A 72,089-nucleotide genomic window follows, 5' to 3' on the forward strand; every position below is an offset into this window, starting at 1 on the left:
CCTCCACTAGTTTCTTACAGTATCAAATCAGTTTCTGGGAATTAATGTAGTTCTCTACCCATCCTTGTTATCCACAATGGGCCCATCTCTGATGTGCATTAAGGATATTACCTTGACCATTTAATTTTCAGGGATTCTAAGGCAGTAATTTGTGGAGAAGTAAGGAGCTAGCTATCTGCTACTTCTACTCCCACAACCAAATCTATGATTTAGTTTCTTTGAGTGTTGTGATTGTTTGAAGGAAATGTGGGAGTTGCCATAGGATTAGAATTCTCATTTCCATTATTTCTGCTTCAAGTCCTTTAATGAGAAGATAGAATTTTTTTATTTACAAATCTAGAGGTATAATTTCTATAAACAATCTTTCATTTGGGATTGAGATGGACACATTTATGAAGTCATAATTTTTAAAAATGGAAAATATTTTTTCTCACTCATTTAAATGCATAAGAGGCATGTGGTGTGTTTTGCTCTTGTAGGTTATATGTATTCAAATAATCTGTCCAGATGTGGCTCGTAGGGAGGCATGAGCAAAAATTTCTAGTGTCTCCCCTGCCCATTTTTCTCCAAGGGAGATTCTGATTCCTTCCAGGAGGGAAACAAGAGGTTAGGGCCAGAGACTAGCCACTCGTTTCTCCTCAGAGAAAGGTACTAGGCTAGATTTATATCAGCCCAGCCCTTTAAATATTGTTAGTCTTGGGGAATAATTTTTAGGTTCAAGTTGAGCTCCTATTCACTATCCCTTAATGGAGAAGGAGCACCCCAAACTATATATCCTAGGCTTGAAAGGCTATTTGCACAAAAGAAGATGTACCAAGTGACAAACCAATTTGCCCAAGCTGATAGCGAACAGCTATCAGAGAAAATATACAAATAAGAATGTATACCAAGCAATATACAGAGTGAACGTGCTCTCCCATTGGGAGTGAGATATCTCAGTTTAAACAAAAGAGTTAGTCCCGAATATTACTCAAATTCCCCAGATTCACTAGTGAAGCAAGCTGGGGACAGAAACATGATCAGGGTGCTGGCTCCTCCACAAGTCAGCTTCTCCCCCGAGTCTTTTTTCTTCAGGAACTTGAAGAATCTAGAATTGTACATCCTCTCTCTTAAGGGCTGGAAGCTAAAAGACCAGAATCTCCCTTCTCCTAATCTCTCATCAACTCCACTCCTCACACAGGTAAAGGTTGAATAAGATTGAATAATCAATCTCTACCAACAAAGATAATCCTACATAAATGGACTTTGAACTGTGAGTTACAGTGGGAGGAGAAAAAAAACCTGAATAGTCCATAGTTCATAATGTCTTATTTCAATTCTGCATTGTTGCACGTAAGTAACCCTAGGTTCTCAAAATCTATGACAGGGAATTAAAAGCTAGATGGTTTCACTCTGCTAGAAAAGCTTTGACTTTGGTCCAAGTAACAATCTTCTTTCTGAGGATCAATGTATCTAAAGAGGAAGATGATCTTCATCAGTAGGCTAATTACTTGGTGATAAATTCTTTAGCCACAGCTACCCAGGAAACAAGGAAAAATGCAAAACAGCCCTCAGTCCTGAATGGCCTCTTTCACCATCTGCAGTAATAATGACAGTTACAGTAACAAAGAAGTAGCAAAATTCTATGAAGAACTCATTACTCTCCCTAAACTAAATCAACATACACTTCCGGATGTGTATCTGGCTACTGGACCCAGAGGACTCCTGAGGAGAAAGTGAGGCTGGTGACTTTGCACAGCCCTCCCTCACTTAAATGTAATTCACTTGCATGTCATGGCATCACCTCCATGATGTCATGGTCCTCATCAAGAACAAAGGACAAACAACAACAAACAACAACTCAAGACATCAGCACAATGGTGGGAACAGGTATGTATGGTGAGAAATACATCAGAAAATATGAGTCAGGAAAAAGAACTGAGAGGGGCTGGTTTGGTTGATTACATGTCATGAATACTTTCCCCCAGGAGTAAATTAGTTAGACGCTAGACATTGTGAGCACCAAATAATACCACACACAAAGAGAAGAACTTGATTATGTTTTAACACACAGGAAATGATGTGTTACTGATGTGAGAGTCATTTCTGAATTATTTGTCTCTCAGTCAGAGCTGACTTGTTAAAGCAAAGGTCAAAATCAGTACAAAGTTAAAAGAAAAAAAAATTAAAATGAGAAAAATATAGTATATTGAATAAGAATTCAATCCTGACCCATTTGTTTTTAATAATATTTTATTTTTCCCAATTACATGTAAAAACAGTTTTTAACATTCATTTTTTAAAATTTTGAATTCTAAATTCTCTTTCTCCCTCTCTCCTTCCTTCCCTCCCTTCCCTGAGATGGTAAGCATTTTGATATAGATTATAAATCTGCTATCATGCAAGACATACAACATATTAGTCATGTTTTGAAAGAAAACACAGACTAAAAAAACCTCACCACAAAAAGTATAAAGAAAGTGAAAAACAGTATGCTTTGATGTGCATTCAAACTCCATCAGTTCTTTCCCAGGAGGTGGATAGCACCTTTCACCACAAGTCCTTGGGAATTGTCTTAGATCATTGTATTGCTGAGAATAGCTAAGTCATTCACAGTTGGAAATCATACAATAGTGCTATCATTGTGTACAATGTTTGCCTAGTTCTGCTGACTTCACTTTGCATCAGTTCATATAAGTTTTTCCAGATTTTTCTGGAATCAGCCTGCTTTTCATTTCTTATAGCACAATAGTATTCCATTACAATAATATACCACAATTTGTCCTGCCATTCCCCAATTGATGGACATCTCCCCAATGTCCAATTCTTTGCCACCACAACAAGAGTTGCTATAATTATTTTTATATAAATAGGTCCTTTTCCCTTTTTTAAAAAATCTCTTTGGAATACAGACCTATAATGGTCTTTCTGGATCAAAAGGTATGTACAGTTTTATAGCCATTGGGTATAGTTCCAAATGGCTCTCCAGAATGTTTGGATCAGTTCACAATTCCACCAATGGTACAATGGGTGTCCCAATTTTCCCACATCCCTCCAATACTTATCATTTTCTTTTTCTGTCATATTAGCCAATATGATAGGCATGAGGTGGTACCTCAGAGTTGTTTGAATTTGTGTTTCTCTCATCAATAGTAATTTAGAGCATTTTTACATGACAAGAGATAGCTTTGATTTCTTTTTCTGCAAACTGCCTGTTCATACCCTTTGACCATTTTTCAATTTGGGAATGACATGTATGCTTATAAATTTGACTCAGTTCTCTAAATATTTGAGAAATGAGGCCTTCATCAGAGACACTTGCTATAAATTCCCCCCTCTCCAGTTTTCTGCTTTCCTTCTAATGTTCATTGCATTGGGTTTGCTTATACAAAAATTTTTTAAATTTACTATAATCAAAATTATCCATTTTACATCTTGTAATGGTCTCTGTTTCTTGTTTGGTCATAAATTCTTCCCTTAGCCATAGATCTGACAGGTAAACTATTTCATGCTCCTTTAATTTGCTTATGGTATCACCCTTTATGTCTAAATCATATACCCATTTTAACCTTATCTTGTTATACAGTGTAAGATGTTGGTCTAATACCTAGCTTCTACTCTACTAATTTCCAGTTTTCCCAGAAGCTTTTGTCAAATAGTGAGTTCTTGTCCCAAAAGCTTGGGTCTTTGGTTTTATGAAACACTAGTTTACTATGGTCATTGAGTACTGTGTGTTATATACCTAATCTATTCCACTGATCCATCACTCTTTTTCTTAGCCAGTATCAGATTGTTTTGATGATTACTGCTTTATAATACAGTTTGGGATGTGGTACTGCTAAGCCACCTTCCTTCTCATTTTTTTTTTCATTAATTCCCTTGATATTCTTGACCTTTTGTTCTTCCAGATGAATTTTGTTATTTTTTTCTACCTCTATAAAATAATTTTTGGTAGTTTAACTGGTGTGGCATTGAATAAGTAAATTAATTTAGGTAGAAGTGTCATTTTTATTATATTGGCTTAGCCTACCCATGAGCAATTAATATTTTTCTAATTGTTTAGATCTGACATTATTTGTGTGATAATAAAAATAATAATAATAAAAATGGATAATGGATGGAAACAAGGCCATGGACACTGATTATTATCATTTAATGCAAAGTTTAACTGATAAAAATTAAAGCACTACAATAAGAAAGCTAAAAGAGCATGACTAGTGAATGCCAAAGTCAGTAACAGTTCTCTTTAGTAAAACTGTCTTTCATCCTTAGATGAAAATCCAAGATTCCTTGAAAGACAGAACAATGGAAATAACCTTGCTGTATGATCTTCTGAACATTACTATCTGGTGAGGCATAGACCAGGGAGCCACTGTAATGGAAGGGATACAGAGCAAAATCCAAATTTAAAAGATTCACTATGGATAATGGGTTCTGCCAGATCCTCCTATTTGCACATGACATTGTGCTGGTTGCATCAAGCCCCAGAACTTTGCAGAGCCAAGGCACTATGGAAGACACACATTACTATCTACACAAAATAAACCAAGTAGATGAAGTATGTAAGTAGTCTGACCATATCACTGCTTGCCCCCAATCACCATTCAATAATCTCCAGTGACTCCCTATCATCTTCAGGATAAAATATAAAACCTTCTGTCTTCTAAAGTCCTTCGTATACTGTACCCTTTCTACCTTTCCAGTCTTCTGACACCTTGTTCCCTTCCACATTCTCAGCAATCCAGTGACACTGGCCTCCTTCCTGATCTTACAATAGGCCATTCCATCTCCAATGCCAGTTTTCACTGGTTATCTCACATTGCCTAAAACACTCTCCCTCTTTACCTCTGCCTTCTAGCTGTCTTCATGCTCCCTCAAATCTCTGTTAAAGTCTCATTTTAAAGAAGCCTTTCCCAGGCCTCTTTAAACTTTGTGTTTTCCCTCTCAATTACTACTCTCTATTTATATGCTATATGAGTTTGTACATAGTTGTTCATATGTCATCTCTCACATTAGATTATATCTCCTTGAAATGATAGTAGTAGTGGTCATCATTACCTATCTCCTTGATAGTAAGAACTGTTTTGTTGTTGCTTGATTGGTTGATTTTGTATTCTTTTTTTTTTTTTGGCCTTTCTTTGTATCCCTAGCACATTCTGGGTATTTAATAAAGCTAGCTGACTGATTGACTAAGGAAGGACATGATCAGAAGTTTCACAATTATGGGTAGCCAAGAATGCTATTGTTGCCTTTAGAGTTGAAGGGAACACCCAAATCACTTAGTATCTGACATGTGCAGAGTAATTTAAAAATTAGTATAGATACCCAAAACCCTGACAGAATTCTCTTCATTTTTAAATTACTGGAACTTTGCCAGAATCAGTTCTGGATAACTTCCCCAGAAAAAAAACAATGGTTCACTGGCAGGGGGTTTTAGTATCCATTAGAAATCCACATAAGAAAGCATGATCTGATTTTGGAGAAAGTAAGGGAACGGAAATTGTAAAAGAAAAAAAGAACTAACAACCAAGTAATATGCATATCATTAGAGGGTAGATCTCATCTATCTACATAGCTAAGCATAAATGTGTACATGCATGTATACTCTCTGTTCAATCCACCTTCACTTGATTGGAATGCTTTTTGCCTTGTCTTAAATTCTTGCAGTCTCCCTACCATGGTTTTATTCTCAGACTCCCTCTATCCCACAGACTCCACTCTTGGCTCCTTCCAGCTCTGACAGGTGAGGATTTGGGGGGGGGGGGCAGGGGTTGGGGTTTTTGTGTGTGGGGGCTTTCTGCTTTCCTTCTCTTTCTCTTCCATCACTTTCTGCTTTCTTCTCATCTTTCTAGTACTCCTTAATTTGTTGTTAGAATAGAAGAATGTAAGGTTAGAATTAGAATATGTTTCTTGAGGGTAGGGCCACTCTTGTTTGCTAATTTTAAGTGTATCCCCAGAGTGTAGTACAATGCTTGGGAAAGCTGTTAAGTGCTTAATATGTATCTATTTACATTCACAAAGGAAAAGGTAGCCTTGTATTTAAATTTTTTTTTCAGATAACAAATAACATTATATACACCAAAGCTTACACCTTCAATTCATTTATATTCACAAAGGACGGCATTTTATAAATTCTGAATAACAAACATTATATGCATTAGGGGAAGATCCTTTAACTCTCACAAACTAGACTTTGTGGAATAGACTGTGGGTGCCAGTCACAATTTAACTGGTCTTAACTTTTCCAACTCTGAAATTCTCTAATTCTAAGATTCCAGATATGTAGCATCTACTGCGCTAATAATCTGTATGGATAGCCCAGTTTTTTAGAACTTCCAAAAATCGCCCTTTCATAAATACTTTTTAAACACCATCATTTGTTTCTCATCTACCCTGTATCTTTTTGCTTATTTAAATCCTAACCAGATCAAGTCTTATCTCATCTGTGAACACTTCATTGACCATCCCATACCCTTCTAACACCTATTATCTGATCACTTACTTGGAAACTCTATATTGCTTTTCATTTGTTATTTATTTAGTTTTTTATGAGTTTTTCCCTCTCTAACTAGACTGGAAACTTTCATGACAAGTCATATCTTACATGTACTTCATTCTATTACCCACATCTATCATAGTATTCTACATAGTTTCAATGAATACAAAGCTTTGATAGGAGGAATATAATCTCTTCTCTCTCTAGAAATTCATGACACTACTCCCTCCTAGTTCTCCTATCTATTTCCTTCTCACTCTCCTTTCCTGGATCAACCAGGTCAAACCTTATCAGCTCCCAAGGATTTAATTGCCATCACTATGTAGATGACTCTGATCTACCAGTCTCCCTAACCTCTTACCTAACTTCTCTCCCAGCATCCAGTGTCCAACTAGCCTATAGGACATCTCAAACTGAATTGCCTTAACCAAATTAAATTCAATATGTCCAAAACTGAACTCATTATTTTTGCCACTAAATTCTCCCCCATTCCTAACTTCCCTAATGTTTTAGAGGGACCCTTATTCTCCCAGTCACCCAGGCTTGCAACCTAAGTGTCATCCTCATTCCTGAACTATTTCAATAGAATTCTGATGGTCTCCCTGTCTCAAGTATCTTTCCACTACTTGTAGCCCATCTTCAACTCAAGTATATTAAAGTGGCCTTCCCAAAGTGCAGTTCGCATCATGTTACACACAATCCTATTCAGTTAACTCTAATGACTCCCTAGTACCCCCAAAATAAAATATAAAATCCTCTGGCTCCATTCCCTCCTTCTTTTCCTTTGTTCCTCTCTTCCTCCTTCCTTCCTGCCTTCTTTTCTTCCTTCCTCCTTCCTTCCCACCCTCTCGCCTGTCTTCCTTTTCCCTTTCATTTCTCCCTACTCTTTCCTTCCTTTTTTTTTTTTTTTTTTTTTTTTGGTAGCAACTCACAGGCCGAACCTATCCTTTCCTTAAAATGTGTGAACACCTACCTGGTACCTGTTCTTGTACAAAATTTCCCTGGAATCTATCTATCCTAGGTTCTTACTAGCTGTGTGATTCCAGTCAGTCATTTAATTTCTCTGAGTATAGGCTTCCTCATTTGTAATATTTTGTATTCAATGACTTCTAAAGTCTCTTTCTGCTTGAAATCCAGGATCCTTTATCTAGTGATGTCCTAGAAAAAAAATTGTGGCCACTTGTAAGAATGTCAGTTCTTGTAATTGCGTAGCTACATTGTGGTAAACATTTGGATATAAAATGTTACCGTGGAATAGTGATAGTGTTTTATTTGTACACTTTTAAAATAAAACCCTGGAGCTAGGAAGAATAAAGATGTCCCCGAACCTTCCATCCATCCAGCCCTGAAAGGTTGTCTCCTGGCTCAAGATGCTACAGTCAATTATTAGCAAAGTCATTACACTCCAGACTCATGTTTTCTCTACAACCTGAGGCAAAAAAAATAACAAAGCACTGTAGGCAGCAAGTATTTCTGTTTTCAATACATAATTCTCGGGTGTTGTTGTTGTTGTTGTTGTTTTTATTCTGTCATTATGTCATCTTTTCTAGACAGTTCAAAGAACCACAGATGCAGAAAAGTGATCAATTTTTCGTTTGCTGCAGAGAAGGCGGGTCGCATGCGCGTCAGAATGACTGAAGCAACCTCCAGCCAATCAGAACGGACCCCTACTCTGCTTCCGGGTTCTGATTGGTCATGGAAGCTCGCCCAGGGGGCAGAAGATGACTATAAAAGAAGGTGGGCGGTCCCTTCTCCCTCGACCTGTTCGCTTCCGTCAGCCTCTTTCTAAATTGCTGCGGAGAGAGACCTGGACGGAAGGGCTCCTTGGTTGCTGGAAAGTGAAGGCACTGCCATGGCGCCCAAGTCGTCGCGGGAGCGGGCATATATCCGGGCCATGAAGCGGCAGTTCATCCCTTGTGAGGAAGGGGAGGAAGACGAGCCCGTGCCCTACACCGTGGATCCGGCGGCCGACTCGCTGGCCTGCGGATGGATGCTGGATTTCTTCTGCCTCAACCTCTGCCAGGCCTTCTGCGAAGACGACATCGAAGAGTTCAAGCGCAACCGCAACATTGCGGAGGGTGAGAGGAGACGGAGCGGGCGGGCTGGCAGGGGGCAGAGCCCGGGAGGTTCCGCGCCCTCCGGGGCAGGGGCCGGGGGCGGGGGGTTCGGCTGGTGTGTGAAGGCCAGCTCCAGGGTTTGCCGCAGTGCGGGCGTGGCCCGGGGGCGGGGCGGGGGCGGGGCGGGAGTGGGCGGGATGCTGTGGCTTCATTCAATCCCCCCTCAGTCTCCTCCCTGCTCCAGTTTCCAGGGTGGGGGTCGGACCGTAGGGGTTTGGTGGGTGGCTGCCCCCTGCGGTCTCCGCGGCCCTTGCTTCCCCGGGTCTCTGGAGAGAAAGACTGCGCTGTTGTCTTTTGTCTTGGTTTAGGGCTGCCGATGGTGCCCTTAAATACCGTTAAGTACTTAGGTATGTTGTACTATGTATGTGCTATGTACTATGTAGTACAGTGAGGATGTTACTAACAGAAAAGACCCTCCCTGTCAAATCTGCAGGCATTTATTAAGCGCCTGTTATGTACCAGGGCACTGTGCTAAATCCTGCGGATATAAAGGCACCGCCTCCAAAAACAAAACAAATCCTTGTTTCTAGTGGCTCAAAGTCTAATGGGGAAGACAACATGCAATTAAATATGGACATATATATGTGCAAGATAAAACATATATATATATGTAATGTAAATTGGAGGGAATTTAACAAAGGGAAGGCACTAGCGTTAAGGGAATGACACACCCCCCAAAAAACCAGTACTTGAATAGCTCACTGTCTAATGAGGGAGACTACATGCAAACAAATATGTACAAAGGTATATCTGTGTATGCAAGATAAATTGCAGATAACTTCACAGAGGAAAGGCACTACTATTAAGGGAATGACACCCTAAACCCCCTCCCATAAAAAACTCTTCTAGTGCCCAATGGGCGAGACAACATGCAATTAAATATGTACATATATGTGCAAGATAAATGTATATATGTAATATAAATTAGAGGGAATTTAACAAATAGAAGGTACTACCATTAAGGGGATAATAACACTCCCCCCCAAAAAAAAATCTTCGTCTTCTAGTGGCTCACAGTCTAACGGAGAAGACACATGCAAACAAATGTGTGCAAACTGCTTCTATATGTGGAAGATAAATGTGTATTTTTGTATGTATTATGTAATGTAAGTTGGAAAGAATTTAACAAAGGGAAGGTACTAGCATTAAGAGACTGTCATCCCCTCCAAAAAAAAAAAAAAACCAGTCCTAGTGGCTTACAGCATGCAAACAAATACATACAAATGTACATACATACACACATACCCCAATATACATGTGCTTATATATGCAAAATAAATTGGCCATAACTTAATAGAGGGAAGGCTGGTGCCAGGAAGGTGGTGATAAGTGTTAGCTGTTATTATTGTTGTTGTTGTTATTGGAAATCGTGAAAGGCTAAGGGGAATTTTATCTTAGAGCAAGAGTAGGGTGGAGAGGCCAGTCAGGGGAGGATGGAGATAATTCCAGGCATTGGGTATAGCCAATGAAATGTAGCAAGTAGGGCAAAGGAGGGTCTTATTTGGGGAACAACAGAATTTTAAGAGTATGTGGAGGGCAAGGAGGTGTAAGAAAACTGGAAAGGCAGGAAGGAGTATTAAGCTCTTCTTACCCCTTTGTAGGCACTGTGCTCACAGTTTAGCGGGGGAAGACAACAAGCACACATAGGAGGTTTTAGCTGCAAGTCAGATTGAAAGGTTTGATGTTCTTTGGGGTACAGTTGGCAAAGCAAATGCTCATGCATCTTTTTAAGTCATTTCTACTTATAAAACCTTGTCAGTTTCAGATTTTACATAGTGTGAATAATTTGTGTTTGTCCCGCACTTGCAGTCCTTGTCACTTAATCTTAGAGAGTTGCCTAGGGTCACTGAGAGAGGTAAGTGGCTTGCCCATAATCACCTTGTCCCTCCCCCCCAAGGCCACTCCTGCCAATACCATTCCATATTTGAAATTGTTGTTTTGTTTTGTTTCTTGCACCCAAGTGTAAGATTTCATATATATCCCTATTAGGTTTCATTTTCATGGATTTCGGTCAAGTGCTCTAGTCTAGGCTTTCTTAACCTATATCAGAGATTTTTTTTTTAATTTTTGATAATTGTGTTTTAGTATATGTCGTTTCCTTTGTAATCCTAATACATTTTATTTTACATATTTAGGAACACTGTTTTGAGTAATCCATAACCCAAATAAATTAAGAATCTCTGCTCTAGCTTTTCAAAATCTTGGATCTTTCCATCTGTCTTGCAGTGTAACAAAGTCTCTCAACTTTGTCATCTGCAAAATTTTATCAGTATGTGTTTTCTTTATAACTTTATCCAAATCATTGCTAAAAGCACCAAATTAACATTGACATTTGTTAGGATCATTGATTTAAAGCTAAGAAGGACCTGAGAGACCATCTAGACCAACCCTCTTATTTTACAGGAGAGGAAATTAAGGGCCACAGAAAGTGAACTTTTGCCCAAGGTCATATAAGTATTTAGGGGCAGACGTAGGATTTGAACTGAATTCCCCTAAGTATAAATCCATTACTCTTTCTATTGAACCATTGCTGCTTCTTCATTAATGACTTTTTTTTTTGCCATTCAACCAATTTCAGATCCATCTAACTGTAGTACCACATCTTTCCATCAAGAAAATTTAGTTAAATTGTAGCACATTTCTCTGATCTGCCAGTTTAGTAATACCCTGTCAAAAAAGGAGATTAGATTGGTCTGTCCTTTATGAAGCCATTTTAATCATTGTTGCTTCCTTTTCAAGATTATCATTGATGATCATCTTAATGATCCATTCTAGAATTTTCCAGGAATTGAAGTCAAGCTAACTGGCTTGTAGTTTGTGGACTCTGAATATACAAATAACATTTGCCCCTTCTCCACTTTACACATTGAAGAAGCATTTATTCTGCTTTTATATTGTGTTAGTCACTCTGCTAGTCACTGACTATGGCTCAACAATCACATCTACCAATTATTTCCAAAAAATGTGGTTTGTCTGAGCCAGTTGATTTAAATTCATCAAAGACAACTGGGTGCTCACTTATCATGTCTATACTTTTCTTAGCCATTTTTGTTCCTTAATTTCCAGTGCAAAAGTCACTTCTTGGCAGAGAAAACATACAAAATAAAAATTTGAGTAACTGCATTCTCTCTTATCATTCTCGTGTCCAACTCAAGGTTTACTTTCTTCTATTTTTCTCTTTCCTCCACATAGTTTTAAAAATCCTTTATATTGTCCTTAGCTTTTTGACACCTCTCAGCCCATTCTGAGCTTTACGTACTCGTGACACTCATTCTTTTTATGAAATTGTGTCATATTCTTAAATTATCCTCTATCTTCTGCCCTTGCTTTTCTGTTAATCTCATTCTGAGGGGGTAAATGTCTATCTAACTGTTCAGTTCTTCTTCCAACTTGCATTGCCTTTCTCTATTCTTTGGTATGTTTTTTGTTCTTGTGAGAACCTTCAGCACTTTAATTTTTTCCTAACAACCTAGTAATTTGGTTATTTTTTACACATATAGTAAACATTCTGTTTCAGTAGTTAATGCTTCAGTAGAATTAGGTGAGAATGAATTACTTCAGATAGACTTCAGTATAATTAAGTTTTAATTTGCTTTTGCATTCATTTGTTTTATTAGCATAAGAAGCCCTTTCATTGTTGATTCATTTCTAGTCCATTAAATTTTAGTTTATTAAAAGAATTACTTATTAAGCTATGGGTGGCAACATGGAATAGAGGACTGGTTTGGACGACCTGCCTTCCTAGTTCTAGCTCTGACACATAATGGCTTTGTTATTATGGACAAGTTACTTAAACTTTCTGTTCTCCAGGCAAGTGTTTTTAGACTGTAATTTGTAGAATAATCATCTTTATTGATAGAGCGGGGATTTTCTTCATGAGGGAATTCCCTATACCAATGAAATCAGTGGTCCTAAACCAAAAAAGGAATTAATTTGTGGCTAACCACATCTTTTTTCCCTTTTTTTTTTTTTTGCTACATTTAATCCATACTCTTTGCTATTACACAACTAGATTATTACAGTTATTTATGAACATTTATACTCTCCCTTTTCCATTCTGCACACTGCTGACAAATTAATCTTCCTTAATATCAATCAATTAAAGCATTTATTAGGCTCCTATATGCAAGGCAGAGAATCTTGATCTAGGAGTTGAGACCTAGATTAAAATACTGGCTCCAACACATACTGCCTGTGACCCTGAGCAATTCATGTAGTCTTCTCAGTGCCCAGACAAGTCACCAAAGTGCATTCATAGATAAGGAGGAAATTTTGGGTTTGGATGAAATCCCAAATAAGGACCCCAAAAATTTCAAGGCATAGAAAGACAAAACAAAAAAGAGTACTTGCCCTTAAAAATTTTATATTTTACTGGTATCTTTACATCTCATCAGAACACGTAATGGTTTTCTTTTGCACAAAGAAAGGTGAATATACATTTTCAGGCAATCTTTTTCCATCCTACCTCTCAAGCTTTTAATAACAACAACAACTAACATTTATACAGAGCTTACTGTATGCCAGGTACTGTGCTAAGTGCTTTACAATTAGTATCTCATTTGTGCACAGCTAGATGGCCTAGTAGAGCTCTGTGCCAGGAGTCAAGAAGAACTAAGTTCAAATCTGGCCTTAGACACGTGCTAGTTGTGTGGCCTTGGGCAAGTCATTTAACCTCTATCTGCCTCAGTTTCCTTATGTAAAATAGGGATAATAATAGCACTTACCTCTCGGGGTTATTAAGAAGATTAAATGAAATACTAATTGTAAAGCACTTAGCACAGTATCTGGCACAGAGTAAGCACTACAGTTATCCCTTCCACATTTCAATATATCGCAGGTTAGCATAAGAAATTAAATGGGAATTTTTTGGGAGTTTTTCTGAAGTTGCAGATGATATGCAGAGGCTAGCAGACGACACAGAAAAAGTTTAGAAACTCAGAAATGCATGAAATATATGTTTAGTATTGTATAATATCAACATATTTAATCCTTTAATACCTTAATAATTCAAACGACTTCTCTGATACAAAGGGAGGTCCAATTACATGGATTTTCCAGGTTGCTGGGGTACCGTACCCTTGTGCCCCTGGATGTGGAAGAGATAACTATATAAATGTTACCTATTACTATAATTCTCAGAACAACCATAGGAGGTAGGTGCTATTATTATCTGAATTTTACAGTGGAGGAAACAGAGACAATCAGAGGTTAAATGACTTGCCCAAGGTCTTAGTAAGTGTCTGAGGCTGGATTTGAACTCAAATCTTTCTGCCTCTAGGCCTGGTGCTGTATATACTGCACCACTTAGCCTTCCAGTTATACTTACTAAATCTACTTACCAAACTATAATTCCTTTCTTTTGAACATTCATCTTCATTCCTGCTTCTGCACTTGTTCTTTTTCTCCACTATAATAACCTTCCCTCCCCTTGCCAGCCTATGTATCCATGTCTAACCTACATGAAAGACATTTACCCAACTGAACTGTGGCAACAACTGTATGAAGCACTTATTTTGACATACAGTATTATGCATCACTGTTTTGTATACATATAACCTACTATAAAGAGGCACTGATTGACAACCTGATACTAATATTTAAGAGGTCTCCCTTCCTGGAGTCAAATATCTGGAACTTGACAAAACCCTTCCTGAAATTGGTCAAATGTAATAATCACTTTCATGATTGATATGAGAACAAATGATACTGCCAGGAGGAGCCTAGAAAAGATTCCTAAGGTTTGAGGTGTCCTAAGCAAGAAATCAAAGAACTTAGGCACACATGAGGTGTTCATCACTGTTGCTGATTCAAAGCAGAGGTATTGGAAAGAAAGAAAACAGCTGGTTTAGACATTGGTGTTTAAGAACGAGATTTGGATTGTCTTGAATGAAGCTATGAATGATCATCCAAAAATAGGGCAGGCTAATAAGGCCTAGTCAAAAAAAAAAATGTCCTTGGAATCTTAAAAATCTGGTTAAGAGAAGAAAAGAGATGAGGGAGAAAGCTGCCTTACACATCTCTACCAAACTAGATGTCATAAAGAATAGCTAACATGTCTAATAAGAATAGTTGTAGATATGTAATTAACAGGAGACAAAATCCAAGAAAGGAGCCAGCAATAAAACCCATATCTGCAGTTGATACAGAAGTATGATAAAGCTTAGATAATAAAGTGAAATAACTTAATAAAAGGAAGTGAATTTGATTTCAGTAGTAATATACCTAAGACCTGGAGGGATGGGGCCCATGACTGCAATATGCTCTGAAAAGTTCAAATTACCAAACCTATTTGTGAGAGAATCCAGAACTAGAGAAGTAAGGTGAGTGTAGGGAAAATGGTGATGAGCACTTGTGGGTTGGGGGAAGTCACTTGAAGAAGAAATATTGTCCGAGGTATATGTGAACTAATGTGGCTTTTGAGTAGAGAGAGAATGGGATAAATATAAAATAGCCTATTTATATATATACATATGTAAAGTTAGAAGTCATAGCATAGGGATGATAGTTAACCCAGAGGGAGCTAACAAGGCCACCAAATGACAGTATAGAAAGAAGAGGAGGCCCAGAATAGCCTTATGATATACCCAAAGTTAGTAGCTGAGCCCTTACATTGGTAAGATAAGATCCAAGAGGGAGCAGTATTATAAAAACCTAGAGAGGAGAGGTCGATATTGTCAAATGCTATATAGAAGGTGGCAAGTGAGCATTTATATTAAGCACGTACCATGTGTCAGGCACTGTGCTGAGTGCCTGGATATAAAGAAAGGCAAAAAAAATCCCTGCTCTCAAAGAGCTCACAGTCCAATAGGAAGACAATGTGCAAATAACTATTTGTAAACAATATGGTATGTGTATATATACAGGATAAATTTGGGGTAGTCTGGTAGGGTATCCTCTTAAGGTAGAGGATTGAGAAAGGTTTCTTGCAGAAGGTGGAATGTTAGCTGAGACTTGGAGGAAGCCCAATGTAAGCTAAAAGTTGGAGATAAGGTGGCAGAGTGTTCTGGGCATGGAAACAGCTGATAAAAATGCTCTGAATTGGAGGGTGGTTTATTCTGTTCCAGGAATAGCATGAAGCCAGTAAAGACAAGGATTGAGGGATGAGCCATTGATTTTGGCAGTTAAGTTCATTGGTAACTTTTGAGAGCACTTTTTGTTTAATGAGATGAGAAGTCAGATCGAAAAGGGTTGAGAATTAAGAGGAGAAGAAATGGAGGCAATGGGCATAGACAGCTTTTTCTCAGAGTCTGTAACAGAGGAGAGAGATAGAGTGCTAGCTTGTATAGATATATGGTAGGGGTTTTTTCTGGGTAGGAGAGGTTTGGGAACTGGTACTTGGGGAGACTGAAGATTAGAGAAGGAATGATTGTGAGGGGAATCTAGAGAAGAATGTGGATCAAGGACATGTCTAGGGGGCAATGTGGGTTGGTGAGGACTACCTCATCAGACCAGTAAAAGAGAGAATGGAAGATAATGTCAACTAGGTCATATAGGATGCAGAGAAGAGAAAAAGAGGAGATTCATGGGTAATGGTCTTCAATTTTTTTTTTTTCCAGTAAAGTATGCAACAAGGGTGCATAGTTGAGAGTGGAGAGAAGAGTTGGAAGCCTGGGAGGTTTGAGGAGATTGAAGGTTTGGAATAGATATACTAATGTAGGTTAGAATCAATTGAGGAGTAAAAAGACTTCTTTGCTGTAGTGAAGCCCTAGTGAGATTAGGTAAAACTTTCTTTAGCTCTCTTTGGTGGTAGAGAAGGCTGATGGTGGTAGTAATTCAAGATTGGACCTTGGCAAAAAATGAGTGGTTGTAGAACAAGGGACCAAGGAATTGGAGAGTAGATATTGCAGAGTTCCATACTGGTTTTATATGTTTACATAAGACTATTTTTCATCAGGAATATTTCATCAAAAGAAAATTTCATCAAAATAGCAGCTATCTGTAAACATAATTATAAACATACTTTGTGAAATATATACTTGTCAAATTGTAACTGGATTTAAGTTGTATAATGAAAGCATTAATGTGCTATTCCAACCTTGCCCTAATTATATTATCTGTACAAATGGATAGAAAAAAATATTTCTGATTTCTGATTTTTTTTTAAATGCTTATATCTGTTGTTGTTGTTGTTTTAACTAGCCACATAGTGACACTGCTGGATTACTTTTCTTGTTTTAATCTAATTCATGTTTTGTTTCAGCCATTATTCATGGACTATCCAAACTAACAGCACATCATCTAAGAACTATATATGTGTGTCAGTTTTTAACAAGAATAGTGGAAGGAAAAACACTAGGTAAGTAGGTTTTTCAGTCCTTTATATAAATACTTACGACATGTCTCTTGAAAGTTATGTCAGTTGGAATAACAACCAAATAGAAGCTGTCATCTTTTGAAAAATAGTTTTGTCAATGTATGCTTGACATCATACTAGTCATTTCACAAATACCTTTCTTAGAATTTACAGGGTATATCAGACAATATAAGATCATAAATTTTGTGGTGTTTCCTCCTGATTCATTCAAGTCCTGTGACTTTACTCTTCATAGACCACTGTGAAACATTTAGCACTTTAAACTTAATGTCTATTCAGTTAATTGATAAAATTGATATTTTCCTAATATGTTCTTAATATTTATAATCATGTTACATAGTAATACAATTCTTCATCTTATAATTTCTGATTATTTGCTACCAAAATATAGCTTTTTAAAAAGCATCCTTTTCATTGCATAAATTTTCACGTATACCACAATACTTTACATAAAGGCAGTAGCCAGAGTTTTTAAAGAACATTGAGGAGGACGAAGAAGACATTCAATGAAGAGTATGACAAGATCTTTCAAACTAAGTGCTCTAGAGTGTGCCATGTGCATGCATGCATGCACATGCACACACACACACACACACACATACCCCATACCCTCGATATTTGGTAACTTTGACAAAAGGGACAGAGGAGAAAAGTTAGGAAATTATGTTGGTAACTATAGTTTACAATAAAAATGTATCCCAACAGGGACTTGGAGCTTACTAACTCACTTCAGTACATTATTGAAAATTTTTCTCAGGAAGAGAGTTGGAAGGTACTAAATTACAAACATTGAAAATCACAAAAAATGAAATTGCCTGTTAAAACACGTTGTTTACTGATGTCATTTTCTATTAGTTGTCTGTGGAATCAAATAATGACTGGTTAGAGTCACTCTCAAACTTTACTCACAACACAGTATTCTTTGACTTGAGGAATCCGGGGACACTGAACATTTAATTTGTCAACAAAGTATTTTTTTTTTACTGCAGTTTCCATTGATTTTCCCAAGCCAAGTTAGAAAGGTAGGAATCCAATTTCAGTATCCCTCTAATAAAACAGTCTAGAGTTTTACCAGGAATTAAAGTCTAGCTCACCTTTCTATACTTTGTAGGCTCTGTTTTGTGCATTTCTGAAAACTAAATCTTTTACCTTTCTTCGATCTTTATTACCTCTTCTAGATGCCACAATTCACGAAGATAAATGACAGTAAATAGATAATCCCAATAACATCAGTCAGTTCCTTCAATATTTGTATATTCAATTCAGCTGGGTTCTTTTCTCCCTAATTATCTAGCCACTCAACTCCTACTTGTTTGTTCTATTTATTCCCTATTTGTTCTGTCCTTTCTAAGGCAAAGGACATTCTCTTCAGCAGCTGAAACAGAAATGAACAATCCTCTTCCTTCTTGGATTCACTATCTCACAGCATAGCTACAAAACTCTTTATGTTATCCTTAGCCTTATTAGCCATTGTAAGTACATTCTGCACTTTAGCACTTCCAGCTTTATTCTCTTAACAGGAATTATCCTATGTTTACCTATCATTTCAAAGTATGTCTGTGTCTCTTTGAAATTTGAATTTGTTAGTGAGCTCCCTGTGTGTCTACATGAATTTCTTAGTCAACCCAGATACTCAGATATGTTTGATAACATTGATTTCAATGTTCCCTCCAGGATTACACAGAAATATTTACCTGTTCCTGGGGATTAAGATCACCATAAGACTGACTTTACAATCTGAAGGACTTCCTTACTTCTTCCTAATATTTTGGGGAGCATCGCAGGCAGGATTTCTGTCATTTTTTATCTTCACCATTTCTTTTCTTATAATACATTTCCCTTAGAACATTTTTATTATATGTTTTACTCCTTTTTTTAAAACATATTTTCACATTAGTCATGTTGTAAAGAAGAATTAGAACCAAAAGGAAAAACCACAAGAAAGAAGAAACAAAGAGAGCAAATGGTATGCTTCAATCTGCATTCAGACTCTGTAGTTCTTTCTCTGGATGTCGATAGTATTTTCGATCACAAGTCTTTTGGAATTGTCTTAGATCCTTGTGTTGCTGAGAAGAGTTAAGTCTGTCAGTGTTGGTCATCACACAGTGTTGCTGTTACTATGTACATTGCTCTCCTGGTTCTGCTCATTTCACTCAGCATCAGTTCATGTAAGTTTTTCTAGGTTTTTTCTGCTCATCATCTCTTATGGAGCAATAGTATTCCATTACATTCGTATACCACAGCTTATTTAACCATTTCCCAATTGATGGGCATCCCTTTAATTTCTAATTCTTGGCCACCACAAAAAGAGCTGCTATAAATGTTTTTGAGTCCTTTCCCCATTTTTATGATCTCTTTGGGATATAGAGCTAGGGTCAAAGGGTAGGTACAGTTTTATTGAGCATAGTTCCAAATTGCTCTCCAGAGTGTCTGGATCAGTTCACAACTCCACTAACAGTGTTCCAATTTTCCTACATCTTCTCCAACATTTATCATTTTCCTGTTTTGTCATTGTAGCCAATCTAATAGGTGTGAGGTGGTTCCTCAGGGTTGTTTTAATTTGCATTTCTCTAATCAATAGTGATTTACAGCATTTTTTCATATTACTATAGATAGCTTTAATTTCTTCATCTGAAAACTGCCTATTCATATCCTTTGACCATTTATCAATTGGGGAATGACTTATATTCTTATAAATTTCATTCGGTTCTCTATATATTTTAGAAATGAGACCTTTATCAGAGATACTGGCTATAAAAATTGTTTTCCAGCTTTCTGCTTCCCTTCTGATCTTGGTTGCATTGACTTTGTGCAAAAACTTTGCAGTTTAATGTAATCAAAATTATCTGTTTTGCATTTCATAATATTCTCTATCTCTTATTTGGTCGTAAATTCTTCCATTCTCCATAGATCTGAGAGGTAAACTATTCTTTGCTCTTCTAATTTGCTCATAGTCTCACCTTTTATGTCTAAATCATCTACCCATTTTGATCTTATCTTGGTATATGGTGTAAGATGTTGGTCTGTACCTAGTTTCTGCCATACTATTTTCCATTTTCCCCAATAGTGTTTGTTACATAATGAGTTCTTATCCCAGAAGCTGAGTCTTTGGGTTTATCAAACAGTAGATAACTACAGTCGTTAACTTACTGTGTCTTGTGTACCTAACCTATTCTACTGATCCACTGCTCTTTTTCTTAATCAGTACCAAGTAGTTTTGATGATTATCTTTTACTCTTGTTCTTTTGAACTTCCTCACATATTGAAGTCTATTCACACCTGCCGTGTATCTTTCCTTTGCCCTCTCTGTGGTAATCGTTCTTAGTACTTCAAAGACTAGTGTACTATGACAACAGCTGTAGGATGTTGAGATTAAGGAAGTGGACTTTTTTCTGGGAGAAACTTGAGATCATTAAAGGAGCTTGGCAGTTACCTCAAGGCAATCCATGCCTTCTTTTCTCCTATTTATTTCTGAGACCAACACGCTATTTTCACTGTTTTCCTGATACACAAAGCTTCTATGGTAAAGGTTCTTAATCTGAGAGCCATAGACCCCAAAGGGGTTTTTGGGTAGATTTCAGAGAATGTGTGAAATTAATTGGGAAGTTATATCTTTATTTCAATAATAATACATAAGAACAATATATATCACTCTAAGGTTTCCAAAACACTTTATATTTGATTGTCACAACCAATCTGAGGTGTAGGTGCTATTTATATGTAGTTGAAGAAACTAAGCTTGAAAGGCTAAATAATTTGCCCAGGCACACAGCTAATAAGTATTTGAGGCAGTATCTGAACTCCAGTCTTCCTGACTCCATGTAGGCACTCTATCTGCTATCCACCTAGCTGTGTCCCAAATATTCAGCTTTGATTGATTTGTTCTTTAATTCTATGTTGTTGTAATGAATGTACATATTGTTTTCTGAGGTCTTGCTTACTTTGCTTTGTATCCATTCAAGGAAAATCTGTATCCAGATCTTCCATAATCTTTTACATTGATGTTCCAAAACTTATTTCAGTGTCACCCAATTGATAGGCAAGTAATTTGTTTGCAGTTCTTTACTCTTACCCCAAAAAAAATGCTTCTGCATATATCTAGGTGTATATATGGGTCCTTTCTTTTTGCCACTTATCTCCTTGGGGTATAAACCTCCTAGAAATGGAATCTTGAGGTTTGACCTAGAGGTCCCCTTTGAGAAGGTATGGATATGTATTTACTCTTTTTACTTCCTAATTGCATTCCAGAATGGTTGATCCAATTCACAGCTCCACCAATCATGTTATTAGTATCCCTGCTCTTTTATAACCCCTCCAAAGTTAATTTGATTCCCATCTTTAATTATCTTTGTAAATTTGCTGTGTGTAAGGCAAAAGGTCAGATGCGTTTCAATTTTCATTTTTCTTAAGTATGTTATATTTAGGGTTTAGTGAACCCTACTGAGTTTCGTTATTTCTGATTCTTCCTTCTCTAATCTGTTCCATTGATCTGTCTTTCTAAGTCACATATTTTATATATAAAATCATGAAGGTATCAAATAGTTCTAGTTGCTACTTTATAATAGTTTGAAGTCTGGAAGTGTTATTCCTGCTATGCTCCTACATTTTTGGTTTTGTGTTAGTTCTTTTGTTTCTTCAAATGAATTTTGTTATTTTGTCCAGTTCTGTAAAGTTTCTCCAATACTTTCTAGATCCCTTCTGGCATTGTTATTTATACACATGCAGATTGCCAAAAATGGGGAGTAGTAATCCATTTTGATAACTATTTAGAGGTTCCCTGTTATATGGATACGTGTCCTGGGGGAGCATCAAACTTCTCAGTTTTGAGGTTGGCAAATAATTGCTCTTCTTTTCTGGATAGCTTCTGGGTGGCTAACTTCTCATTCCTTGAAGGATAAACTGTCCCACCCTTCTTCCTCTGTGATATTCTTCTATTCAGTAACTCGACGAAAGGCAATTTTCCCTCTTTAACTTTAGCTCTTTTTTCCCCTTATATTTAACCTGAGAACCATAGATTCCCAAAGGATAAATTTCAGAAGGTATATGGACTGAATTGGAAAGAAAGTTAATCTTTCCTTTTTCTTTCTTTTTTTGGATGCATTTGGGGTTAAGTGACTTGCCCAGGGTCACACAGCTAGTAATTATCTGGGATTGGATTTGAACTCAAGTCCTCCTGACTGCAGGGCCAGTGCTCTATCCACTGCCCTGCCTAGCTACCCCTCTTTATTTCAATATTAATACATAGGGACTTCTGCTTCTAGGAACCAAGATGGAAGCGTAAGAAGTAAATCACTCTTACCCTCCCTTATTAATCTCTGAAAGCCCAGAAAATATCAGACTGGGTGCAGCAGTCCAGTAGCCCAGGTAGCTTGAGCGATTAGAGAAAGGCCCCTCTTGCCCTGGGGGAAGGGGAGCAGTACAGAACGGGAGGCATCCCAGCAAGCTAGTGGAAAGTCCCACCTCAGCATACCAGGAGGAGATCCTGAACCCCAGGTGGTGGAGCAGGCAAACACCAATACCAGGATACCCGAGTGCATCAATGAGGGTAGGGGAACCAGTGGAAACCAGCTTGGAAAACCACCAGGTGCCTCAGTATTCTACAGCAATCAGGTCCCCCAGTGCCTCAGCAAAACTAAGGGAAGCAGCATTCCAAGGGGCCTCAGATAGATAAATATCCTGCAATATTAATACATAACCACAGTATTTATATAGCACTCTGAGATTTACAAAGCATGTTATCTCATTTGAGTCTCACGTTGATCTCCACTTACATTTTTTTTCCTCCAAGGCACGGTTGGTTGTCTGTCCCTGATGACCACGTCTGATCTCATGGAACTATCTTCACTTTTACTTTTAGGAAGACAAACCTACTCTTGAATAATATATAGCAAAGACTTGACTGTGGCAGAACTATAAACATCTCAACCTCAGATACAAGCCACTATTAGTATTCTCCCTGTTCTCCAGAGTGATTATTATAGTTAGCCTTGTTTAGCTGTTTGTGAGTCTTCACACATCACTTCCTAAGCCACTTAAAATTTATCTTGTCTGCCACACCCTTTCTCATTAACTAAGTTCTTTTTTTTTCTACCAGTCTGTTTTGCTTACCAATTTAGTAATTTGTTTTATTTACTTTTTCTGCATTCCTTTGCCATCTTACCTTTTCCTTTTACTCTTATGGTTGTCTTAAGGTACTCATTTAATATTTAATCCTTTTCTTTCTTTGGATTGGGCCCTCCTCGTATTCTTTCTCCTTTGAATTATCCTCAGACTTTTCCAGTTCACATTTAGAATTTTCTCTATATTTGGCTCAGATTTTTCTCTCTTCTTCCTCTCCTCTCAGGGAAGCCAGAATTACACAGTATAAGAGGATGTGTAACACCACAGTATTTTTGTCAGTTCAGCAAAAAGTTTTTAAGACCATCCTTTGAGGTTTGTTGAAATCAGTTTTAACCTAATAAACTTATTAACTTTTGGTATCGCATGAACTCATTACTCCTTAATCTAGTCTATTTCCAAAAACTTTTCATTGAGTAAAACAGGTTTTCCCATTTAAAAATTTGATTTTAAAATGGAAATTTGTCAAAACAGATGAATTACTATATTGTTATATTAAATAAGCTGGTGACAGTAAATCTGCGGTTGTTTTCTTTTTAACTTCCAAAATTACTCACGTTCTTTTGCTTTTTTTTTTAAGATGCACAGTTTGAAAGTGATGCACGACTTACTCCATTGGAATCAGCCTTGATGATCTGGAATAAAATTAGAAAGGAAAAAGAAGCACTTCATGACCAAATCCATGATTTACTTGAAATTCAAGTCCGTACATTGTACCTAATACCCTGTGCTTTTTACATATATAGTGAAAATAGATATGTTATTGGAATCTTTTTTTTTTTAAGTGCCATGAAAAAAAAATTGCCATGAACATAATGGAAATAAGATAGTTGAAACTTTTAGGAATTTATTTAACTTTAACTTTAGAGCTCTCTGCCAAAGGCTAGACAGTTTAAATGACTTATTCTTCCTTAAAATATATACAGTTTATTATCAGGGTCGTCAAGTCTGCAAAAAGGAGGAAAACCTACTAACAAGTTTGGTTGGGTATAGTAAATACTGAAAACAGAATATGTTTCATTGTTTGCACCAAAACAGAAAAGTCATTATGCAAAGTAACAACAATTTTAGATACAAAACATTAAAAGCTGTAAGTCCAAAATAAATCATTATAGGATACAGGTGTGAATTATAGCACATATACAAATGCTTCCCATTTCTAACACATATAACAAAAACTAAAAAGTTTTTTTCATTGATTTTTGAGGAGTAGTGGTAAGTGCCATTTGTAAATGAGAAACAGTGAAGTAAGACTTAAACTGGAAAAAGGAAATAAAGTTTCTTAAAAACTCCCAGAGTAGCAAAGGTTCCTTTGTTTCTTTTTTCAAAGTACTTTTTGTTACTGGAAAGGTTAACCTTGCAAATAATTTTTGTGTCATAAAAAATAGGGCAGTGATGGTGGAGTAGTGACATTCTCATTACATCACTAGAGTCAGCTTTGGCCACAAAACAGTGAAATTCTTCACTATAGCTTACATGATATTCAGAAGTGGAATTTCTATTAAAGATTCTAATTTGCCTAATGAGCATTTTCTTTCATATGCCACAGTTTTCTCAAATGCTATTATGATACTAAATGTATAAAAATAGATTGACTTTAATATGGAGGAACAATCAGGGATTTTGTTTTTATTGGTCCAGATAGGCAGAACAAGGGTTCCAGTGAGTTAAAGCTATATGAAGCCAAATTTAAATTCATTCTAAGAAAAAACTTAATAAAAAATTTCTTTTTACTGAAGGTCTTCAAAGAGAAGCTAAATAGCCATTTGTATTGGATATTGTAAATTTGATAGGTTCCAATGTCCATTCCAACTGGAAGATTCTTTGAGCATGAGTTGAGTTGTGATTTGACCATTCATTAAACAGGAATTTAACCAAAGTAAAATTTTCAGGCATTCTCATGTCAGATGTTTTATCATTAAAGAAAAAATTGTTTCTAACTAAATTTTTTTATAAAGCTATTATGTAAAATGTGCAATTTTTCAAATGCCATCTTAGGAAAGATCTTACTACTTTTAGAAAGTGAAGCAATGTGTTTGTGACTATCTTTAACATTGTTCTTAGGCTGTTGCAGTTTGCATGGAGAAAGCAAGCTATAAAGAAGCCGAAGGAGTCTTTGAAAGGATATATGGAGACACAGAGGATGATACGGTAAATATGTAAAATTGTTTAATGTTGAAGCATTGCATACAGTCGAGTCTGAATTATTAGATTTCCTGGTGATCGATGGATTTTTTTGATAGTGCTCTGTTGTCTGGATTCTGAATCTTGGGGCTGCATTGTGATATTCAGTTTTTGTTAATTGATCACATTCCTCTGGAATGCCTAGAATTGTTAACTTATCTTTGCACATCTGAATCTCTTTATTTGGGGTCAGATGCTTTGCCTGGTATAGAATTTATATCTTTTTTGAACAATGTTGACTTTTCCTTCCTCCTTCTGCCATATTTTTCTCTAGTTCAGTATTTTTGTTTTTCAAATCTTTTGTTCTAAGAACTTGAATTCTTTCAGCTTATCCATCATGTATTCAGTTTTTATTTTCTTTTCTGTGTTTTTAAAATCTCCATTGAAAACTCTGATTTCTTAACCTAAATTGATTCATAACTTTTATGATTTTGATTTCTCTTTTGTTCAGGGTGCTTTGGTTTCTCTTATCTTTTTCGAGTTATCAAACATTTCATTTCTCACCTTCTCAACTTCCCTACCCAAACTGAAAGTAAAACAAAAATGAAACAACAAATGTGAATAGTCAAGCAAAAAAAATTTTTACATTGACCATGTCCAAAAATGTATATTAAATAAATTCTGTATCTTGGGTCCATCGCCTCTATCAAAAGGCATGAGTAAGATACTTCATCTTTCATTCTCTGGAATCATTGTTGTTCACTACATTGACAGAATTCTTAAGTCTTTCAAAGGTTTTTGTTTTCTTTTTTACAATGTTATTATTGTATAAATTGTTCTCCTGATTTTCCTCACTTCATTTTGCAACAGTTCATACAAGTGTTCCCAGGTTTCTTTGAAACCATTTTCATTCTTTTATCCCAGTAATGTGAATTATATTCATGTACCATAATTTATTCATCCATTCTCCTATTGAGGGACAGCCCCCTAGTTTTCTGTCCTTATTCTCTACAAAAAGAACCTTTATTGCTTGGGGAGACCCTGAATGAGAGTTCTAAGTATTCAAGTACTCTTATGTTAATTCTTGATGTACCTTATTTAGAGTATTTTCTTACAAATTCACTTGTAAATACTCTATCTGGTGGATAATTTCTTTTTTGAGCGGGAAAATATTTGCAGATAAGTCAGATGATCTTTTAAGACTTTATATGAGGTTATATACACAGAATGAAGAAAATAAATTAGAAAATTGCTTAAAGATATACTTTATCTTAGAGAGGTGTATAAGAGATAACTTACTTAATATTAACATACCCAAAGATTTTTAAGAGAGCTATTTGGTTACTTGTATTAATGAATTAAGTCTTTTCTATGAAAAGAAGCACTGTGATAGAATGGCAAAAGCACTATCTGTAAGTTCTAAGACCTGTGTCCAATTCCTGAGGCTGCCTCTTGTAAAGAAGGCTAATAATTAAATTCTTACTAAGTGTTTTGCAAAGAAAAGCAAAAATAGTTCCCTGCACTCTAGGTACTTTCCATTATATTGGGGAAGTTGTTGTTTGTCCTTCATTCTTGAAGTGGACCATGACAAGAAGGTGATGCCATGACTTACCATGACTTGCAAGTGAATTGTGTTTAAGTGAGGGAGGGCTGTGCAAAGTTACCAGCCTTACTTTTTCCTCCAGAGCCATCTGGGTCCAGTGGCAAGATATAGATCAGGATGAGTGGAAATGCCCCCCCCTCATATTGGGGAAGACAGTTTATATAAATAGGTACAAGATATATGCAGAGTAAGGGCAGCTAGGTGGCACGCTGGATAGAGTGCCCGGCCTGGAGTGAGGAGGACTCATCTTCCTGAGTTCAAATCTGGCTTCAGACACTTATTAACTGTGTAACCCTGGGCAAGTCATTTAATTCTGTTTGCCTCAGTTTCCTCATCTGAAAAATAAGCTGGAGAAGGAAATGGCAATGCACTCTAGGATGTTTGCCAGGAAAATCCCTAATAGAGTCATAAAGAGTCTGACATAACTGGAAAAAAAAAATGATGCAACAATACCCAGAGTAAAGGATCAGAGGTTTAGTGCTGGAGGGTCCTTGGGAAATCAGAGTTCAGCCCTTATTTTTCATATATAGAAACTTAGGCACATTGAGATTAAGTGACTTCCCCAGGGTCACACAACTAATAAATGTCTCTGGTGGAATTTAAACTCAGAGTTTTTGGGGGGGGGGGTCCCCCCCCAGGTCCAGTGCCCTTTCCACTACAAATGGAAAGTAGCCATAATAAGAGAAGGCTTTCAAAGCTGAAGGGACCCAGGAAAGTCCTCTTGCAGAAGGTGGGATTTGAGCAGTCTTGAAAGGGAAAGCAGGAGACAAAGGTAAGGAAGCAGAGCATTCTACTAGGCATGGGGGACAAGAGAACCAGCCTGGGTCACAGAGATCATGTAGTATTAGTAATGCATAAGAAGATTGGAAAGGTTAACAAGGCAAAGTTGGTAAAGAGCTTTGGAAGAAACAAGAGGATTAATGAAGGGCCTGTCTTATTTGATTCTCTGAACAAACTTGGAAGGTTAAGTATTATTATTACTATCATTTTACAGTTGAAGAAACTTGAGGCCCAGGGTCACACAGCTAGTAAATGTCTAAGGCTGGATTTGAACTTGGATCTGGCTCTAAGCCCAGTGTCCCATCCATTGTGCCAGTTTGTTGCATCTGTGCCAAACAAAGGACTTTACATTTGGTCCTTTAGATAACAAGGAACCCCTGTAGTTGAGAGAGTTTGAGAGTGACATGTTCAGATCTCTGCTTTAGGAAAATCACTTCATTCTACTTTTGGATACTTGTGAAGCAACATTGTTGTTAGCCAGTTAAGGTCGTCTTAACTCTAGTAAGATATTGCAGATGCTACTTGAGAATACCATTTAATCCCAGGGTTTAGAATTTCTAGTCTAGCCAACTCATTTTACAAATGGGAAAACTGAAACTGAAACCCACAAAAACTATGTGATTTTCCTGAAGTCATACAGGTAGTAAATTGCATAACTGGCATTTGAATCTAGGTCTTTTCATTCCATAATGATGTTCTTTCAATTACACCAAACTACCTCCCCTCCACAATTAACTTCACGTTTAGTTTCTTGAGGTAATGGAGTAATAAAGACTTGTAACCACAGTCTACTTCTGTGATATGTAATTTAATTTAAACCTATTTGTATAATCTAAATTTCTCACCATTAAAACAGAAGAATGCTTTTTGTTGAAGTGGAAAACATAAATCTGCCCCGATAAAATCTGAACTGTTGTGTTCGGTTCTGGTGCCATGTTTTTGGGGAGGGATATTAACTGAATGATACTGAGGAAGGTGACAAATTACCATCGCAAAATGATCTGAGGATCATTTGAAGGACCTGGGAGTGTTTGGCTTAAAGAAGAGAAGCCCAAGGTGGGAATGGTGGGAGGGAAGTGTAGAATAACTGGCTTCATGGGCTTTCATATGGAGATTGGTTAACTATTATCCCGCTTGGCCCCAGATGTCACAATTACTGGACAATGGGTAGAAATTGCAGAAAAGCAGATTTTGGCTCAATAAAAAGAAAAACTTAGTTGCAACCAGAACTACTCAAAAATGAGAATGTGCTGCATTAGAAGGAAGTAACTTCCCCTAACTTGATATATCATCTTCAAGCGCAGGTATCTTGGGTTTGAATAGTGTAATTTTGGAGGTTGGAGTGAAAGGTGACCATCGTTATTGCCCTACATTTAGCAGCATGTTCTTTCTTAAGTAGTTGGTAATATGGTAAGCAGTGCTGTTGCAGTCGTAAGAAGCTGGAGCAGAGTCTGACTTAAAATACTGGCATCCAAGTGGAATTTATTAAAGGTTATATGTAACATAGCTGGCTTGTTCTTAAAGTGAAGGAAGAGGATTAACAGTCAGCATTGTGCCCCCCCCCCAAAGTGCATTGTATTTAGAGTAAGAAGACCAGGATGTTTAAAAATCTGCCTCTACCACAGAATAACTGTATGACCATAAGCAACTTACTTTAGTTTTCTTGGTATCCATTTCCTCATGTATAAAATGAAGGATTAGGCATAATGATCTTTTAAAAGATGATTCTTTAGTTGAAGAGATTAGATGTATGAAAATATTAATAGTACAAGGTGTAATAGTACAATAGTGCAAGCAAGAAGTACTGTAGTCCTTCAGAGGAAGGGAGAGATTACTGAGTGTAGGGCAAGCAAAGAATTCTTCAGCAAAGAAGTATGATTTAAGGTAGACTTAAATGAGAGGATGGGGGCGGTTGGTGGGAATGAGAGGGTATTCCAGACAGAAAATGTAAGTAAAATGTCAAGGCATATTTTGGGGATACAATAACATAATGAAATACCATAATGCAATAAGTGTGAATGTATGGGGCATATAAAATGTAGGAAAGAATTTTGTGAAATATGCAGACCGAAAAAGCAGAGCCAGAACAAAGTATATACTAATTTTGACTAGATATAGGAAAAAAGAAATGGAGATGGGTGGACCAAAGAATTATAATGGAAACTTAGGGAATGGAAGATAAGTTATTCGTTTTGGGGAATGAATCTTATTTATTTAAATGTAAAAAATTGCGAAGTAATTTTAAATGTCTATACTGGTGTTTATAGTCCTCCTTTGAACCTGTTTTGGCCTGGAAATTTAATAAGGTTGCACAATACTTTTCACATTCATGGCCAATAAATTTTTTTAACTTGAACTGCATACATACATATAACACATTTTTATTCTGAAAAATTGCAATTAGTATAGTTTGTGAATTTCTACTCTTCTCTTATCTTTTCTTTAGCCTCTAAAAATGAAGTTGTTGATGATAATCAATAAGAAAGATCCATACCATCCTTTTTTTCAACGCTTCACTTATAAATGCATGATAGACAGAGTGAAGATTTATGCTAATCAAGTGTTAACTGAAAAATCATCAAGCTTTCTAATGAAGGTATGTATGAAGTTTTAGTGATACTCTTTAAATCTTGTTTTGTTGAATTGTATCAATAGTTAGTTAGAAAAGAAGGACAAAGTTAAAAACCTGATCTTTGTGGATGTTTGAAAACCCAATTTTTACGTTTGGATAAATGAAAATAGCAAGAGTGGATACAAAAGAAAAATCTGGCAGGTATAACTGACTGATTTGTTTTGTACTCTAGCCAGAATAAATATCATTGCTATTTAATCTCCTTGCCTTTCAAATGAGGATACAGATATTTTCTATCCATGCCTCACAATGTTTTATGTACAAGTGTCGTGTTAGGACTTTTGTGATTTAGTCAATATTTATAGTGCTTTAAAATGGTCTGCTGTCTTTTTGGTTACCAAAAACCATGTATAAGGATATTAATACCCACTTCTACAAAGCTAGAATGAATGTACAGATTCAGCATTTATAATGTCATAGCTAAAGTATTGTAGTTTAATTGGTTATAGATCAAATTATTGAGCAGTCACAAAGTTGCAAGTTGTCTGTTAATACTTAACCACTATGGCTATATTCATTCTATATCATAGTAAGACTAGCTCCTTAAATTATGTTTTATATTTCTGTACTTAACAGGGCCTGTGATTGCATCAGTGTGGTTATTCCTTCCATCAATATAGATTATATCAACCAGCAGACATGATTCCAAAAGATTTGACTAGTAACTTACTTTATTACAAGAGATAGCAGAAAAACATGCATGCTAGGTCACCTGATTACAGAGTACAAATGAGGCCAGCAATGCAGACAAAATCTTGGGTATTTAAGGGTTACAGTGAAATTGGGTGGTTTGCACGGAAGGAGAAAGTGTCAGTCCCCTCCCAAATGGGAGGAGAAAGGGACAGCAGTGGGAAGGAGAGAGAGCAAGAGGGAGCAGGAGGAACCTCAGCCTTTCCTCCTTCTTGGGAACTGGTAGACCATGAAAATAGGATGCTCTGCTTATGTGAAAGGGTCCCAACTGAACAGTTGTCAGTCTGGGATAGACTGGCTAGAGCTAGGTTTATAGCTGACTCAGCTCCAAGGGTGCACTGAGGCTTCTGTTAGGATTGAGAGTTGTAAATTATGTTGGCTCAAGGGGACTTCATCATTGGCTCAGCTGAGTCTCCTGTATAGTTCTGGAAAATATGGTAACTCAAGAAAACAGGTTAAGTTTGCTTCAGGGCCACATTCACAATTGTAATCTATCTATGCCTTTTCATACTATGTGATTGTTGTTCATGTTTGTCATAGATCCCTCCAGAGGATCTACCTAGCTGTAACTTCCTTTTGTCTTTTGGTTTCATTATCATATGAATATCAATATCACATGTGAGTCCTTGAGAGAGTAAAGAGTATGCCAGTTCATTGTTTATGACAAGGATCACACATTTATAATTTAAGTTAATTTTGATAGTCTAAAAACACAACCTCAGCAGCTTCTGCCCCTTTTCCCCATTATACTTTTGTTATTGCTATTAAAGAGGAGATAGCACAGGACTAAGAACTATATTGAGTTTTCACAGAATTTGTGTAGAAGAGACCTCAGTGGTCAGGCAGTTCAATCCAAACCTGAAAAAGAACTTTTTGTTTAAGGACCTCCAATGTCAAGAAAACTAACTACCCCTTAATAGCTCTAATTTGGGGGGAGGGGCTCTGAAGAATGCTGATTATTTTTTTTTTTGAATAATAAATTTCCCCCAGTTTCACATAAAGAAGTTATTAATATTCATTTTTAAAAATTTTTGAGTTGCGAATTTTCTCTCTTCCTCCCTCACCACCCTATTTAAGCAATTTGATACAGGTTATACTTGTTCAGTCATGCAAAACATATTGCCATATTAGTCATGTTGTGAAAGAAGACATAGGCCCAAAGAGGGGGAAAAGCATTTAAAAAATACAGAAAGTGAAACACAATATGCTTTGATCAGTTCTTTCTCTGGAGGTGGATAGCATTTTACATCATGAGTCCTTTGGAATTATCTTGGATTATAGTATTGCTGAGAATAATAGCTCTAATTTTTAAGAAGTATTTCCTTACTTGAAGACTATATTTGGATCTTTGCAACTCCCACTTATTCTACCACATTCTACCTTCTGGGGATAAGTTGAACATTTCTGGTGTAGAATTGAACACAATTTCCCAGATATTGTCTGACTGGAATAGAATCTACAATAATACTACTATCGCCTCCTTATACCTGAATTGACTCTTCCTCTTGGAATGCAGTTTGTCAAATTGACGTTCTTGGCTGCCGTATCACACTGTTGATTTGTATTGAACTTCTATTCTAGTTCACTATAACCCCAAGATTTTTTTTCCAGAAAAATTCTATCAATCCATGACTCCTCAGTCTTGTACTTGTGAAGTTGACTTTTTGAACCCATTTAACACTTTACATTTATAAATGCCTTTTAAAATTTTTTTGTTTAATTTTATTTTTTAAATTATGAGTTTTATATACACACATACATGTGTGTGCACGCACACACAGAGACACATGCATTCATCTTTAGCATTTCTACATACAAAAGAGAACAGAAAAAGAAGACTGTATGTGAAACCATGACTCCCTGTTGTGGACATCTTGCTTTTTAAGAAAAAAATAGTATGCAATAAGTTGAAACAATCATAGTATGAGAGCTGAAAAGGACTTTAGAGGCCATCCTATCTGTTCCAAAGCCCAGTGTGTTACAGATGAGGAACTAAATGCCAAGGAGCTTAAGCTTCTTGTGCAAGGTTTCAGAGACATTAAGAGTAATTATCAGAAGTAGAATTTGAAACCAGGCCTTCTAACTCCAGAATTAGTAATCTTTCTATTGTAACATCCTGCCTCCTGTTACTTTCAAAGCTTTCCTACTTGTCTGTTTTCTTCTGAACTTCTCTGCTCTGAAATACACAGTGGCTCGAGCTCTGAGTCAAGAAGACCTCAGTTCAAATTTGGCCTCAGATAGAACTCACTATGTGACCGTGGGAAAGTCATTTAACCTGTCTCCCTCAAGTTTCCTCATCTGTAAAATGAGGATAAATAGTACTTACCTCCCGGGGTTGTTGTGAACATAAAATAAGATATTTGTAAAGCATTTTGCAAACCTTAAGGTGCTATTTGAACACTAGCTATCATTGTTATTACTATTAAATGCTTCAGTTTAGTCCCCTCTACCCTAAACTCTTCCTCCCTCAGAAAGGAAAAATATGGTCCTTGTAACAAGCCAAGCAAATCTGCACGTCCAAAAAATTGTATTCTCATTATGCACCACAACTTTATCACCCCTCTTTCAAGTGCTGGTTGTCTGTTGTATTTGTCAGGTTCTTAATTTTAAAGCTGTTTTTCTTTAGAGATTTATTGCTATATACATTGTTAGCTTTGTTCTGCTCACTTTAATCTGCATTAATTCAAACAAGTCTTCCTTTCTTTGTCCCTTTTAAATTTCACATTATCATGTTAGGCCTGACTTTCTGAAATTCAGATTTGGAAGAGACTTCAGCCTACTCTCAAAATCCATACTGCAACATACTCATTACTTGAAGACCTCCAGTGAAAGAGGGCAATCCACTAACTCTCTTTTTTTTTTAAATTTAATTAAATATTCCCCAATTACATGTAAAAGCAATTTTTAACACTTTTTTTAAGTTTTGATTTCTAAATTCTATCTTACCCTTCTTTCCTTCCCCTTACCCCCCAGATGATAAACAATCTGATATAGATTATTCCTACACAGTCATGTAAAACTTTTCCATATTAGTCATTTTGTGCAAGAAAATTCAAACAAAAGAAAAAGTGAAAAAGTATGCTTTGGTCTGTATTCAGATGACATCAATTCTTTCTCTAAAGGCAGATAGCATTTTTCATGATGAACCCTTTGGGATTGTCTTGTAACCCACTACCTCATGAGGCAAACCATTTCACTTTTGGATAGTTCTAATTGTTAGAAAGTTTTTCCTCTTGCATCAAACCTGGATTTCCCTCTTTGTAATATCTGTCATTTGCTTCTACATATGCTTGCTATGACTAGGCATAAGTTTCATGGCTGTTCTTTGATATCGCATTATTTACCTGTAAGTTTAATGGTGATAAACCTCTCTGTTTCGCTCCAGAGATGACAGATTAAATCTGTTGCTGAAACATTACATGTAAACTTAACCTAAACTGAACCAGACTTTGTAATGTTGCATCTGTAAAATGGTGGTCAGTTTGTTGATCTGTTTCAGTGAGAAGGTGCTACGTAATACACATATACCAACAAGTTGGCTTGAGTTATCCCTTTACTTTCTCTAGTGTTTTCTAGGTCATTATCACATGAGTAAAAGAGCACAGATCTGAGGTCTCTCATTCTAGTTGGCTTTTGGGAGGACTGAAATGTTAAGCATTCATAAGACGACCCAGAGTTTCATTCTATAGAAATGAAGCACTAAAGAAACAAAGGACCATGGCAGAACCTGAAATAGATAGGACTCTGAATCTTTGATTCAGCATAACTTTTTTGAAGTTTCATTTGTTTGTTAAAAATTGTTTTTATGTGTAATTGGGGGAAAATATTTAAAATATATATGCATTTATAAAAGGGAAAAAAGACATTTCATTTGTTAAAACTTAGTGAGTTAAGCATTTTTATCTTAAATTTATTTTTAATGTTCTTTGATTTTAACATATTTCCAATTTATTTTTTTATAGGCAGCATTAAAAGTAGTGGAAAGCAAAAAAGATGAAGAAATTTTTGGTCCTTTTGTTGAAAGCTCGAGTAGTGAAACAGAAAATAGGTTTGTAAATCCATTATTTGACATGTTTAACATACAGAAATTATGTTAAATTAAAAACAGTGATGAATTTATTTCAACCCTCTATCCACTCTCCTATTTTTCCTTGTGACCAACAATATGTGTTTGCTGCAAGATGCCTTGCTAGGGTAAGAAGTCTAATCTTTGATGAGAGTTTCATTCTGAAAAGGGAATTGGATCCTGTAGTCCTCAAACCCCAGGCCAATGTAATACTTTCCAAAATTTAGGACACATCAGAAAGCATTCTTATGTACTCTAAACAAACTTACCACCTTCCATATCGATGTGTTATCTTCCTTGTTCTCAGTCATTCTTATTCATTTTCATTCTCTTCTGTCTCCACTGAATTTTTTACTTTTGCCTATATACCTTGTCAGATATCCTCATTAAAAAGAAAAACAATCCTTTTTCTTTTCTCTTGCTACTCCATCAAGTCCTTATCCTATTTCTTTCCTCCCCTTCTTTGCCATGATCTTAAAAAAAATAAACTACACATGCTGTCTTTTACTCTTTAATACTTTTACTCTTGATATGACTTGCTTCACCACCATTCTGCTGAAACTTTCCCAAAGGAAATAATGGCTGTGTTATATCTGTTATTCTTCTCCTTGACTTCTTTTTAGTGTTGACTTCCTTCTTTCATGTTATGGTGTCTCTCCATCATCTTCTGTGGTTACTTTCCCTTATTGTTTTCTTAGCTCCAATTTTTCCTTCTGTTCCTTAAATATGTATGTAAAAAAAGATTTCATTGGCATACTGCTCACTCATCAATCTAAAGATACACTATAGCCACTAGGTCTTTTGAAAAGTTTCATTGATTCTTTGACTTTAAACTCAATCATTTCCTGACATGTATGTGTACAGACATATACAAACATAACTTTCCTTTCATAACAAAAAAAAAGTTATTGAGCAAAACTGACATAAAGTCTTCATGCGATAGGGTGTGTAATATTCCATGTCTGTCCTACTCTCTGCTAGGTGTATTTCATCATATGTTCTCTTGGAACCATTGTGATGAACTTTTTGTAAATATGGAAGCGAAACTGATCATTATATTTTCACAAGAATTCAATATTCTATAGATCTTTTGATTTCCACTGTGTGTATTCCTGGATTTCACAATTCATATAAATCTTGTGTATTTGTGTTTTCTCTGAATTCCTCATCCATCCTTTTTTTTTTTTAAATGGAAAAACTTTATTATACAGGTTTTCTTTATATGATGTGTTCAGTCCAATAAAAGTGAAAACCCTTTACAACATTTGCCATCACTGTGCAACAATAACAAAAAAAAAAAAAACTTCTTCCAAAAGTACAATGAATACAATATAGGAATTGTGTATATAGCACAATAATTTTGACATTTCCTCTGAATTTACTAAATACAATTTGAGCTATCTCAAAATTATTTATATTTTTTATTTTAATGACAAAATACGATAGTGGGTAGAGTTAGCTGTAGAATTAGGATAATTAGTTTAATTTCTGCCTCTGATACATACTAACTGTGACTGCTGGCAAGTTATCTTTGAGTTTCCCAGCCAACAGCGAAGACCAGAAGTGGTAGATAAGAATTTGGCGGAGAAAGTTTTCACACAGGGCATTCACTGTATCTAATGAAATCACAGGTCTAGACCAAATATATAAGTCTAGATGTGTCTGTATGTTTCACAGCCACAATTTATTTGAGTAACAATTGAGAATAAAGTTCCATGGAAATGCAAATGAAACCTTTTTAGAAATTTTATTAACCTTGCCAGCCAAACTCAGGTTAAAAAATACTAATTTTGCAATGATATCTGTTTGTGCAACAGCTTCTAGCAGCATTTTAAATGAAATTCATACTCATCCATTATTTCTTAAAGCACTATGGTATTCCTTTAGGATCATGTGCTTTGATTTCTTCAACTATACCCTATTCATAGATTCCTACTTGTCCTTTTTTTTTCCTACCATAAAAATTGCTTCTATGAATCTTAGTATATATGTATACATCCTTTTTGGCTTTGATCTGCTTGTGGAGTCTTTTTTGCAGGGATTGCTTTTTTAACTATCAAACTATCACATGGTTAGGCAGTTGATTTTAACTTTGGATTTTTACATCTATCCCTGTTCAATGTTATTTTTGATAGCTTTAGCCTATTATCCTTATGAGTTGTTGAATATCAATTCTATTTTGCTTGTTGGATATTCGTTCCAGCTTTGTTTTCCTCCAAATTCAATAGGCAATGCTATCATTAAATTCGGTTAAACAGCATTTCATAAGTACTGAGAGATGAACATAATTTTAAGGGGGAAAGGAAAAGCCTTACATGCAAGGAGAAGAGCATAAATGAATGAGGAGCAAGATGTTAGCCATGAAGACCTGCCTGACAGGGTGACAAGGTGTATATTAAAGAGCAGTTGAAAATAAGGTTGGCTCGGTACAGTGGGGCTCAATTTTAAATGATTTCAAAACCTGAGAACAAAGAATTGGACATAAAAGGGTAAGGACTTGAGTTTGGGGGAATATATAAACAAATGGTTGAATGAAAATAATATAACTGAGTTGTAAGGATTTCTATCTCTTTCACTGTATTTGATTTATTCTTTTGAGGTGAGAATTATTTGCTCATCAGTAAATCTAACTAATACGCTATATTATAATGGAGCTTTGTCACAAATATTTTGTTAAGTGGCAGCTGCAGCCACACCAAGACTGCATTTAGGAAGTTTGTGTTTCATTAGTAAAAGTAAAAATCTACTTTACAGATTGGATAGTACTTGTGAAAACCTTTTAATTTCTTGATTCTTTTTCTTTAAAAATTAGTGAAAAACAAAATGCAAAACTGGAATCTCCTGCAAGTTCAACATCCGTAACCAGGTAAAATGAATTTACATTTTTCTGTTGTTTAATTTTAAAATCATTGAATGAACCAACCAAGTATTGGTCCTACATTTAAATACGGTAAGTAACCCAGATGGTGTGATTTAAATAATAGTAACAGCTCTTGTTTATTTAGGCTTTAAGGTTCTAAAACAGTCTGCACAATAACTGTGAGGTAGGTAGTATAAGTATTGTTGTCCTTAGTTTACAGATGAATATATATAAGTACCTAATAAGTAAATAACCTACTCAGGATTTGAACCCAGGCTTCCTTAACCAAGGTCTGATACTTTGTGTCCACTATATCATCTCTCAATCAGGATAGGAAGGGCAAAACTAAAACCCGGATAATTAATATTATTTTAATAGGTTGTCATAATTTTCAAAAACTCATTGAATTGTGTCATCAAACTTGGTTGTGAGAATCCAGTTGATAAAATTAGTTTGGTCATGTTGTCAAATGGAGTCCTGCATTCGGTGGGAAATTGAACTAGATATAAGGTTAGTGTCCTTTTCAGAAACACTTTAGATTTGTAGGATTAAAAAATTCCAGAGTAAATCTGTTCAACAATCTATTTTCTATGCTCCCATTCATTTGTTTACATACCATGGGATAATCTCAAGATCAAATAAATCCAAGTTTTTAGCATTTGCTTTGCTTTATAACTTCGTAAAAGACAAAAATTGTATCCAGAAAAAGAGAAATGAAAAATCTCTAGATATATTCAGAAAGAATTGAACAAATTGGGGTATAAAATTAGACTACCAGTTCATTTACTTGGAGTTACGTAAATATACATGGTGTGAACTGAAGGCTACCTCAGGGCCCTCATCTGGTTTGAAATGTTTACCGTTAGGATTAATTGATAATATTCTCTTAATGTAACTGTTAGAATGCATATATAAGCAAGTTTAATACTTACATTTAAATGCTTTTAAGTAGAATCTGGTTTTCCCATAGAAACAATGACATAATAATGAATTAAGTTTCTGAAGTGACTTTTATAGAAATGATGACAACCACTATATTTAATAAACTATAAATGGTATATCAAAATAGCATAAAACTTTCTGAAATTATAAATCTATTAAACATAGTTGCATAGTAACTAGAATATTGCAATAGCTTGCTGGTGATTTCCCCACCTCATCTAGCCCCCTCCTGACCATCCTCCACTCAACTGTTAAATTGATTTTGTTACAGTATAACCATGTCCACCTACACCTTACACCCACATTCACAGTAGTTCCCTGTTGCCCTCTGGATAAAATCTTGTGTAAGCTTTTCGTAACCAGACCCCTTTCTACGTTTCCAATCTTCCTAAAGTTTACTCTCCTTCTCTTCCCCTCCCCCCTCCAAACAAAGATAATTTTCTTATCTAATAACACAGCCTCCTTGCTATTCTTTGCACAAGACATTCTGCATCTTCATAGGCTGACCCATACCTAGAATTGTCTCTGTCTCATTGTTTTCTTCAAGTCCCAACTCTTCTATAAGAATCCTTTCCTGGTCCTCCTTAGTCTTAGTGCCTTTCCTTCTGAGATTATCTCCAATGTATCCTGTATATAACTTGTTTGTACACAGTTGTTTCCATGTTGTCTTCCATTAGAGTATAAGCTCCTTGAGAGCAGGGACTGACTAATGTCTTTCTTTGTTTCCTGTAGTGGTTCGAAGAGTGCCTGGCACATAGTAGGCACTTAATAAATGCCAGTTGAATAGACACATAAGATTTATCTAATATACAGTTTTCCAGTCTTAAGTGCTTATCTTTTTAATAATCCTTACTTTATTTTTACTGTCACAATTGAGGAGTTGAAGAAATGAAACGGCTTTATCAGGATTGTTGGAAGATCTTCTTGCGGTAGATTTTATAACTATCTCTGAGAAGATTAGGATAGCCTTAGGGCCACTTAATAGACTTGCAAGAGTGATTCATTAAAGCCTTTCAGTGGTTTATTTTTCCTCATTACACATTTTTCCTTATTGCTGTCATAAGCATCAGATCAAGTTGTTAGTCTTTCTGTTTCTTTTGAAGCAAAATCTTTCAGTTTTCCTGAGCTGAAAAAAATCAACATATTCTTTGACATTCTTACCTGGGGTCCTGATACATTTAAAAAATAAAATCTGCCTCTAAAATGTGTGGAACAACCCTTATTTACACCTGAGTTTTTCATGCTTTGTTCCTTCACTATAGTGTTGCTTTGTAATGTCAAGAAAGAAGCCTTAGAGCCTTTACTTGAATATTAACAAATTCAAAAGATGCTAAACTAATTTAGATCATAAATCTATATAATTCAAAGTATTTCAATTTTAATCACACATTTTGTACATTGCATTTTAACAGTGGATTGTAACCATTACTTGTTACTGTTGTGACTTTTTTTGTTATTATTTAAATATGACAAAACTTTTAAATGAATGTTATCTTTCAAATTAGTCCCCTTAGAAGCCTATGTGTCTGTTCAGATTATTGTGCTTCTGTTTAAATTATTGTGCCACTGCTCAAAACATTTTTGGAACTTTTCTTATTGTAGGAAACAACTTACCACCCACACCTCAGAATCAGTCACATTACTGTATAGCAATTTCATACTTTGCTTTGATGTGATACTTTAATTCTTCCCCTATTTTCTCAGTAAGTTTTCCACTCCTGCCGATGTTTCAAGAGCTTCCAGAGGGGGGTTGTATTGAGGCTGGCCCAAGGGAGCCAAGCAGTAAAGGGTCCTGTAGTGGAGTGGGGGAGGAGGAAGTTGTGGCAGTAGTCCAGAGTGAGGCCAGTGGCTTATTTGGAGAACATCAGGAAGCAAACTAATAGAAATAATCTTTGAGCCCAGGAAATACTTGTCAACAGAAGAAGACTACCTGAATATTACTGTGAGTAAGTATGTATTATAGATTTCTTGAATTAGCTATTAATTTAAACATTTGAATTATCACAGATAAGTTTGTTGCAGTTACTAGAAAACATAAAGGTCTTGGAAGCCACAAAGAACCTAGCTAGGAGGGGTTGGTGAGAAAGAGAACTGGAGGGAAGGGGACATGACAGCAGCAGTGTCCCTGGTATTGGCTAGATACCAAGGATCAACAGTTCCGAGGTAATGAACACTTGAGTCAGTACCTTGAAGTAGAGGGAGAGTATCAAGTAAAAAAGATTTGATAAAGCCACTGACTCCATAATTTTACCTACACCTTATGCAGGAACCTTCTATAAGATTCAACATTTTATCTTATTTAGGTCTCATCAAACTCTCTTATCTTTGTCACAAAATAAACTTGAGAACACACAGCAAGATTCTGATGAAACAAGAATAAAAATAAGGAGTCAAGGAAGTGAGTATTGTTTTCTAATGTAATCATAGAATTTCAGAACTAGGAGAGACCTTGGAGATCATCTTATTCCAGCTCCTGTATTTTACAGAAAAGGAAAATGTGACTCAGGTCAGCAGAACCTCAATTTAAAACCCAGGTTTCCTGCCACCTAGTACAGTGCTTTTTCTCTACTCTGACATGGTGCTTCCATTTTTTTCCATCCTTTATCATTGAAATAATTTTTATTCACTTTAAATCTATAGAAGATTATTAAACTCATTATTGTTTTTGCAGAGTGCTTTTTAAATTTTTCCCATACCTCTACTAATGTCTTATGTGAGTGTTTTTATTTTGGTATGAAAATGACCTTGGGTTCTTCAAAGCATTATCAGTAGAGCACAAGTTATAGTAAGTCTTTCTAAGTGCAATACTTTGATTAAAAAATATATCGATGAAGTCCTAAGGAAAGGCCTAAGTATATCAATAAATTGAAGCCTAAAATATCAATAAGTTATAATTTTTTTGGCCTAAAATATCAATAAATTAGAATTTGGGGGGGGGGCCACAGCTAAGATGTAGAGGAGAATTGAGGTCTCAGTATTGGTGAAGGAAATGTCTACACTGATAGATCTTACTGTCCTTTGTTCAAATATTATGTCCATTATAAAAATGCAACAATAATTTCCTAAAGATAATTGATTACTCCCCCAGGATGGGGAGGAGGGAGTTGGCTGGGACAATGTAATTTATGTGTTTGTGAAACTTTGAAATTCCCTATCTCTTTTTAAAGCTTACATATTTCTACTTTCTTTAGGCATTCTTAAAATAATTGAATAATTAGGAAAATAATAAATAAGTAAATTTTGTGCTTTTGCACAATAGTGAGGAAAAATATAAATCTGGGAATTTGTCTTTAATAATTAAATATCCAGTTTTGTTTAATAAGAATATTTCTTCTTTTAGGTAAAAGGATCACGCAAAGTCTTAAAAACAGTAGCAAAAGCACTAAAAACCATATAATAACCACTAAAGACAGTAACAAAAACAAGGCAAACAGTGAAACAAACACTTCTGAAAGACCTAGACGATGGAAAAGGAGGGTAGGTGTTTCTTAATTCAAATTAAATAAAAAATATTTATGGACAATGTAAATAGATAAGATAAAAAAAATGCTCTCAAATATACACATCTCAGTGTATGGCCCTCAAAAATAAAAAAAGTCATAAAGTACTTTTTAAAGCAGTCAGAAATCATTAAGTGCCTACAACATGCCAGGCACTATGCTAAGCTTTGGAATATACAAAGAAAGACACAAGATGGTCCCTGCTTTCAGGGAGCTCACAGTCTCATGGGGGAAACAACATGAAAACATCTAGATACAAACTTGATCTGTAGAGGAAGGCACTAGCATTAAGGGAAGGATTGGGAACGGCTCCTACAGAAGGTGGGATTTTAACTGGGACTTTAAAAAAGTCAGGGAGGGCAGGAGACAGAAATGGAGGACAGCCAGTGAAAATGAATGAAGTTGGGAGAAACGTGTGAGGAACAGCAAGGAGGGGACCATTGAACATCATTAGATCCAAAGTTCTTGGAGGTAAGTGAAGTAGAAGACTTGGAAAAATAGGAGGGGCCGGGGTTGGGCAGGGCTTTGAACAGTCAGCAGTTTTTGATCCTGAAGATGATAGGGAGCCACTGGAATTTACAGAATGGGGGAGGAGGGGTTGGATGACATGATATTTGGAAGATTAAGCATGGACTAGAGTGGGGAGAGACTTGAGGCAGACCGAGTAGCAGGTTATTGCTATAATCCAGATGTGAGTTGAAGAGGGCCTGTTATCAGGATGGTGGCAGGGTCAGTGGGGAGAAGAAAGTATATATAAGAGATGGTGGTACAAAGGTTAAACTAACTGACAGGCCTTGGCAACAGATTGGGTAAGATGACATCTAGATTATAAGCCTACCCTTGATAGTAATAGGGAAAGTCATGAAGAGAGGAAAGCTGGGGAGAGGGGGGAGGGAAGGAGGCAGGGGATGAATTCAGTTTGGGACATTTTGGGTTTAAGATGTCCTTGTGACATCCACTTCGAGATGTCCCAGTCATCAGTTGGAAATGCCATTCTGAAGATTTAGAAAGAGATTAGGACTGGGTAAGTACATCTGCAAAAGCATATATTGCACTTGATAAACTGAGTCCTATTTGAAATACTAAAATCATATTTGAAATAACAGTTTAGCATTATTATAATAGCTCAAGCTTTAGCATTGCATCTCTATGTTGATCATCATGAAATTAATCTAGGGGCTAAAGGTGGTGCACAAGACTTCCATGCTATAGTTAGTGAGATGAATGAAAGGGAATAAGCATTTATATAGCACCTACAATGTGAAATAATATCTCATTTCATTCTTGCAGCACTCCTAGGATGCGATAGATGCTATCATTATCCTTATTTTACACTTGAGGAAACTTAGGCAGACAGAGGTTAAGTGACTTGCCCCCAAGGTCAAACAGCTAGTAAGTATCTGAAACTGTATTTCAATTCAAGTCTCCTGACTGATAATCTTGGCAGTGTGCAGGTAGGTGGTGCAGTGGATAGAGTGCCGGGCCTGGAGTCAGGAGGACTCATCTGCCTGAATTCAAATTTAGTCTCAGATACTTACTTACTAGCTGTGTGACACTGGGCAAGTCACTTAACACTCTTTGCCTCAGTTTCCTCATCCTCATAAAATGAGCTGGAGATGGAAATGGCAATTCATTCCAGTATCTTTGCCAAGAAAACCCCGAAGAGGGTCACGGAAAGTCAGACACAATTAAACAACTATTCCTACTTACTCCAGGTCCAGTACTCTTTCCAATTGTACCACCAGCTGCTTCAAATAATGGCTAGCAATTTATGTAGCACTTTTTAGTTTGCACAGTGCTTTACAAACATGAGAACTTTATCCTCACAACAACCTTGGGAAGGGAGGTACTATTATTATCCCCATTTTGCAGATGGGAAACTGAGATGGACAAAGGTTAAGTTACTTGCCCAGGGTCACATAGCTAGTAAACTGAGACTAAGGCTGAAGTTGAATTCAGGTCTTCTTGACTCCAAGTACAGCACTCAACCTTAGCCTCCTAATTTGTTGTATTTGGTGATTCCAAAGGCAATAAGAGGAAACAAGTTTTTATTTATTCAAATTTCTATGATGAACCAAACGTTTTCATGGAGTCCTACTTTGGAAACTTATACCTTTAAAATTAAATCTTCACATGCCTGCACACAGAGAAAGAAACCAGTTTGGCTTAATAAATCTCTAAGTTAGCATCAATAATATCAGTCAGTTAAACATTTTTAAGCAACTACTATGTGCCAGCCACTGTGCTAAGTACTGGGAATATAAAGAAAGACAAAAGATGACTCGGGCCCTTAAAGAACTCACAATCTAAAGGGAGAAGATAACACATAAAAAGAAATAGGGTGGAGGCAATAGCAATTTATCTGTACCTTCTTGTGTGATTATTATCTACCGTCATCATCATCATCATTATTATTGTCATTATCTATAATAACCCTCCGCAGATCTACCAAATGTACTACTAGCCTTCCTTTAAGGATCTTTTCATATTTTATAGAAAAATACCATTGTAATAATTGGAATGCCCATCTTAACCTTTGTGCTGACTATTTGAACAGCTTGCCTCTTCTGATCATAAATATCTTTGATATGCCTTTTAAGCTACTTTGAGAACACAAGATAGGACACAATAATGTACTTTAGTCTGTTTATATCTACCATGCAACTTTTTGTGTCACCAGCCTTTTTTTGTTCTGTGATCAATCTGTTCTGTCAGAACCATATAGCATCACTTTTTAAAAAGGTGAACTTCTAGCGGCAAGAAGCAAGTTGAGTTCTTGAAAATGTTGAACTATTTCCAAAATGTCCAACCTGCTGCCTTACTCCTATTCAGTTCTAAGCCCAATACATTGTCTATCTGTGGCAAGTATCCAAGATATGAAATATTAATAGCCTAACTTAACAGTTTCAACTATAATCCATAATAATATGTAATCCAATAATAATCTATAAGCATTTGTTAAGCACCTACTGTGTGCTGGGCACTTTGCTGGTACAAATGATGGTACAATGATACAAATTGGGAAAAGGCACCCCCTACTGTCAAGGAGCCTATAGTCTCACAGGGGAAGACAACACACAAAAGGAAGCTAAAAAGCAGGAGGCAGTGAGGCGCCTCTTGTCACCAGGGCAGAGTGGAGAAGTCCCAAAGTAACTTGTTCAGTCATGGGAAATGAGGAAATACTTATTAAGCTGCATGCCATAATTTGAGAGATAAGCAAAAGACTGAATGGCTAAAAAAAGCTTATTACTATACAAATTGCAGGTAGCTGTGGATCTCATTGAAGAGGTTCTGTAGTTTTCTAATGCTTGGTTTACAAAATATTTTGAAGAAAAAGAAACATCCAGAGAATTTTACCATATGTATTCCATTTGAACTTTCTGCCATCTCTCTTCCATGATAGTGGTAAATACCATTGGTGAACATGTGTTTACCTTTTCTACATTTTGTTTGCTTTTGATCCAAATATTGTTGAACAAAATTATCTTTGTGGTGCATTTTAAGGCCTCAGTTTTGTTCTGCATTTTTTTGTAGGAGTAATCAGCCAAGAAAAAAAGCACAACCTGCCTAACTCTTGATTTTCATGATAGATGTCTTCTTAAGTTGCCTTTTGGAAAGGTGGTGACTTATTAATATGCATCAAAAGATGGAATCCTAACTTATTGAATATCTTGAAAGTTACTGCTTTCCCATTTTTCCTTCAGTCATGGCATTCTGTTTTGGGGGGTATTGTTGAGGAAACCTGGATTTATTTAAATACTCTCTTTAATTCATAATTCCGTCTATTAGTTCTGGAGGACAAGTTTGTTAACCATATGTAGTTCACATCCCATTTTCCCTAGGAAAATAGGACTTCATATTCAAAATGACAGTAGTACTCATAATTTTCCAGCCTCCATTTCCTTAATGTTTTGACTAACAAGATTTATACTCTAAAAGGAAGTTTCCTTTAGCTGCCTTTTCTCTCAAATCAGCAAGAACTTTGTATTTACTGACCAAAATAGCATCTATTCTGTCAGCCTCATCTTTGCGTGAGTAGTTTTATATCAATTAAATATCTCAGGTTACAGTTTTAATCTTTCATCCGTTTCTGATTGTTCTTAGTCAACAGCTTATTGTCATTTTTTAGGTTGAAGCTGTTATGGTTGCACAGAGTGTAGTCTTTTCATTTTAGTCTTCTAATTTGATGTCAATTTTGAACTTTTCTATAATTAATTGACCTGACTGTACACATAGAATTTATTAAGAAATAACCAATAATATGTTTTTTCACTCTACTAAGACGTTGGCAATTATGTTTTTGTATTCAGTGTTTTCCATGTCCAGAACCTTCTGACTTTCAAAAAATCACTTAAGATCATTTTTATTGGCCATTTAATAGAAAACTGGGTATTTGCCAAGAATAATGTTATCGTACTTCTATCAAAATTAGTGATTAGCTTCCTCTTTGCTGAAACTGTTTGACCTCAATGCATCCTGTCTTGTACTTTTTAGTACCACATAGAAATCCAAACTATAGATGCCAATGTTTAGGTTATCATCTATTGTCTGAGAAGTTGCTTTTTCTTAAGTCATATTGTCCTAATTTCAGTCCTTTCTCTGGAATCTTTGGGTTTTGTCTTCATGGATTATATAGTGAACTATGATCTTATTTCACCTGGTGCCAGGGCCTTGACAATATATTTTAGAGAGCTTCAGAGAGCAATAATGTTTGGCCTGTGACCTGCCCCAATACTTGGTTTTGTGAGTCAGTCTGTCCCTATTTTTCCCAACTGATATATTAAGGCAGAGCTTTTGTATGTACAGTTCCTGTATAGAGTTTTCCTTTTCATCCTGCTAATACACTTATGGAAAGCTAGACAAATGCTGACTCTTTTCTCTTAAGTAGTCATAGTTTATGGATGTGACAGTTCTGAATAACTTGCTCACATATCTCACATATCACATACCTTTTAATTTTAATATTGTTCACTATTCTCCCTTGAGTCTACCTTTGTATTAAAATCAGTAAATGACAAGGACTTCATATAATCTCTCTACCTCATCCATAATGTGTTGGCATAAAATTACAACTGTCTTTATCGTTACCTTTTTGCTTATGGTCATGCATCAGATCATCAAGGTAAGATCACCAGCTTGTCTGCAAAATGTTTCTTTATCAACTTAACTATTTCATTCACCTGAGGAAATTTTCTGACCTGTTCCTCTATTAATATATATCTTCTGATTTCATTTGTAGCAAGAATGGTAAATATAGCTGCAATTTAGTTCTCAGTGTATCCACTTTGTTGAGTATCAGCAGTTAAACTAATGTCCTTAGCCAATTTGAATACTGTGTGATTCTTAGCACTAGCTTCCTCCTTTCCATTATCCTCACTGATGAAGCTCAATACACTGGATTGAGAAGCAGTTTGTTTTTCCCCCATGGTTCAACATGTCTAAAGAATTCATTATCCCATGAACATCCTTCTGCAGAGAACCTTCCCATAGTTGGTCATGATAACTGTCAGTAGACAGACTTGTGCTCAAAACTTTTCTTGCTTGGTAGAAGTCAAGACTTGCTGTCTCCAAATAATCACAAGTCTTATATAGGTTATTATAAATGTAATTTTAAAAAATATTTCTATACATAATTAGAGCATTTCTAGTAATTACCAGCATATAATTTTCTAATGCTGAAAGTAATGTTATGAATAAAATACAAAAATTTCTGATCCATTTTGATATTAGAAATCTATAATAGTCTCTTTTACTGTCAAAATATTTAAACACTGGAAAAATTATGCAAAGCGTGACCTATTGTAATATAACACTTCTCTCTATTCTAGTAATATTTAGTTATGTAATGCTTTTTAAAACTTCTGTTACACTCTTAATAGTCATTATGCTATAAAGTTTGGGCAAGTCAGTGCCATTAAAGTTAAACTGGTTTTTGGGAATGAGGATTTCTAATTTGTTTAGAATGTGAAAACATTTGTTTTTTTAATCTTCAAAATTGAGTTGAAAATTATTTTAATGCAGTAATAGAAATAATAGAAATCTAAAAATAAATGAAAATATTTGAAGAGATTACTCACAGTCCCCAAGTTACTAGTGAGTTTTATCTATTTTAAGCCAGTTATTTGGGACACATTTTCTTTCTTGAAATACATTAAGAATTGGAAATCAAAGGGATGCCCATCAAGGGGAATGACTAAACAAGCTGTGGTATATACTTGTGATGCAACATTATTCTGCTGTAAGAACGACAGGCACAATGATTTCAGAAAAACCTGGAAAGACTTACATGAACTGACACGTAGCGAAGTAAACAGAACCAGGAGAACTTTATACATAGTAACAGCAATATTGTTTGATGAAGAACTGTGAATGACTTAGCTATTCTCAGCAATAAAATAATCTAAGACAATCCCAAAGGACTAATGGTGAAGCCTACTATGTGCCACCAGAGAAAGAATTGATATTGATTGAATACATTCTGAAGTATGCTATTTTTCACTTTCTTTCATTTTTTCTTTTATTCTAGTCTTCTTGTACAAAATGACTAATATGGAAATGTTTTACATATTTGCACATGTATAACATATCTGATTGCTTACCATCTCAGGGAGGGAGAGATAGAATAGAATTTAGAACCCAAAACTTTAAATAAAAATGTTAAAAAAAAATTCTGGAGGAAAATATAAAATAAAATAACTACATAAGCCACAGAACAAGGCAAAAAAGAAATATAATCTACACATCTTTACATGTTGTACTACTCATTTTTATCCGGAGTTCCAACTTTGCTTTCAAAGATATCTTTTCTTGCTGTACCTCTGGTGGTGTGGGGAAAGGGCTTTCAGAGCCAATAGGATCTATGGATAGCTTTCAGCGAGTCCATGAATTTGAAGGGGGGACAATTACATTCTTCGATCTAATTGGTTCCCTTTGTGATTTTTTAATACATTTAACATTTTTGGAGGCTTCAATAGGATTGACCAGACTATCAAAAGATTTCCATTACACACAAAGAAAGTTTAAGAATCTGTACTCGAAAGCAACATTTTAAATGTTCAAAAAAATTATGAAAAATAATTGGAGAAACTGGGTCTTCTTAGTGTAAAGAGAAGACTTAAGAGGAATCTAGTTGTCATCATGTACCAGTTAGAATCTCATATGGTAGCAATATTAAAATAATCCCAAAGGTCAGAAATAAAATAATTACTCAGTGATGCACTTCCAGTAGTTTTTGCCATAACAGGAGTGTATTAGTTGATAGTCTGTAGAATTCATCAAATTTATCTACTACTTATTAAATGTTTTTTCTTATAAAAGTTTTGCTTTTATTGATTTTCAGAATAAAATTTTAATTTTTGGTAAAGTCCGTGTGTTACTACTATATTTCCCAAAAACAAAAGATCTAATTTTCTTCAGAAAATCTATGGTTTTATCAAGGTAGGTACATTCTCATAATGAAGTTCATGACATTTTTATGCCTTCTCATCCTATATGGCATTTGTTTATGTTCCCCTATATCCATCACAGTGGGCCCATTTGTCATGCCACTGATATTTTTCCTAATTCTCTAGACATCACATAGAATACCCAGGCTATCTCTCAGTTACCCTTGCATTTATCAAATGATCAGTACATCTTTTTTGCTTATATATCTTTCTGATGACATCCTTTGAATACTGCTGTTCTTGTAACTACTTGATTGCTAAGTGCAGCCTATGACTCACCACCATACAACATCAACAGATTACTTGTTTTAAAAATGGGCTCTTGTTTAGTTAAGATATTTAATTTAGTCTGCTTTTCTCTCTTTTGTTTAGTTGTGGGATTCTGTTCATTGTTTAAGATACACCCTAATGGACAAATTCTATGGGTAGTTTGTTCATTTATTGCAGTTTGAACAACAGAAACTCTTCTCCACTTGTTTTTTTTTTTTTTTCAGTGTAGTTAGATGGCCATAGTTCGTGAGTGATTATTGATCTCTTTATGAGGCTTTGTTATATTCCAGGGATTGGTACAACCTGTACAATGTCATCCACAAATAGGAGCTTCTGGAGGATATAGCCATCTCTAGGGGTTATTTCTTTGATTTTGATGTTATGATGTGATGCTGTAGTTTTTCCAGGATGGTGGCAAACACCTTTCTCAGCTATAGGTCTCCTTGTTTTATGCCTTCCTTCATCTCAGAGGGTCATCAAGCAAGCAGTTAGGTCTGTTACATCTTTTAAGGAATTGTGTGTGTGAGTGTGAGACAGTTTAAGGCAACATTTTACTCTATTGAATCAAATGCTTTTTTATAGCCAACAATAAGTGTATTAGGATATTGTGTTCTTTACACCTTCCGTTAATTTCTATTTATATATATCTGTATCTATATATATATATAGATAGAGAGATATCTATCTCTCTATCTATATATATATATTTATGCTTTTTTTTTAATGAGGCAATTGGGCTTAAGTGACTTGTATATACACTTTTTTTTTTCATGAGGCAATCAGGGTTAAGTGAGTTGCCCTGAATCATACAGCTACTAAGGGTCAAGTGTCTGAGGTCGCATTTGAACTCAGGTCCTCCTGACTCCGGGGCTGGTGCTCTATTCACTGTGCCACCTAGCTGCCCCAAAATCTCACTTGTATGTTTTTTTTTTGTTTTGCTTTTTGTTTTGTTTTGTTTTTAATGTGAGGTAATTGGGGTTAAGTGACTTGCCCAGAGTCACACAGCTAGTAAGTGTTATGTGTCTGAGGCCAGATTTGAACTCTGGTGCGCTATTCACTGTACCACCTAGCTGCCCCCATTTCCTCTTTATAAAAGTCTGATGTACAGAATCATTTACAAAAACAGGCTTGCTTCCTTTTCATGCCTTCTTCATGAATGCCATTGATTTATATGTAGATTATTCTAATAAAAATTTTGAGGTAGGAAAGTGGGTAAATAATTCCATAATTATTAATATTCTCCTGGATACCTTTAAAATGTCATATTTTTTTCTATGCCTCCCCTCTTTCAGAAGCTATAAAAATTCTCTCCTTGCTTATTGGCTTCATCTAAAACAGTAAAGGGCTTTAAAGTAAATACTCGTCTGTTGCTTACTGGCTCATTTGATTAGAGCACCATTCTAATAAGATAATAGTTTAGTCTCCATGTTAGCCAGTTAGCTTTTTTCCCTGCCCATACTCATAGGCTATATTATAGCACTGGCCACATGTTTTATGTAAATATGTTTGGTGCTCCCAGGTCAAAATATATGTGAAGGGATTGTCATAAATCTGGACTTAATAACTATGAAAGTAAGTCAAAAATATTACACCATTTCTCTTCCTATCAAAGAAATAGCCTCCTAGATGAATTGTGTATATTAGTCACCTTAGGGATGAATATTTTAGTAACTAATCATAAGTTAATTATATCCTTCTGTGGAAAATAGTTTATCTTTTTAAAAAAATACAGTATACCAATATTTAATGAATTGCTTTTGGTAATACTTTTTTAATGTTTTCTATTGATAATAATATAGATTCCTAGTTTTTCTTTACTATGAGAATTTTATCACATGTGGGTGGGGAAGGGAGGGAGAGGAGGAGGAACTACTTGATTAACAGTAGTAGAGAATGTGCCACTACTGGAAATAAGTAATGAATATTGAAATGAGTTTAACCCTTAGTTTTGGAGGGTCTGTAGCCATAGTTTTGGGGGTTTTGTTTTTAAAGAATATTAAATACAGATCTCTGAATCTTTTCAATATACTACTGCCATGATCTTTGTTGATTACAATAATAGTCATAATTCTTCCACCAGTACTCTGTGCTGGAAGAATTATAGTTTCCATACATTTAATCAATAAATTTTATTTTAAATCACCAAAATAGTTGAAATTGGACAGTAGTACAACATAGAATCTAGAAATATACATGGCAAAGGATCAAGAACAATAGGGTAAACTTACTTTCTCTTATTTTTGTCTAAAGACGTGGAGTTCGGATGAAGACAGGAAACTGAAATTAGGGGTGAGAAAATATGGAGAGGGACGTTGGCAGAAAATTCTCTCAAGTTACGCATTCTGCAATCGAACAAATGTTATGTTAAAGGACAGGTGGCGGACTTTGAAGAAGTTAGAATTAGTTTCTTCAGACAGTGAAGACTGACTGAATGTGTTTGTAAAAGGTGGGTTAAATGAGGAAAAACATCTGGATCAATTGGTTGGTTTAAAATATTGGCAGTTAATGTATTTTGAAATTTTTAAATGTTTTGGTGTGATAGTATATTTTTCTGTGTAACGAAGTCATTGGACAGGCTTCTTAGTACTTTGTCTTTTTTGAACCATGCCACATACTTATTATCATTCTGCTCAGTTTGATATAGAATAGTCTGGAAAAAAAATCTGCCAAACAAAATTTGAATGTTTTGAGTCGAACAGTAATGTTCTGCTAAGATACAGTTGCTTGACTTTATGGCGTCAGTGTGTCACTTACTTTCAAAGCCTCATTGATAAAATCATAAATCTACAGTGTTATTTCTGTGCATTGTATGTTTTCATAATAGGAGAGAGGTTGTTATTTCATACCTGAAATAACATAATATTGGCTAATAAATTTTCTTACATGACAGATTGTTTTGAGTTTGTTCTGATAGACTTTTAAGTTAAATGTTAAGCTTGACTTTTGTAGTATATATGAAAACATACATCATAAATATCTAGTTCTGTGATTTTATTTAACATAGTACCAACAAAATGTATTAATTGTACTAGAAACACTTGAACTCTGATAGATCAAATTAGCAATTTTAATATCACTTAGGTAAAAATTGATTAGAATAGCTCTTGGAATCATCACTGTTTGTTTTGTTCATCTCAGGCATTTTGTTCTTAATGTCTTGGTCGAGGAACATATAGAATTACTTAATTGTATGCATGAATGCATCCCGTTAGTTGGACTAGCAGGAATGTTTTTCTTTGTTAAATTATCAAACCAGGAAGAAAGTAACATGGCAGATTTATTTATGATAACTCTAGAATTGCCTTGCAAGTATTAGAAATTGGAGTTTGTAGACTGAATATAAGAAAGCATAAGAATAGTTGTGTCTTTGTCTTTTCCATTTTCTATTTAAAGACTCAGTCTACCCTTTTGCTGTTGAAATTGTGTATTACTAAATAAAAAAACTCAAATCCTCATATTGTTGCCAAATATTTGAATATGCATAAATTTATATAGCTACCCAAACTCTATTGCCTGATTGATAACTGGCTAAACTTCTTCACTCCCTTTGCTTCAGTCAACTTAAATTATAGTACAGCACAAGAGCTCTTAACCTTTTTTGTATCTTGGGCCCCTTGGGCAGTTTGAAGCCTTTTGGCTTATCAGAATAATATTTTTCTATGCATAAAGCAACAAGCATTTATTAAGTGCTTGCTATATGTCCAGCACTGTGCTAAGCATATTTGTTAATAATAAATTCAAATGAAAACATCGTCAAGAAGCTTACATTTTAATGGTGGAAGACAATATACAAAAAGAAGCCGAAAATGGAACATACCCAAGTTAGGAAGTTGTATCAAAAGTGTAGTCAGCGGTTTTTGGAGAAAGTTTGTGGCATGTGAAGTTTAAAGTACTAACAGTACATCTTCATATAAATAACATGTGTGGGTATGTAAAAGCAAAAGAATTCGGGAAATAGTTTGAGACTAAATAGGTAAATTTGTAATCATTTCCTTAGCGGTGACAATTACAGCTATGTGAATGGATAAGCTTTATAAGGAAGTAGAGGGGCTCTATCTGAGGAAAGAGCCATATGTCTGCCCACAGGGGAGTCTCTATATGGATGTCCCTTTGCCATCTTAAAAATCAAAAGGTACAAAATAATCTGTTCTTCCCCCACAAAACGTGCCCTTACCCCATCCACTATTTCTAAGATGAGGGCACCACCATATATCCCTCATCTAAGCTTGCAACCTCAATATTACCTGACTCTTTCATCTCTCACCCCAATCCAATCAGCAGCCAAATCCTATTTATTCTACCTAGAAAATAACTCCTATCTCCTTTCGTATTTCTTTTATCACTGCCAGTATTATGACGACAATCCCATTTCTTCCATTCTCTCCCCTGTCCAATCCATCCTTACAGTAGTACCAATAACATTAACAGTAACAATAGCTAACACACGTAGTGCTTCAAAATCTATAAAGCACTTTATTTTTGCCATTTAATCCTCACAACAATCCTGTGAGGTTAAGTGACTTACCCAGCCTGCTAAATGTATTTGAGGTTAGATTTAAACTGGGGTCTTCTTGACTTTTAAGACCAGCATGCTATCAACTGTGCCACCTAGCTACCTCTACCAATGCATAGTTAGCAACACAAGTCAGACCATGTTACTTCCCTACTCAAATCCTTCAGTTGCCCCATTTTCCCTATGACATAAAACATATTCTACAAACTAGCATTAAGGACCTCTACAGTCTCCACCATCTAATGTTTTCACCCTTATTTCATCCCTTCAGGGATTTTCTTCTAGATAAACTCAGCTAGTAATTGTTCTGTAATATCTTAACCTCCATGTTTTTAGTATACCATTCCCCTGGAAATCCATATCCTCCTTCAAGATATAGCTCAGATGTAACCTTTTAAAAGAAAACTTCCCTCATTTCAACTCCCCTCAAGAAAATAAGTGCTCTCCATTTTCTTGAAACACTTTAAGTCTACCTTGCATCATATTCATTTGTGTACATGTCCCATCTCCCCCACTCCCCAAATTGTCCTTAATCTTATTAAAGGCAGGGACTGTTTTTTTCCCCCTCCTGTAATTTCCTAGCCATTTTGAACTGTATCCAATAAGCTAATAAATTACATATCCTTCAACCCAACAATCCCACTAGTAGGTCTACCCCAAAGAAACCAAAGAAAGAGTGAAAAGGACCCACCTATATGTACAGAAATATTTATAACAGCTCCTTTGTGGTGGCAAAGAATTGGAAACTGAAGGGATGTTCATTATTTGGGAAATGACTGAACAAGTTATGGTATATATGAATGTGATGGAATACTGTGGTGCTATAAGAAATGATGAAGGGGATGGTTTCAGAAAAACCTGAGAGGATTTGTATGAAATGATGCAAAGTGAAATGAACAAAACCAGAACAATTTATACAATAAAAATATTGGAAAAACAGTCATCTCATCTCTGAAAGACTTAGGAACTCTGATTTGTTTGTTGTTCATCCTTTGTTTTCTAAGAGAACCAATGACATGAGGAAGGTGATGTCTTGACTTGCAACTGAATTGAATTTAAGTGAGACAGAGCTGTGCAGTCATCGGCCTCACTCTCTCCTCCAGAGTCATCGGAGTCCAGTGGCAAGACATAGGTCAAGACGACTGGCAATGATCAGATGGAACTCTGATCAACACAATGACCAATCCCAGTTTCAAAGAATTCATGATGAAACATGCTATCTACCTCCAGACAGAAGTGATGAGTGCAGATCGAAATATATTTTCTTTTTCTTGCTTGCTTTTTGTTTTTTGGACATGAGTAATGTGGGAATTTGTTTTCTCTAACCACATATTTGTAATGGGCTTTTTTTTTTGCTTGTCAATAGGTGGGGGTGGGAAGAAAGAGAAAATTTGGAACTGCAAATAAAATTGAATTTTTTAAAAAGTAGAAGATAAGATAGGAGTTGGTAGCCTTAGGTCAGGGAAGTAGTACCATTTTATTATGTTCCTATAATCCTATAGTTGATGAAGGGTCATTTCAGTTATCTCAGGATGCTAGGGGGATGATGTGCAGTTGAAAAAATAAAATTACTTGGTCAGGTAGGTGGCCCAATAAATAAAGCACAAGACCTGGAGTCAGGAAGATCTGAGTTCAAATGTGACATCAGACATTTACTAGCTGTGTGACCCTGGGTAAGTCATTTAATCCTTGTTTGCCTCAGTTCCTCATCTGTGAAATGGGTACATACTGGAGAAGGAAATGGCAAACTATTCTACTATCTTTGTTAAGAAAACCAAATAGGGTCACAAAAAGTCGGACATGACTGAAAACAACTAAACAAGGACAACACAGAACATCAGTTTTGAGATATCCACTCAGCATAATGTAATTTTTTTCTTTATTTCTGTTTATATTGGTAGCTGTATGGCACAGTGGAGAGAGCACTGGGCCTGGAGTCAGAAAAACCTGGCCTGAGACCTGAGTTCAAATCCAACCTGGAACACTCATTAGTTGTGTGATAATGGGCAGATCACTTAACCTCTGCCTTTTTCAGTTTCCTCAACTGTAAAATAGCATCTACCTCACAGAGTTGATGTGATCAAATGAAATGATTGGTAAGCATTTCCCATAGTCCTGGCCCCAGGCACATAAAATGCTCTTAATCAGTGCTTATTACCTTTCCTTTATATTGCCATTTTTAGCATGATTGCAACTTCTCCTTTTTTTTTTAATTCACCCAGTACATAGTAAATTTTGTAATAGTCTCTCATTTTTAGTCAATATATGTTTTTGTTTTTTGGGTGTAGATTGTAATAGATTGTAAAGTTTTGTCTTGGCTCTATTCTGTCACCTGCTCTCATTTTATTGCATTAATCCACTTGTATTTCAAATTATGTGATAGGTTTATATTTTCCTACATTTGTTTCTAGTATTTTTTTCAAATCAAGATGTTTTTTTCTTCTTCTTGTCTCCATGACTTATTTTTGCTTAATCTTGGCAGCTCGCTTCTTAGAGGTTCTCTTGTTCTCATCCTCAAACCCGCTCCCTCCTATTTATCAACCGTTTTCCTAGTTTTACTTGTTATTCCCCCCTTTTTGTTACATAATTGTTTCCCTTTTTTCCCTTCTTTTATCCTCTTCAGTTAAGTGATTAAGTCAAAACTTCTCTCGTCTTCTCCACCTTTTTAGTCTTTTTTTTCTTTTTCTGTGCCTTTTTAAAAAAAAAGTCTATTGATATCTTTTATTTTTACATTGCCTAAATTTTTCCCAAGATTCTTCTCTTCCCCACCATCCAGCCATCTCATATAACAGAGTATTTTTAAAAGAAAAAAAAAATGAGAAGAGAAAAAGAAAATTATGCAGTGTTCCATACCCAAGGACTTTACACGTCTGCAAAAGAGGGAGGGTGAGTGTCTTCTTATACTTCCTCTTGAGGGCTATGCTTTTTCTTTTAATTTTGCAAAATTCACTCTAAATAATTTTGTGGGTTTTTTTCCATTTACATTGTTGTAGTCAGTGTAGATTGTATGCAGCTCACTTCACTCATCCGTTTTTGTAAATATTTCTATTTTTTGTATTCATCATACTGGATGTTTGTTACAAAATAATATTCCATTATGTTCATGTACCACAATTTGTTTAGCCATTCCCTAACAGATGGACATTTCCTTCACCTTTTCTAAAGTATTTCTTTGCTGTGTTCTCTTTCCTTTCTATCCTTCAAGGTAGGTGCTTTTGTTATTCCCATTTTACAGTTGAAGAAATTGAGGCAAATGGGTTAAAATGACTTGCCAGAGACACATAGCTAGTAAGGGTCTGAGGCTAGATTTGAACTTAGGTTTTAACTCCACATCTAGTACTCTGGAATATGCCACTTAGCTGTATTATAAGGCTCCATTCTCCCTCAAATAGTCATTCTTATGTAATACTCTTTCTAGAGATATTTTGCACCTGAACAAACTGGATCTTGGAGAATAAGAGTTTTAACCTTTTTTTTTGTTTGTTTGTTTTTTGGTTTTGTTTTTTTTTTTTTTTTTTTGGTCATAGACTCTTTGTGGTTGTTTGGTGAAGTCTATGGACCCTTTTTCAGAACTACATTTCTAAATGCACAAAATAAAATGCATAGGATTGCAAAGGAAACCAATTATACTGGAATACAGTTACTAAAACATGAAGTGCAGAGACTTAAGGATAAGAATCTCCATCAGGGCAAGTCACTGGCAGAGTCCAAAACTTTAATATCCTGCCACCTTACTGGCTTTATGTCATTTAACCTCTTTGTGCTCAATTTTCCAGGCTGTATTTACTTCCTTGTATACATATTGTAGGTTCTCCTTTAAGGTATTTTTCTTTTTAGCCCCAGTCACCCAACAAATAGGCTGGCGAACAGTAGGTGCCTAATACATTTTTAACTGACCTGAGTAAGAGAGACAGTAATATTTTACCACTTTGTTTTGAGGTCATCATCATAATCATAATAATAATAGTGAATGGGCTGTCAGCCCTCTGCAACCCCTCTTTCTCCCTTCTTATCCCAAAGAAAACAATGCATAAGAAACAAAAGTAGTATTTTTATTTCAACTTTTAAACAGGATCTTTTTCAATTTCTTAAAGATAAAGCAGTCACATCGTTAAGCAATGTCCCATGGTTTAAAACTCTCCCCATGGGAGTTCTGAGATATTTTTTGAGGCACTTAATTCTTACAGTTGAAATGTTTCTTGGATGCTAATGGAAGTGAAATTCTATAACCAACATAATTACTCCACTCCTAAGTTTCCTTCATGACTCAATATTAAAAGTAAATTCTTTTGACCCTCAATTTAACGTTGGATTGTTCTTGTCTACCAAAAACATTAGTATCCATTTACTTCCTCCAGTAAAAACTTTAACAGAGCAATAAATGTTATAAAGTGCTTATGAAAGATTAAATAATTTAACCTGTCTGAAAAGTTTTTGAGAATAAGGACCAATACTCAGTAGGAAACATTCCTAACTATTTAGGAAGCTCAAAGGAGATTTTTGACATGGAAAAAAAAATTTAACATGACTTGAAATGTAAATACCCTTGTTGGATGTGGGATAATACCTTCAATGCAATATAAATGTACATCATGTGTGTCTCATAGACTTCCCACCGAGGAGATCCCATAGAAGTGACCTAGTATAGACAGACCTTAGCTCCACCGAACCACAGCAGTCACGTGTGATAGTCACCATTTTGAGACTGGATTCTATGCCACAATTCCCTTCTTTATTCTTTTATTTTCTTCAAAACATGACAATTAAATGTTTAGCACACACAGCAGATAATTTTTTAAGATTGTGAAATGTGTTAAATGTTCTTTATGATATTAAAAATATTCACAATTTTTTAAAAAATTGCTTAAGCTCTAAATAAAAATGAAACTGTGCACAGCTGGACAGGAGCAATGGTCCACTCGCCGAACTTTTTTCCATGTTCCTTGACATCGAGGATTACCAATAGCTTGCCAATGAAGAGTTTGATTTCTGAAACAATATTTTTTAAAATGTCACCAGATAAAATTTGATGTTAATGAATACACATTATTTTGCAAAGTTGATTATTTCTGTTAATTGAGAGCTGACTTTTTAAACATCCACATATAGATTTTATACTTCGTGGTATAGCTAAGGAAAAACATTTATTCCATGACTTGACTTCTCCATACCTCTTAGCACATTCTTTGACTACTTCACTCTACCAAATCTGGCATTTGGGTACAGGAAATACAAATTAACATTAGTAGAAGCCTAAACAAAGCATTAGCTTTTTTTAAGTTGATTTTTTTGGAGTTGTTTGTTTTCCTTGAGGGGTGAGGGTGTTGGGACAAAATGAAGGAGGGAAAAGACAATGGACAGTGAGTGTCGCCATGCATGGCAGCATTCAACCTGGGACATCCCAAGACTTTGGGCCCCAGGCTTCCTGGCACTTAGTTCTAAGCCATCACAAATGGCCCTGAAAAACCACCACTATAAATTTCAGAGACCCAGAAGGGCCTGACTCTGGGAGATGGTGTAGGAACTCCAGTGACCTTGGTTAAGTTCAAGCATAGCAGAGAGCAAAGCCTGTTCCTAGCACAAGCTCCAGTTCAATAACTAAGGCTATAGACATGAATGAACTGAAGAAAATATAGATCACTACAAAGCATTATAATAAATGCCAAAATACCTAAAGTTACCAAAAAATCCAACCTAGAAGGAGAGAGTTACTTACTAACAACTGAAAGCAGAGACTCACAGGAAAAAAATGACTACATGAATACCTAGAAAAAATGAAGCAGGACATAAACATGAAATAAAATCTTGAAGAAAGAATAGGAAACTTATCCAAGTAATGGATTCCCTGAAAATTAGAATTGACCAAGCAAAATCAATGACTCCATGAGAATAAGAAATAGAACAAAATTAAAAGACTGAAAAAAATAGAAAATATATTTGGTGTGAAAAACAACTCAACTGGAAATTTCATCAGATTATTTCAGAATCACTAGACTTCTTAAAACAATTTTTTTTAAAATGAAAGCCTGGACATTGTATTTTAAGACATCATAAATGACAAAATTGTCCAGCACTATTATAACCAAAAGCCAAAGTAAAAATAGAAAGACTATACCTATCACTTCCTTAAAGAATTCCCAAAAGGAAAAGTCTCAGGAATATCGGCCAAAGTCTTTCCACATCAAAAAAAAAAAAATACAGCAGGCAGAAAGAAAGGAGTTTAAGTCCAAAAAATCACAGGATCACAAAGGTAGTAGTGCCTAAATAAAATACTGCCAAGGAGATGGAGCCAAGATAGTAGAGTAACAAGAAGCAGTACAGTGAACTACCACCACCACCACCCCCCCTCCCAAAAAAAAAAAAAAAAAAAAAAAACTTCAAAAAGATATAAAAAATGCATCAGACCAAGTTCTGATGGAGAAATCCATGAGTCATGTTTCCTGTCCAGGTTTGTGCAAGAGTGGGGAACCTGCGGCCTCAAGGCCACATGTGACCCTCAAGGTCCTCAAGTGCAGCCCTTTTAGTAAGGGGATATCTTCTGTGAAATTTGAATTCAGAAAAGAGCCATACTCGAGGTCACAAGTTGCCCACCCCTGGTAGGGAAACAGTCTACAGACACTGAGGAAGGTAGCTATCCAGAAGTTGTATGTGGGAAGCATTCCAATACTGGGACAGGCTGTGCACCAGGGCAAGAAAAGGTCCCAGGCCCCTACTGGGCGCCTCAATAGGAAGAGGTGGCAAGTAGCTTTGTTGCTCACTATGACGTTCCTGGTCACAGACCCAAAATAGACTGAGGAAATCTTGCTCCTAAAAGCCTGAAGCAAGAAGCAAGCAGCAGTGGTGCAGCTCAGATCCCAGGGGCAGAACAGGGTCTTAGTCCCAGCTTCTTGCCCAATCTGAAGCCTACAAAAGGATAACCAGGGCAGTATTCCTAGACCAAAGGGAATCTTTCAGTTCTGTTATTCTGAACCACCAGAGCAGCAATATATTGTTACTCAGAATTAAACTCAAGTCAGGAACTTGCAGAGCTTGGATAGGAGATTTGTTGGTCAGTTGGTTGGTTAGCTATTGCCCTTTGTTCTCAAAGAAGACCAAAATAACACCACTAAGTTAGAGTCAAGGTACACAGTGTGTCCAAATGACTGATCAGACCAATATGAGCTTGGAAGGCTACACCATACGTCAGGCACAGCGTCCACATGAACATTCGGAGTGGAGCTGTCTAAATTTGCTCATCTCATGTTTCTTTCGAGCTATTGGAATTCTGCTTTCCTCATAGAGCAGAGTGCCTTTTCTGATGTGCAATGCACCCACGCCATGTAGGGCGGTCCTTTGTCATTGTTTCCTCTGTCATGCAATTGATTCCAGAGTTCTTCAGAGAAACCTTGAAAATGTCCTTGTAGCACTTTCTCTGACCTCCATATGAGTGCTTGCTTTGTATGAGTTCTCGGTAAAAAAGTCTTTTAGGCAAACATCCCTTTGGCTTTCAAACAACATGGCCAACCCATTCGAGTTGCACTCCCTGCAATACTGCTTGAATGCGTGGCAGTTCAGCTTGAGAAAGGACCTCAGTGTCTGGTACCTTCTCCTGCTGAGTGATCTTCAGAATCTTCCTAAAACAATTCAAATGGAAGCAATTCAGTGTCCTGGCATGGCAATGGTGTACTGTCCAGGTTTCACAGGCATACAACAATGAGGTCAGCACAACAGTCTATAGACCTGCAGTATGGTCAGCAGTCTAACACCTCTTCTCTCTACTTTCTTTCAGAGCACTGTATGCAAAATCATCTGCAAACAAAAATCATGCATCAACTCACCTTCCACTTTAGTCTTGGCTTGTAGCTTTTTCAAATTAAATAATTTACCATTAATGTGGTAGCTGACCTTGGGTCCTTGTTGAAGGCTTCTGACAACATTGCTGAAAACATCGTGCTAAAAAGTATGGAAGCAAGCACACAGCCCAGCTTCACTCCATTGGTAACTGGGAAAGTGCAAGAGCATTGTCCGTTATCCAGAACCTAAGCAAGCATGCCATCATGAAACAATGACAAATTATGTACAATACTGATGAACTTGATGAACTTCCAAGCACCCAAATTTTGCCATAATTTTCCACAATCCCTTATGATTGACAGTATCAAAGGCCTTGTTCAGATCAATGAACATTGTATACAGACCTCTGTTCTGTTCCTGGCATTTCTCCTGGTGTTGTGGGGCAGCAAACACCATATCAACCATTCCTTGGCCGTTTTTGAAGCTACACTGGCTCTCAGGTAGATGACCATCTTCCAGGTGAAGGATCAACCTATTAAGGAGGACTCTAACAAGAATCTTGCCAGCAATGACTAAGAGAGAGACCCTCCTGCCTCCACCTTGTGATTGTCACAGGGCAACCTATTTCCTTTACCTTTATAGAGATGGACAATGGAGGCATCCTTGAACTCCTGGGAGATAATCTCCTCTTGCCATGTAACTGGGAAAATTTTAGTCAGCTTTTGTATGAGTAGACCCCCTGCCTTGTAAATCTCAGCTGGAATAGAATCAGCAGCAGGCACTTTGCCACACAAGAGAAGCAAATGGTATTCAAAACCTCTTCAGTTGGAAATTTGGCTACAGAGGGATTGACTTCAAACTTGAGGCATACAGTTTGTGGCTTCAACATTGATTGATGATGATCTGTAACCTACCTCTCCAGGATCTTGTCCTTATCATTAATCAATGTGGCTCCATCAGCACTGAGTATTTGATGTACACAATAGGTCTTTGGCCCATAAATAGCCTTCAGATCATCACAAAAGCAGTTTGGATTATTACTCAGTCAGCGCAAAACTGAATTTCATCTGCTTTCTTACTGAGCTAAGAATCCTGCATATCTCTAAGCTTCATTTGCACTTTACTTTTGTTTTTTTTTCTTTTCTTTTTTAAGGCAATTGGGGTTAAGTGACTTGTCCAGGGTCACACAGCTAGTAAGTGTCAAGTGTTTGGTCTGAGGCCTCATTTGAACTCGGGTCCTCCTGACTTCAGGGCCAGTGCTCTATCCACTCTACCACCTAGCTGCCCCTGCAGTTTACTTTTGATGGAGTTAAATGCTGCCTTCTTAGAGATGGATGAACTATCTTGCTAGTAAACCCAGTGGAGTTCTCATTTTACATTTAGCAGTTTCTGATTTCCCCATCATTTTTGTCAAACTAATCTTAATGTGTGCGAGTGTCCTGGCCCGAATGAGTAAACGCATTGCTGTACACCAAATCTCTGAAAGCTGCCCACTTCTTTTCTGTTCCACTGTTGCCGTGTTGGTTCAGCTTTCCTCCAAGTTAGCAGTTTGTTATAATAAGTAAGCAACTAGGAGATGTTCCTCTCAGAAAAGCACTCTAATCTGTTGATGTTAAATCTTCTGGTAGTCATCTTGCCTTAGGGCCACCATTTTTGTTGGATGCAAACATTTAGCTTGGAGAGGATGTCTATGATCAGTCCAGCACTCTGCACCACACATTGCCTTTGTCACTGTCACATCCTCTCTGTCTCTTCTTACAATCACATATTCTGTTAAATGCCAATGTTTGCTGAGAGGGTGAATCCATGAAGTTTTGTTGCATTTAGGTAAAGACAATGTTGGTGATGAGGTCATGGGATGCACAAGTATTCAATAATAAGTGACCATTGCTGTTGCTGTTTCTGACTCCATGCCTTTCAAGGACTCCCTGCCATGCCTGGTAGTCTGTACCTACTCTTGCATTAAAGTCATTCAGAATTATAAGCTTGTCCTTTTTTTGGCACATGGTCTCCAGGTCTTCATAGAATTTTTCTTTGACTTCATTAGGGTTCATCATGGTGGGAGCATACACACTGATGCTGGTGGCATGAAACTTTCTTGTAAGTGGCAATCACATTGTCATGAGCCTGTCATTCACTCCTCTTGGTAGGCATACAAGCTTGTTGCCTAAATTAGTTTTGATTGCAGAACTTAATGCCATCTTCATGGCACTCCCTTTCACTGTGGCCACTCTAGAAAAACATGTATCCACCTCTAACTTGGGTAAACTGGCCTTCATTTACCATAGGGCTGCTGTTTGGATACAATACCTGCTGAGTTCTCTTGCAACAAGAGCTGTTTGTCATTGAGGTCTACTGGACTTTATGTTGTCCATAAGCGTGCACGCATTCCATGTACCAATGGTGAGTGGAATTATCTTTGCAAAAGTTTTTGTATTTGTGTGTGTGTGTGTGTGTGTGTGTGTGTGTGTGTGTGTGTTTTGACCAAAGGGTGAGATCTCTGCTGGCCACAGCAAGCCAGTCAGGGTTGGGTGAGGTTCACTCTTTCTTCTGGAGTCATCAAAGGCCAGTGGCAAGACAAAAGTCAAGATAACTTTTGGTGGTTCAGGATGCAGTGGATGACCTTGGTGTCTTCAATGTCTAACCATGCTCTAAGAGCATCACAGTGCCTGCTTCAGTCGTCTTCATAGCCACTGGAACAAATTGTTCTCCACCCATTCCACTGGGGGAAGTTTTCACAGGCTTGATGTAGGCACTTCCCTCCCCCCAAACTCACTGACATGTTTGAGGCCTGTCAGTTACCCTCAACCTGATTTAGCCCATTTGACGAAATGGTTTACCAGGGTTTGGCAGCTGCACGTCCTACAGCTTCTTGGAACCACAGGTGAGAGTTGGGTGTATCATGTGAACAGCACAGGTGGGAAGCAGCCCTGAAAAAAGGCTTGGCAGCCCTCACACCAGAAGTACTAGTCTTCTCTGAATACACCCTACACGCAGATGGGAGATATTATTGGGAATGAGGCTGAAGGGTCAGCAATCTTATTTTTCCATGATCAGACCACTTTGGGAGCACTGAAAGCTTGCAGATCCCCAACCTGTCCTTCAGAGATCCTGAAATTATGCAACACTCAAAACCACAAGAAAGCAGCAACCAAACCAGCCCACACTTTCCCATCAGAAGTACACAGAGCCCGGCCCTAACATCAAGTATGAAGTTAGAAAGCAAGCCAGAAGAATGAGCAGAAAGAAAAAAGAATCCCCATCATAAAAAGCTAGTATAGTGTCAGGGATGCTGAAGACACAAACCCAGAAAAAGAATTACTCCAAAACATCTACAAGCAAAGCCTTAGAGAAGAAAAATAGCTCAGGCACAAATTCAACTAGAATTCCTGGAAAAAAATGAAGCAAAAGGGTTTGGGTTTTTTTTAAGTGTTAAAGTATCTATAAATTAAATGACAGCACTAGAGGAAGGAATAGAGAACAAATGAGTTATTAAAGAACAAAAATGAAAAGGCACAAAGATATATAAAGCCTTTTCCAAGAAACAAACTCCCTGAAAATTAGAATGAACCAAATAGAAATCAATGACTCCTTGAGACAAGAAATATTAAAATCAAAAGACTGAAAAACTAGAAGAAAATTTAAAATATCTCACACAACAAAAACAACTGACCTGGAAAACAAAAAATTTAAGAATCATTGACATACTTGCCTGTCCTGCCCAAAGTAAAAAGTCTAGACATTATATTGGAAGAAATCTTAAAGAAAGTTGCCCAGATCAGAATCAACGGACAAAGTAGAAATAATAAGAATCCACTAGTTGGTTCGTTCTCGAAGAGGACCAAAATGACACCACTGGGTTAGAGTGAAGCTACATTGTACCTAACTGTGGCTGATCATACCAACATGAGCTCAGAAGGCTGTAGCACAGGACAGGCACTAACAGTCCATGTGAACATTTGGGGTGGATTCTCTATATTTGTGCATCTCATTTCTTTTGAGCTTCTGAAATTCTGTTTTGCTCTTACAGCTTAGCATCTTCTTTGATGCAGGCATGCCATGCTAGGCAGACCTTCACCAGCATCTCCCATGTCATGCAATTGATTCCGGAGTTCTCCAGAGAGACTTTAAAAATCTCCTTATATTGCTTCTTCTCACCACCACATGAGTGCCTACCTTGTGTGAGTTGTCTGTAAAACAGTATTTTAGGCAAGCATACATTTGGCATTTGAACAATATGGCCAGCCTGTCAGAGTTGTGCTTTCTGAAATGGAGTTGGATGACTGACAGTTTAGGATATGATCCTGGAGAGATGAGCTGAATACTACCATAGTGTTCTAAACAGACCATCATCAATCAGTGCTGAAGCTGTTGACTGTATACCTCAAGTTGAAATCATTTCCTCCCTAGCTGAAGTTCCAACTGCAGAAGAGGTTTTGAATACCATTTGCCTCCTTTTGTGTGGCAAAGTGCCTGCTGCTGATTCTATTCCAGCTGAGATTTACAAGGCAGGGGGTCTACTCATACAAAAGCTGACTAAAATTTTCCCAGTTACATGGCAAGAGGAGATTATCTCCCAGGAGTTCAAGGATGCCTGCATTGTCCATCTCTATAAAGGTAAAGGAAATAGGTTGCCCTGTGACAATCACAAGGTGGAGGCGGGAGGGTCTCTCTCTTAGTCATTGCTGGCAAGATTCTTGTTAGAGTCCTCCTTAATAGGTTGATCCTTCACCTGGAAGATGGTCATCTACCTGAGAGCCAGTGTAGCTTCAAAAACGGCCAAGGAATGGTTGATATGGTGTTTGCTGCTCAACAACTCTAAGAGAAATACCAGAAGCAGAACAAAGGTTTATACTCAATGTTCATCAATCTAACCAATCCACTAGTCATCTCTTGAAAGAAATGCTATAATTAAAATTCCCAGAAACATTATAACCAGAATCCAGAGCTTCCAGGTCAAAGAAAAATTACTGTAAGCAGTGGAAAAAAAATAATTCTGGTACCATGGAGCTATATTCAGAAAGAATCACACATCAGGTCATAGACGAAATATAATTAGACAAGCCTGAGAATAGTTCTGTTATGTCTTGACAATCTTAAGGCAATGGAAACAGGAAGAGCAATACATGGGGGGGGGGGGGGGGGAAAGGAAGGTAATGGAAAATTATCTCATCAATCAGAGTGTGCAAGCAGACATGCAAACAAGGAGGAAAAAGTGCAGCTCACACTTGAACCTCACTCTCATCTGAATTAATGAACAGAGTAAGAATGTAGACAAACAGTTGGATATAGAAATAGAGTTCACTCAACAGGAAAACGGGAAAATTAGGGACACAGAAAGGGGAGAAGGAGGAACTTAAGGGAAGGACTAGCCATAAGTAAAATAAATTCTAAAGATGAACAAAAATATACCTCTTTTTGAAGTGGCAAAGAATGGGAATTTGGGAGGGTGCCCATAAATTGATGAATGGCTGAAAAGATTATGGTATATAAAATGTGACAAATGTGATGGAATACTACTGCAATCTATAAAATGATGAAGGGATGGTTTCAAAGAAATCAGGGAAACCCTGTATAAACTGATGGCACAGTGAAGTAAGCAGGACAAGAAGAACACATTAGATAATAATATGGCAAAGATAAACAAATTTTGAAAGAATTAGAACCTCTAATCAGCATGACTAATTATGATTCCAGATGAATGTATGATTATAAACAGTACCCACCTCCTGATAGTAAAGTGAAGAATTCTGTGCAGAATGAGATTTTTTTTTTGACATGACCATTACAGAGATGGTTTGCTTGATTATACATATTTGTAATGGGCAGGGTGAAGGGGAGAAGAAATACAGTATTGCAAAAGGCAAAAAATAATTTGCCACCAGAAACAGCTCACTCTGCAAAGCTGAATATAATCCTAAAGTGGCGGGGGGGGGAGGGGGCCACCGGGAATGGACCTTTAATGGAACAAAGAATTTTCAGGCATTCCTGATCAAAAAACTAGAGGTGAGTAAGAACTGTGAAATGAAAATAAAAGAATTGAGAGAATCTTGGCTAAATTTATTTGAACAATTGGAAAGGGCTGTAAAATTATGAAGGACTAAATAACATTCTGAAAGTGAGAGAATAAACAACTTTTCCTCCAAAACTCTAGCCTTTTCTTTTTTGTTGTTTTGATTGTTTTGTTTTGTTTTGCTAGGCAATGGGGTTAAGTGATTTGCCCAGGGTCACACAGCTAGTAAGTGTCAAGTGTCTGAGCCTAGATTTGAACTCAGGTCCTCCTAACTGCAGGGCCAGTGCTCTAGCCAATGTACCCTAGGTGCCCCCAAAACTAATGTTTTCAAAGGGTAATGATAGAGATAAATAAGGAAAAGAGAGGACTTAGGGGTGCAGTGGTCTTACTCTGAGGATTTTAATGAGGTAAAGAAAAGGGTGGGTAAAAAGGAATATAGTAGTGTAGAACTGAGAAAGAAGATGAAGTGGAGAAGAGAGAGCATCAGAGGAACATCACTTTTATCTGAACCATCCAAAGTTGGGTTGAACACACACGTACGTGTAGAAATATACCAAACTCAAAGAGGGAACAGGAGAAGGTAGGAAGCAAGGGATTCTGAAGAGAAAGAGATAATAGTTGCAAAGGAAATAAACTTCCTCATCTGGAAGAAATGATAACAATGAAAAAGAAAATAACTGGGAACTAAGAGGGCTCTTAACTAGAGAATGGCTCAAAAAATGTAGTATATGAATATAATAAATTTTTTCATTCTAATGATGAAAGATGATTTCAGAGAATCCTGGGAAGTAGAAACTAATGCAGAGTGAAGTAACAGAACTGGAGGGAAAGTTTGTATAATGACAGCATTGTAAGGAAAAACCACTTTGAAAGATTAAAGCAATGAGCAACCACGTTTCTATAACTCTTATGATCAAGCATGCTGCTTACCCAATTTACATATAAAGAGAGGTTGAATTCAAAGTATTGGGAGAGACAAATTTTGGCCAGGGTATGGGTTTGTTTTGATCTACGTAACTATTTGTTACCATGAGATTTTGGGTTTTTTTTAATGGGGATGGGGGTGGTCAGAGAAGAAAATGGCATAGCAATGGTGATCCCCCCCAGAAAAAGAAGAGATAAGTCATTGAAACATTTATTAAAATTAAAACAGGAGAACAGAAGGAAGTAGAAATAAGCTCGACAGTTCTGAAAATTAATAGTGGGTATTTATTTAAGATTTGTTAAGTGCTAAGTTATCCCATTTGATCCTCACAAGAACCTTGTAAAAGTAGGTGCTATTATCCTCATTTCACAAATGAGGAAGCTGAGAGACGACAAGCAAATTGCCCAGGGTCCCACAGTTAGCAAGTTGCCTGAGGCAGGATTTGGACTCAGGTTTTTCTAACTTTAATATCAGCACTCTCTATACGCAGTGCCTAAGAAGAAAGTGTTTAGATGGAAGTGATCCAGAGTGTCAGTGGATTATAAATTCAATATGAGGCAACAATGCAATATGGCTACCATAAGTTGCATTAAAAGAGGTTATACTATCCAGAATTAAGGAGATGAAACTAATACCTGTACTTTGACTCGGTCAAATTGAGGAAGAAGAAGAGAAATTTTATAAAGAATTTGCTTAAAAAAAAAAACCCTCCAAATGACATGAATAAATACTTTTATACTCAATGAGCTCAATGAAAAGATAGGAATAAGGAAGAATATTAAAAAAAGTTAGAAGTTTCATGTATAGAGATCAAATGCTAGTATGTCTATATATTATGAATACTTTCTTTTCCCTGTTTTATCAATATCTTTTTTTACTTCACATTAATTTTTTTATATATTCTTCCTTCTTTTTATCATGTCCAAAAGATACTGAAAAACACAATACACTAAAAGCAGTTGATACACATGGACTTCATCTAACAATATATACTCCATTCCCTTCCTTACCCCCAAAGTTTCCCATTTCTCTAATGATAGGAAGGAGGTACATGAATACCTCAAGAAAAGAACTGAGAGGTGTTAGACATTATGAGCACCAAATGATATCACAAATATTGAATCCAATAATGTTTTAAAAGAAACCACTTGTTACTGATATGGGAAGTTACTGAGTCAACTGTGCAGTCAGATCACTGATTTATTAGAACAAAAAACCAAAAAAATTATAAAACTAAAATGAAAACAAGCAAAATTATGTAGAAATAGATATTAATTAAAACAACTCCAACTTCACCTATTTAAACAACTTGTTGGTGCCTAAAGGTGGGGAATAGGTGTACTGACACTAACACCGATTAAAACAATTCCATACAGACATTTTACTGGTGTGTATCAATTGCCGTAATAAGCAGAAGAAAAAAATCTTAGAAACTGCTTGAACCAATGAACACTTGATCTCATTGCCAGAGATATGGCAGCCAAGGACAACAATGATTTAGGATATAAACATTTTTCATAAATATAATAAATACATTTCTATGTAAAAACTTACATGTACTGATGGTGAAAGGCTATGAGTAATACCACTTCATAAAACAAAAAAAAGTGTAGGACAGAGAAACAAGTTTTTTAAAAGTTTGGCAAAAGACCCAACTGGACAAAGTCATCCTGAGGGCATTTAAGGATCTAAGAGGAAGGATAATAGCTGAAAACATAGGTCAAGGTTTTGTATGTAAGTGTGGTGGGAGAGGGGGGTGTTTATTTTTTTAGTGAGGCAATCTGGGTTAAGTGACTTGCCAATTGTCATACAGCTAATAAGTGTCAAGTGTCAAGTGTCTGAGGCCGGCACTGCGCTACCTCGTTGCCCTGGTGAAGGTTTTAATAACAAATTCCTTTCTCATTTAGGGCACTGAAGGCCTCACCTCAGATTATAACATCACAGTCCTGGATGTGTTGAATTAAGAAGTAGAAATAGCATTGATAAATATAAAGATGGGGGACGGGGATCAAGTCAGTCATTAAGCATTTATTAAGTGCCTATCAAGTGTCAGTCACTATCCTGAATTGTCTAAGTCCTAAGGACACAAAGAAAAGGAATAGACAGTCCCTCATCTTGAGGAGCTCACAATTTAATGGGGGATACACTATGCAAACAACTATGTACAAAAAAGCTATACACAGGATTAATATGAAATAAACAGAGGGAAGTCACTAGAATTAAGAGGCTTTCTGCAGAACACAGGATTTCAGTTGGAACTTGAAGGAAGTTAGGGAAACCAGGAGGCAAAATGAGGAGGAAGTGCATTCCTAGTACGGGGACAGCAGGTAAAAATGCCCAGCACTGAGAGATGGAGTATCTAGCTTGAGGAACTTGCCAGTGTCACTGGATTAAAAAGTGCATAGTAGGGTATAAGGTCTAAAAAGACTGGAAAGGTGTGTAGGGGGGGTGCTAGGTTGTGAAAGTCTTTGAACACCAAACAAAGGGATTGTATATTTGACCCTGGAGTTTATTAAGTAGAGTGGTAACATAGTCAGACCTGCACTTTAGGAAAATCACTTGCAGCTGAATGGACAATGAACCAGAGTAGAAAGAGACTTGTGGTTAGTGGACCAACCAGCAGGCTATTGCATTAGTGTGAAGATAAGGGCTTTCACTAGGGTAGTGATCATATTAGAGGAGAGAAGGGCATGGATTTGAGAGATGTTGCAAAGGTGAAATTGGCAGGCCTCGGCGACAGATTGGTTGCAGGGAGTAGAGAGGGATTGAGAGAAGTTGATCTCTAGATTTCAAGCCTAGAGGACTAGGAGGATGGAGGTGCCTTTGACAGTAATTTTGAAGTTTAGAAGGGGAGGTGGGTTTGGGGAGAGAGTTAATTAGTTCAATTTTGGACATGTTGAGTGTGAGATACCTACAAAACATCCAGCTGG

At 36.4% G+C, this 72,089-nt stretch overlaps 2 protein-coding genes across 6 annotated transcripts in view; one reads left to right on the top strand and one right to left on the bottom strand.

Moving 5' to 3' along the window:
• Window positions 1-8,244: 8,244 nt before the first annotated feature.
• LOC114054323 (telomeric repeat-binding factor 1-like) lies at window positions 8,245-55,492 on the top strand. Of its 5 annotated transcripts, none has more exons than XM_027877542.1 (11): window positions 8,245-8,553; window positions 16,793-16,888; window positions 23,604-23,725; window positions 25,088-25,174; window positions 29,977-30,126; window positions 34,815-34,900; window positions 37,731-37,784; window positions 41,024-41,118; window positions 42,061-42,197; window positions 52,186-52,381; window positions 55,453-55,491. In XM_027877542.1, exons 1-10 carry the CDS (start codon window positions 8,328-8,330, stop codon window positions 52,360-52,362), a joined length of 1,230 nt encoding a protein of 409 aa, XP_027733343.1. In that variant the 5' UTR covers window positions 8,245-8,327; the 3' UTR covers window positions 52,363-52,381; window positions 55,453-55,491. The 5 variants fall into 5 exon arrangements, with proteins under 5 accessions (XP_027733343.1, XP_027733346.1, XP_027733347.1 ...); XM_027877545.1 differs by lacking the exon at window positions 55,453-55,491 and adding an exon at window positions 49,560-49,657 and having other exon boundaries at window positions 52,186-52,303; XM_027877546.1 differs by lacking the exon at window positions 52,186-52,381 and having other exon boundaries at window positions 55,453-55,492.
• Window positions 55,493-58,479: 2,987 nt separating this feature from the next.
• The window catches only part of LOC114053696 (somatomedin-B and thrombospondin type-1 domain-containing protein-like), a 53,751-nt gene continuing 40,141 nt past the window's right edge, over window positions 58,480-72,089 (bottom strand). Inside the window, exon 5 of the mRNA XM_027876816.1 lies at window positions 58,480-59,437. Within this exon, the coding sequence (XP_027732617.1) occupies window positions 59,320-59,437 (118 nt within the window). The 3' untranslated portion in view covers window positions 58,480-59,319. The remainder of the gene's footprint in view (window positions 59,438-72,089) is intronic.

The sequence above is a fragment of the Vombatus ursinus genome, unplaced genomic scaffold, assembly GCF_900497805.2.
Source record: "Vombatus ursinus unplaced genomic scaffold, bare-nosed wombat genome assembly UNPS02014812.1, whole genome shotgun sequence".
Lineage (NCBI taxonomy): Eukaryota > Metazoa > Chordata > Mammalia > Diprotodontia > Vombatidae > Vombatus > Vombatus ursinus.

Coding starts and splice junctions, on each gene's coding strand:
- LOC114054323 (XM_027877542.1), top strand. CDS start 8,328: ATGGCGCCCAAGTCGTCGCGGGAGCGGGCATATATCCGGGCCATGAAG. Junction 8,554..16,792: donor CAACCGCAACATTGCGGAGG/GTGAGAGGAGAC, acceptor GTTTTGTTTCAG/CCATTATTCATGGACTATCC. Junction 16,889..23,603: donor AGTGGAAGGAAAAACACTAG/GTAAGTAGGTTT, acceptor TTTTTTTTTAAG/ATGCACAGTTTGAAAGTGAT.